The sequence below is a fragment of the Carica papaya genome, chromosome 4 (assembly GCF_054855325.1).
Source record: "Carica papaya isolate Zhongbai chromosome 4, ASM5485532v1, whole genome shotgun sequence".
Lineage (NCBI taxonomy): Eukaryota > Viridiplantae > Streptophyta > Magnoliopsida > Brassicales > Caricaceae > Carica > Carica papaya.
Window position 1 is genome coordinate 27,280,409 of NC_142312.1, and position 70,241 is coordinate 27,350,649.

General features: G+C 34.8%; 8 protein-coding genes and 1 long non-coding RNA gene across 10 annotated transcripts; 5 read left to right on the forward strand and 4 right to left on the reverse strand.

Annotated features, from left to right (window-relative positions):
- Window positions 1-3,262: 3,262 nt before the first annotated feature.
- LOC110820609 (heterodimeric geranylgeranyl pyrophosphate synthase small subunit 2, chloroplastic-like) lies at window positions 3,263-4,395 on the reverse strand. Its single transcript, XM_022050128.2, has one exon. It carries the CDS (start codon window positions 4,193-4,195, stop codon window positions 3,314-3,316), a length of 882 nt encoding a protein of 293 aa, XP_021905820.2. The 5' UTR covers window positions 4,196-4,395; the 3' UTR covers window positions 3,263-3,313.
- Window positions 4,396-23,848: 19,453 nt separating this feature from the next.
- LOC110820868 (Galactosyltransferase family protein) lies at window positions 23,849-27,948 on the forward strand. The gene is made up of 11 exons (XM_088218601.1): window positions 23,849-24,326; window positions 25,074-25,164; window positions 25,414-25,475; window positions 25,561-25,772; window positions 25,925-25,988; window positions 26,176-26,248; window positions 26,380-26,500; window positions 26,654-26,741; window positions 26,838-26,963; window positions 27,060-27,166; window positions 27,419-27,948. The coding sequence occupies exons 1-11, from the start codon at window positions 24,214-24,216 to the stop codon at window positions 27,565-27,567; spliced, it is 1,206 nt and encodes a 401-aa protein (XP_088074727.1). The 5' UTR covers window positions 23,849-24,213; the 3' UTR covers window positions 27,568-27,948.
- Window positions 27,949-28,833: 885 nt separating this feature from the next.
- On the reverse strand, window positions 28,834-29,540 carry LOC110820761 (uncharacterized). The gene is made up of 2 exons (XR_002540950.2): window positions 29,399-29,540; window positions 28,834-29,129 (listed from the first exon to the last, which is right to left on the reverse strand). It is a non-coding gene; the product is annotated as an uncharacterized LOC110820761 (long non-coding RNA).
- Window positions 29,024-30,188, forward strand: LOC110820760 (CASP-like protein 2D1). Of its 2 annotated transcripts, none has more exons than XM_022050343.2 (3): window positions 29,024-29,214; window positions 29,401-29,512; window positions 29,888-30,188. In XM_022050343.2, exons 1-3 carry the CDS (start codon window positions 29,024-29,026, stop codon window positions 30,149-30,151), a joined length of 567 nt encoding a protein of 188 aa, XP_021906035.1. In that variant the 3' UTR covers window positions 30,152-30,188. The 2 variants fall into 2 exon arrangements, with proteins under 2 accessions (XP_021906035.1, XP_021906036.1); XM_022050344.2 differs by having other exon boundaries at window positions 29,401-29,476.
- An 892-nt stretch (window positions 30,189-31,080) lies between these two features.
- Window positions 31,081-34,419, forward strand: LOC110820781 (autophagy-related protein 8C-like). The gene is made up of 6 exons (XM_022050368.2): window positions 31,081-31,234; window positions 31,357-31,428; window positions 32,542-32,597; window positions 32,713-32,765; window positions 33,719-33,837; window positions 33,915-34,419. The coding sequence occupies exons 2-6, from the start codon at window positions 31,392-31,394 to the stop codon at window positions 34,025-34,027; spliced, it is 378 nt and encodes a 125-aa protein (XP_021906060.1). The 5' UTR covers window positions 31,081-31,234; window positions 31,357-31,391; the 3' UTR covers window positions 34,028-34,419.
- A 1,463-nt stretch (window positions 34,420-35,882) lies between these two features.
- MYB120 (myb domain protein 120) lies at window positions 35,883-38,407 on the reverse strand. Its single transcript, XM_022050346.2, has 3 exons — window positions 38,054-38,407; window positions 36,529-37,636; window positions 35,883-36,442 (listed from the first exon to the last, which is right to left on the reverse strand). Exons 1-3 carry the CDS (start codon window positions 38,405-38,407, stop codon window positions 36,159-36,161), a joined length of 1,746 nt encoding a protein of 581 aa, XP_021906038.1. The 3' UTR covers window positions 35,883-36,158.
- Window positions 38,408-42,148: 3,741 nt separating this feature from the next.
- LOC110820630 (DNA-binding bromodomain-containing protein) lies at window positions 42,149-48,362 on the reverse strand. The gene is made up of 9 exons (XM_022050157.2): window positions 47,700-48,362; window positions 47,011-47,056; window positions 46,814-46,892; window positions 46,688-46,733; window positions 46,495-46,593; window positions 45,326-45,394; window positions 44,901-45,237; window positions 44,281-44,426; window positions 42,149-44,205 (listed from the first exon to the last, which is right to left on the reverse strand). The coding sequence occupies exons 1-9, from the start codon at window positions 48,156-48,158 to the stop codon at window positions 42,796-42,798; spliced, it is 2,691 nt and encodes an 896-aa protein (XP_021905849.1). The 5' UTR covers window positions 48,159-48,362; the 3' UTR covers window positions 42,149-42,795.
- Window positions 48,363-60,491: 12,129 nt separating this feature from the next.
- LPXK (tetraacyldisaccharide 4'-kinase family protein) lies at window positions 60,492-65,140 on the forward strand. The gene is made up of 8 exons (XM_022050106.2): window positions 60,492-60,781; window positions 61,195-61,318; window positions 62,171-62,407; window positions 62,704-62,853; window positions 63,070-63,279; window positions 63,474-63,533; window positions 64,742-64,822; window positions 64,906-65,140. Exons 1-8 carry the CDS (start codon window positions 60,609-60,611, stop codon window positions 65,050-65,052), a joined length of 1,182 nt encoding a protein of 393 aa, XP_021905798.1. The 5' UTR covers window positions 60,492-60,608; the 3' UTR covers window positions 65,053-65,140.
- A 1,101-nt stretch (window positions 65,141-66,241) lies between these two features.
- LOC110820876 (5'-adenylylsulfate reductase 3, chloroplastic-like) lies at window positions 66,242-70,138 on the forward strand. The gene is made up of 5 exons (XM_022050495.2): window positions 66,242-66,419; window positions 67,728-67,883; window positions 68,164-68,287; window positions 68,825-69,644; window positions 69,754-70,138. The coding sequence occupies exons 1-5, from the start codon at window positions 66,356-66,358 to the stop codon at window positions 69,982-69,984; spliced, it is 1,395 nt and encodes a 464-aa protein (XP_021906187.1). The 5' UTR covers window positions 66,242-66,355; the 3' UTR covers window positions 69,985-70,138.
- Window positions 70,139-70,241: the final 103 nt, after the last annotated feature.

The window sequence follows — 70,241 nt, forward strand, 5'->3', positions numbered from 1 at the left end:
AGAAACCCTACCGGGAACGTGGTCTCTCATATCGGACGGGGTATAGAGACTTTATGTATTTTGGCGCCCATACCGGACGGGGTATGGAGATGACCCGTTTCACCCTCATACCGGACGGGGTATTGAGGTTTATGGTTTTAGCGCCCATATCGAACGGAGTATGGGGACGACCCTGGAATTAAGTTATTAATGTGAATGGTTCACGTGTAGCGGGGAACCCCCTATGGATCCCCATGGATATTAGTAGGCTGATAAAAGAGGAAATTTATTGTCTGATGATTGAAATACAAAAGTATGATATGTGTTATGTTAGAGAGTGTGCATGATCTTATGATGTTTATGATGTTATTATTTCTCATAAGCTCTTTTCATGAATCTCACTGAGATAAGTGGACAGTAAAGATTATTATTGATAAATGAGTTTGTTATAAATTATGCTCTATTTGTCATTTTTGTTTTCTACCAACCTTTACTTCTGTGACAGTGATATAGTGTAATGTCTTTACTGGGTTAGTGTAGCTCATTTTTTACTTAACCATTTTAGATCAGGAAGACTTGGTTCTCGAGCCCGTCCCGCAAGAAAATAGCGAGTAGATGTCTAAAGATTTCAAAGTTTTATTTATAACATTCATCTCTAGTGTTTACTTTATTTAGTTTATTCTTTCATACGTTTAGTACGTTTGGATTATTGTGTAAGAGATATTAATCAAAATTTTTATTCCGCTTCCGCACTTAGAATTTTTATTATATATACATTTTCTTTTAAAATTCCAGGGCTGTTACACTTTGCCCACGATTTTTAGCTCACCCACCATCCTTTTTGTTTAGATATGGCCATAGAAAGACTCGAAATTAAATTTCGAGCAGGTATGAGAGAATTTTACTTTTTTTGGCGATCGGCAGTGGCTCCGATGCGGCGGCAGCCGGGGGTTGGTCTTCTTCTCCGGCGAGGACAGGTGCAACTAGAGTTAGGATTTCCCTATGATGAGATATTTAAATACTTATCTCGCATCGATCTGGGACGTCCGTTCGCATCGACATATAGTGAGGAGAGTCGTCCGATCGTTGCCTGTTTAGGCTGATTGCGTGGGTGAATCTGGACCGTTCATTGCGATAAATCTCGTTTGTCCGATCGCGCCTAAAGGAGTGATGCATCTAAGTTATTCACATGCGTGGGCCGTCGGATCACTGGGCACACAGATCACCCGTGTGGCACTAATATCAGCGTGTTTTGCGACGGAGCGTACTCTGGTTCGTTGTTGCCGCTGACTGGGTCATCCCATGTGGTCGAATTTCTCTTTTTTGCATTTTAACCTTCTATTTCTAATTTTTCTTTTAAAAACGTTATCAAAACTCAAAATTTCACCCATTTTCTCCAAAATTACTTTCAATTTTTTTCCTAACTTATTTTTTTCAAAAAAATTTATAAAATTAAATTAAAATAATATTTTTAGTTATTTATATATATTTTATAAATGAGAAAATTTATCCGAGATCGAATTCTGAGGTCGGATATTACATACATTGAGTTGATTTAGTTCGAATTTAAGTTACTTTAATTTATTTTTATTTTAATCAATTTAATGTCTGATACATGATGTATTTGTTCACTTGATATTGAATTAATTTTTTGAGGATGATCTACTATACTTGCTTGTTACTAGGATTCTTGCATGTTACCCAAATGTTATACAACAATTGTTATATTTACGTGTGGTTTAATGGCTAATATTCTTATAAGAAAAAAAAACTAATACTAAAATAGTTTAATAATTAATATTCTTATATTTTATTTAAAAGTAATTAGTATGAATCTCAATGAATACGTTAAATCTGCTACTTTGCGTGTGTTTTGTGTTAGCAATGATTAATTTATAATATTTAATTTAATAAAATTAAAAATATAATTTACTAATATGTAAATGATGCTGTAATAATAAAGTTTGGCTAAATATCAGCAAATCTATTACATTTTTAGATGCGAAAAATATTATCATGATATTAAATTTTTTTTTTAATTGAGATAACCGTACTTAGTTAAAAAATAACTTAGACATATCAATTAATATATATTTACGGAGGAAATAACAATTTTTCATGAAAATTAAATATTAAAAATTCATAAAACATATTTATAAATAAATTCACACATAATATTCCAATTAAAAGATTATACAAATTGACTTTTATAAAAAATTTATATAGAATTTGAAATATATTATTCTAAATCAACTTAAAAAATTAATTGTGGAGTAATAAATTTTCTTCTTAAAAATTCTAAATTTATTCTCTACATATCCTTAATTGAGTTATTAATTAGTCAAATTGTTTCTTCAATAACCAAGAGTTGCAATTTGGCAGCAGTCCCAAAAACCCAGTTAAGAATTAACTGGCATCAATTATTTGCTATTGAAAAATAGCTAGAAAAAAAAAAAAACAGAGCAGCTCCAAATTTATGGGTCTGCTGTCCCACTTAATTCAAAAAAAAAATAATTGAATAAATCTGGTTAGATTATAGAGTACATTATGATCTTTTGTCATTTACACCAAGTTGAATCTTCCCAAATCAAAGAATTAATTAATTTTTTGTTTTAAAAAAAAAAAGATTGTCTCATATTTTTTTAAAAATATATATATTAAAATTTTAATTAATTATGACTACGTTAATTAATAAATTTAATTATTTTTTTATTTAAAAATATAATAAATTTACTGAAAGATAGTGCAATTTACTTATAATAATTTTATTAATATATCAATAAGTTAAATTTTTATTTATATTGAATTATGCTACCTACCACTATTAATCTATGATAAATTTTAAATATTTAATAAAATTTAAATTTATAATTTTAGAATAAAATAAAAGGGTCTTAATAGTCTCATCAATATTAAATTAAGTGTGTGTACATACGTAGTTGGTGAGTATCGTAACAGCTGGCTATGAAGTAAAAAAATCAATTACATTTATGTGAGAAACAACATGATATGTACTATTCAAAACTAAAGAATTCATGCTTGTACGATGAAATTTTGTATTACATACAAATTAATAATTAATTTTTTAAAAAAAATAAATTAGAATATGTCATTAGTTAGTATTAGTTTACTTAAATTTTATTCGCATAATTTTTAATAAATATTTAAAATTAACCCATCGTAATTATTAAAAATTTCAATTGTATCTATAAATTAGAATATTAATTTAAAAAATATAAGATTCATCAAATATAATAATTAATTTATCAAAAAAAAAAAACAGTGTCTTAATAATAATATACTATTTAGTTAGAACCCACATTGTACGTGATATTTAAGGATTAACGAAACTACGAATTGCTTCAATTTTTTCTTCTTCAAAACCTTTCAATTCCTCAAGACCTAAATTTCTCATCTCCTCCACAATTTTCACAAACCTCTCGTCTTTCTCACCTTCATATTCACTCAATATTTTTATTATTTTCCCAACATTAAAACCGTACCTCCGAAGTTTCTCTACCTCCAACTCGCTTCCACCTGCCATTATTGCCCCACACGCAGCTCCACACGCGTGCAACCTACCTTCCTTTTTCTCCACCGCTCGTTCATTCCGCTCCCTTTGACTCGATCCGCCGTCGTTTAATGCACTCTGTTGTAACTCATAGTACTGTCCCTCCACCACTCCTTGCGACCCAAACGCACGTGTGATCTCAACAATCACACGTAAGATCCGCTCCGAGTTGTTTCGGATCGGGTCGCCGGATTGGGCCAGCAACTCCATTGCAAACGGTACAATTCCATCTGAAATTAGAAGCTCTATATTCGGGCCGTATTTGTGATGGATCATTGCGGGCTTCCGGTCGGGTCTGTCCGTCAAATGCATGTGCTCGTGAGTGTAGGAAGCAGCGTGCATGAGGTGTATGGCGGAGGCTGCGGCGATGGCTTGGTCCCGGTGGCCGCCGACGAGCTCGCACGCAGCGATGCAGAGGACGGGCGCTGCGGTTCGAGGGGCGGCGAAGATTAGGTGGTGCATGGGCTCGTAGACGGGGAGCGGGTGTCGGATAAGAATGGCTTGCTTGAGATGGATTTCAATGGCGGCGTCGGCGGTGGTCCGGTAAGACTGGCTGGAAGAGGTGTTGACCATCATCGGCGCCGAGGAAGATGGCCGGCGGCTTGGAGAAACGGTGGTAGTGAAGCGGAACAGAGCTCCTGCCATGGAGGATAAAGGAAAGACAAACAGAGGGAAAAGGAGGAAGACGAAAGGACAGAAAGCAACACCAATGGAAGAGGTTAATTTGCCTGGAGCTCTTTTGTATATATATATATATGTATTTATATTTGTGGGAAGAGCATGTAATGTATATATATATATATTTTTTGAGGATAGTATATGCTTGTATGTATGTGTATATAGAGGGGAGAGAGCGAGAGAGAGAGAGAGAGAGAGAGAGAGAGAGAGAGAAGTCTTCATAATCATAATATATATAATAATTATAATTAATATACTGTTATTACAAATTATTAATAATTATAATTAACATGAATGAATGATAAATAATCATTTATATCCCGTACGCATCATTTTAAAACAAATTAAGGAATATTTTATATCGTCATTAGATTACAAATTTAGGCACGTGGTATGGTAATTTGATTTTCAAAATGTTAAATAAAGAGTAATAAATTAATTAAAAACATGAATTCAATCTAAAAATTTAATAGTTGAAAAAATAAAACACTACAGAATAATTTTGAATCTGAAAATAACACGTGATAACTTCAATTTCAACATGAAATTGTTCAAAAAATAATATTTTTATTGGCCACATAATGGCGGGGTGGGTACGGCAAAAAGATATTTTCTAGTCACAGTCGGCAAAAACAGTTTTTTTATAAAAATAAAAAATAATAATAAATACATTCATTAATTATGTACTACATGTACAATAATTCTGAAGCAATACATCCACTCTCATACCTACTGTAATGTCCTTACTTCTTTTTCTTCAGCAGCGTTACTTATTACCCTACTAGCATTCGTGACATAACATGTATCATTCAAATTATTAAAGTTACTCCAATGTATATCTATCAATAGGGTATCTTATAATTTCACAAATTCTCATTTTAAAATGAGTTACTTGCTATTAACTATATAAGTATTCTGTTTCACTATTCAAATTCTCTATTTTGTCCCCTTTACGCGCTAGGTTCAGAAGCATGCAGCTCTGGTCTAGCTTCCAGTACTCCATCATCTGTAAGTGATATGTAATGAGTATACACAAACTCACTAAAGTAAATTCAAATAATAAACATAGCATGTAAATCCAGTTAAATGCCTACTCTCCTAGGTCCCCACTTTCATTTTGTCACGTCATTTTTTCTCCCCCCACTCTTTTCCTCTTATTCACCTACCCCTATTGTAATTACAACATCTCCTCAAAGAAAATCGTCAGCTCTCCCATTTCCTATCATGTGAAGTCACCACGTTAGGCCACCCCAACATTACCCAACGTACCAGCCCACTCGACCCTGACCCGACCACTCACCCACACTATTACTCCCAGATAAAAACCTCCCAGCCGTCACCAATATCGGTGACCCCTTTTTGTCACCAATCTTCACAATTTATATTCGTCCCTTTTTAATCTAGACCGTCAATCGCGTTTGATTTGGACCATCCGATCGCGATTACATAGGGAGTGAATCTGGACCATTCATCGCGATCTGATCTGTGTCGTCCGATCACGTTTAAATAGGAAGTGGATCTAGACTATTGATCGTGTTTAAATCTGACCGTCCGATCGCGTCTGGGAAAGGAACGCATCCAAGTCATCCATGCACGCAGGAATGAATCTGGATCGTCCGATCACGAGTACGCGGATCGCCAGCGTGGCCTCCCGCATGACACCGCGTCAGTGTCCCTTGCCATGTGGCGCGCTTCGGTCCTACGTGACATAACTTTTCTAAATTACATTTTGACCACTCAATTTTTGATTTTTCTTTCAAAAATACTCCCAGAACCTAAATTTTCACCCATTTTTTCCAAAATTATTTTCAATTTCATCCTCCACCTATTTTCCTTCATTTTTACATTAAATTAAAATTTATAAATTAATTTTAAATACATTAAAATTAATTGGGCATTACAGATGAGCTCATTCCTGTTTCCTGTTTTGTGCGATTTTTTCACTATTATGTTTATCATTCTATTTTCTACAGGTTGACCAAAGAAAAAGTCCAGCCACGAAGGTGAGCCGGTGGAGCCACTGCACCAAAAAATTTTGCTGCCGATAGGTTTTTATTTTTTGACTTTTTTGGACCAACCGAGACCTCTTAACGTATTTTTCCGCAGAGATGGATATAAAACCGATCAAAACCAGCCAAAATTACTCGAAAATGGTCAGGTCGAGGTAAACCGCCGTCGCAAGTGGTAGTGCCATTGCCAAAGCATGGCCGTGTTGCCATGCCAGAATTCCAAAATTGGTCGGAAAAGGTTGTTAACACCGATTTTAGATTTTTTGAGGTATTTTTAGGTACGTAAAATGTGTTTTAATCTCCACAGAAAAATTCAAGAAATTTGGGACCGCCAATAGGTGTAGTAGAAAGTTTAGTATTTCGGATATCGATTCGGGTAAGAATCCTTCATCTTATTATCTGTTATTGAATTGAAGCTTAATAATCGGTAATATGATATTTTATATGATTTAGAAAACTTTGAGAATAATTACAGGTTACCAATGGAGCCAGAAATCGGTTAGTCATTTATTTGTTATCCTATTTAACTAATTATTGAATTTATAACTTTAAACATGTGATGATATACTGGAATGGTTAAATGATTCAATTGTGCTTCCTTGATATATATATTGCTTGTCTTACATGATTTATAGTTAATTTGTGAAATTGGTAATCAATATACAAATAAAAAATTATTTGGTCATGTGAATTAATGAATGGTAGCCTTACTGGATATCTTGAGAGATAGTGGACGGACCGGGTACATAGGGAGCCTTACCGTGAACGTTGCCTCATATTGGACTGGATACCGAGGATTGGTATTTTTGGCACTCATACCGGACGGAGTATGGGGACGATTCATTTTACCTTCATACTGAACGGGGTATTGAGGGATGGTATTCTTGGTGCTCATATCAGACGGGGTATAGGGACAGCTGGTTAGTTGATAATGTTGAATAATGGTTCACGCATAGTGAGACATCCCTATAGGCCCATAGGGATATCAGTAGCCAGATAAAGATGGAAAATTACTGTTTTTGCTCACTTGAATATAAGATTAGAATGTTATTTAGGTTATTATCTCTATAGGTCAATTTTGAAAATCTTACAAACGGTAAATATATACAATAAATAGGTTTTTATGATAAATAAATTTACTTAAATCAAAAGTTCTATTTGTTGTTTTTATGATTTTTTACTAATATTCAGTTTCTATATCGGTGAATAGTGTGATATTCTTATTGAGCTAATATAACTCACCATTTCATTAGTTATTTCATATCAAAAGAAAGAATACCTAAATCCCAATTAATAAGAGGGTTGTGAATAGTTCACCACCCGAACTCCATTCAAAAGCTAGTGAATGTCGTCCTAAGATGCTCAGTTATTTACTTTTTGTTTATTTCTTTGATTTTTGTTTGTTTTTTTAGAAGGGACATTCCTGTATTTTTTAGAAGGGACATCCATGTATCCCTATTAGGTATTTTAAATTATTGTGTCAGGAATATAAACTCTAACTCTATTATTTCTCTTCGTATTCAATTCATATTATTATTCCCTTTTAAGTTTCGTGCCTCTACATTTATTTCGTCAAAATGTAATATAATCTAAATCGATAATTAAAAAAGTTGTTAAATTATAAATATACACATATTTTTTTAAAAAGAAAATAAAGGCATCTATATTTACATTATATAGATATATATATATTTACTACTTATGATTAAATTAAAAAATCCCAAATCAGAAGAGATCAACAATCTTGGGGGAGGGAGTACTTGTTCTTAATTATGACTTTGTTCAAGCCCCTGTAGTCAATATACAACCTCAAGGACCCATCATCTTTCATTGCGAACATGACTCTAGTACCCTAAAGAGATATACTGTGTCAGATGAACCTATTATCCTGTAATTATTTGATATATTTTCTCAATTTTTTCATCTCAACATGACTCATTCGGTAAGAAACAACTGAAATAGGTTGGGTGTTAGATAAAAGATCTATGGTGGATTTAACTTCTCTATCCATCAGCAGTCCTGGTAGTTCATTAGGGAATACGTCTGGAAAATCTCGAATCACAAGAATCTCTTGAATGCAAATTTCTTTCTTAACCTTGCCTAACGTAGAAAAGAATAAATGGATTAAAGCATCAGATAAACAATGCAGTTACCGTGAGGAAATAATATCTAAAAATTTTATTAATTTGTGAAGAACTTTTCGTTAGGAAGGTTGAATATAAGTTTTTTATGAAAATAATTCACGATAGCGTGATATGCCACTAATCAATTTATTCTAAAATTACATCAAAATCTCTTGTATCTAGTGCTGTCATGTCTACATTTAATTTTCTATCTGCTATTTCTACGATACAAACTTTTTATATGACATTCTCTAATAGTGTCTCATTCTCAAGTGTAGACACAAACAACACAGAATTAAGGCTTTTAGGTAACACATTTAATTTTTTTTAAAAGCATGTAAAACAAAAGAATGTGAAGCACCAATATCAATTAAAATATATACAAGGTGGTTACAAATAGTGTACGTATTCTGTATCACATCTAGGTTAGCTTCAACATCCTACTGGGTGAGGGTATAGGCTCTGCCCTAGATTGAAGGTCTGGCTTGATTCTGATTTCGCGGACACTCTCTCACGTAGTGCTGGACAATTCCACATATGTGGTAGGTATTATTAAGGCAATAGTAAAGTCAGTTCTGATGATCATTGCCACAGTGTTGGTAAGTCTTGTTGCATCCTGTTGTCGGGGCCTGAAGGAAAGTTTGAATCACGGACCTAGGTCTCTTGTTCTCCTAAATTGGCGCAGTAAGTGCTGGCTTGTAATGTGGAACCGGGGGGCTTGGAATTGCCCACGGCTGGAGGAAAGATGTAGAGATTCCTTTCTATCAACTGTGCCTTGGCCAAAACTGCTGAGTAGGTGCTGAGTTCGAATATATACAGTTGCTACCTGATCTCATACTAGAGGCTCCACTCAAACTTCATTGTCATTCTGCCTTCATCCATCATACTCCGGAGAGTATTGGCCCAACCCAGGAATTTGCAGGCATACTCAAACATTGTCATATCATCCTGGACCAGGTGTGCAAACTCCATCTCCTTCAAATACTGAAGATATTCTAGAAATTACTCTACATTAAAAGCTATTAGGATATGTTCTCAGGTGATCGAAATGGGTAGGGCAGCCTGCTTTAGTTGCCATCAATGACCTGCCTCACCTACGAGTATGTAAGTAGTAACTATGACCTTCTATTCGGGAACCCCCTAAGAGTTGTGAATGTTTTTTCTTTCTCTACCAACCAGTATTCATATTCTTTGAGAGTGGATGTCCCTGCAAAAGTAGATATGTTAAGTCTCTTATACCTTTCAATGTAGCTTGGGTCCATCACGAGTGGAACTGGGTCTTGTTAAAGATGAGCTAGATTATGTTGGGGAGGGATCGAGTGACCCTGTGGCAGCACCTAGTTGTATAGTGAGGACATCAGGTTGTGCTGTGGCGGTGTCAGATGATATGATGGAGAAGCAGAGTTGTACTGAGGTGGCACTAGATCTTCTCGTTGCAGGAATGACTTATATTGTGGCAGGGGTGGAGGGTCAGGCAGTTCCCTCATCTCTTCCCTGGCCTGCTCCCTTCCCTTCAATTTTTTTATCTTTGTGCTTCTAATCCTTTTATGGTGCAAGTCGATTGAAGAAAATCCCCGACCGCCCATCTTCTTCTTCTTCAACGAAGGTAAGTGTGGCTAGGGTTCCCTGGGATGCGACATTTAAATACCCCCCCTGTATCGATCTGGACCATCCTTGCAGGGACAGGTAGCCCTCTCTCATCCGTCAGATCGCTTTTATTTAGGGAATAAATCTGGACCATTGGACTTGCTGGCACGCAGATTGTCCACGTGGCTTCCCAAGTGAATGCGTGTCTATGTGTCTGCCATGCGGAACACGACGACCAGCCGCGCTGCTAACGTGGCAGTCCATGTGGCCAAATTTTTATTATTTTTACTTTTACCCTAATTTTTCAAATTTCTTTTCGAATGATCTATTTTTTCTTTAGCCATGATTTTTGAAAATATTTTTAAATACATCAAAAATACATTTTTCTTTAAAAAATTCAACAAAAAATTAAAATTAAAATTTTTTAATTTATTTTATTATTATGATTTTATTTTTTCGGGCCTAGATTCCGGGCCCAAGTGTTAAATATCATGATACCGCTGATTGTTACTACAAAAGACTTGTATTCAAGATCCCTAATAAAAAAACCTTTTACCAATTAATAAAATCTCAAATATTGTTGGTGTATGGAGATAGTTTATTGAATTTAATTGTATACCATTGATTTAATTATTCCTTTTACGCGCTAAGCAAACCTAAGAAAAAGATTTGCATTTAAAATATTCCTGTCATTCGAAACTTTCCTAATGCATTCCCTGATGAACTACTGGGCTACTAGTAGATCAAAAGGTAAAATTTTCTATTGATCTATAACTTGGCACCCAACCCATCTCAGTTGCCCCATACCAGATGAGCTATGTTGAAATGGAGGAACTAAGAAAATAAATCAAAGAGCTGCAAGAGAATGGTTTCATCTTATACAATATATCTCATTGGGGTACTGGAGTCACTTTTGCAAGGAATAACGATGGGACATTGAGGTTGTGTATAGACTACATAGACCTAGACAAGGTCACAATTAAGAACAAATACCCCTTCCCCAGGATTAACGATTTTTTTAATCAGTTACAGAGTACCGAGATTTTTTCATAAGATCGACTTACGTTCAGGATACCATCAAGTAAAGATAAAACTAGAAGATATCACTGAGACAGCCTTCAAAATCCAGTATGGACATTATGAGTTTCTTGTCATGCCGTTTGAATTGACTAACGCACCCGTAATCTTCATAGATTTAATGAATAGAATTTTTAGACCATTTTTGAATCAATTTGTCATTGTTTTTATTGATGACATCTTGGTTTACTCTAAAAACAGGGAATAATACATTCAATATCTGACCCAAGTCTTATAGATTCTCAAAGAAAATAAATTATAAATAAAACTGAGTAAATGTGGGTTTCGGCTTAAACAAACTTCTTTCATGGGGCACATAATATCGAAAGAATGAGTGTCAGTAAATCCCAATAAGATTAAGGCCGTGACAAGTTGGAAGCTAACTACAATAAAAGAAGTTAGGACTTTCTTAAGTATGGCAGGTTATTACCGCAGGTTTATGGAAGAATTCTTGAGCATAGTAGCTCCCCTGACATGACTCATGAAGAAAGATGTTAAGTTTGAGTGAAATGAGAAATGTAAAAGAAGCTTTACAAAACTCAAAAAGAGACTGATTACTGCACATGTGTTGGCATAATGAAAATCATAGCTTATGGGTCCAAACAACTGAAAACTCATGAAAGGAATTACCTCACTCATGATTTAGAGCTTACCATAATTATTCATGTTTTAAAGACCTGATATCATTACTTATATGGAGAGATGTTTGAAATCTATTCAAACCATAAAAGTCTGAAACACATATTCACCCAAAATGACTTCAATAAGTGTTAGAGGCGTTGGATAGAACTTATTATAGATTATATTTTTTTTTTATACTTTTTTCATTCTCGACCATTTTTAACCATTTTTGTTGTAAATTAACCCAAGAAAATCGTAAGCCAAGAAAGAGGAGACGCACATCTACTATTGAAAGCCAAATCCGATTTCAGTAAGCCCGTTCGCCTCCTTTTATTCCCTTTCCCTTCCCTTATGCACTGACAATTCGATTTTTCATTCACATCAAACAAAAAAAAAGAAAGAAAGAAAAAAGGAAAACAATGAAAACCGAGGGTGAAGAGAATCATTGCGACCGGTGGCTGCAAGGAATAACATCATCATCATTCAATCTATGTAAGAATACCTCAATTCCTCCCTTCATAACGGTTTAATCGAAGCTCGGACTAAATAATAATAAATATATATTTAATTATTCAAATCTAATCGGCGTTCTGTGTTGTTTAATTCGATCTTGCAGGTTGTCGATGGAGCTAATAAACTCATATTTATCGTTTTAGTTTATTCTGCCCATTCTTAATTTATTATACATTTATTCTTTATTTTTATATTTATTTTACTTTTTTTTTCATTCTCTATGCATATCATTTAATTTTTTATCCCTATTTAGTTTATCAATCATGTATTTATATTTATTTTATATGTTTATTAAGAATCGATGTGTTGATCAATCCCTATAGGCCCCCAGCGATACCAGTAGTGGGAATAAAAATAATATGACGGAAATAGAGATAGTAAGTGACCCTAGTTTGGGTAAGACGGTAAAAAATTAATCGTATTTTTATTATGTCCCTGAATATATCTTAATGTTGTGTATGAATGTTGTTTGATAAAAAAACAAGTAATAAAATGGTTTCCGTAAAAAAAAGAAAGGGTGCGACCACATCAAGATTATTTTTAATTAAAAATATATTTTATTGGTTGTTTTATAATTTTTCTACAACTCTTTAGTTATTGTGTTGTTGTTAAGGTTTTTGATATTTTTATTGAGGTAGTGTAGTTCACCATCTTTTTATTAACTATTTCATATCGAGACGATCAAGATCCAGACCCCGAACAATGAGAGAATAACTATGACATTATTCTTTTTCGCTTTGCCATATTTAAATTGAGATTAATTATTATTTTCTATTAGTTTTCTTATTTTAAGTTCTAAACATTCTAATAGCACTTATTTAGGTATTTTAAGTTCATTTGAAAAAAAAAATGTAACATTTAAATCTTTTTTTTCCTACGCAATGATAATTTCAGTATTACTATATTTTATAATTAGGCTAAATACTCGAAATCTTTAATAGAGGTTTCAGACTTTTACACAATTATACTCGCAAGATGATAAAGAATTGAAATATGAAAAATGAATTATTATTAATTTATAGAACTTAATTAATTGTTATTACAATTATAGTTATAGTAGTTGGCAATTACAATACGTATATAAATCTTTTGAGTTGGATTTTGGTTTCATAATTACATATTCACATGTTATGTCACATGCGTGCATTACCTTCCAAAACGCTTGTCTTCATCATTAATTGCTTTTTCAATCTTATAATTATCCCACAAATATTTCATTGTTGACTATTCAAATTAAATTCTTAAATATTCAAATCCTATACGTAGTAATTCAAAATTGAAGCACACCACATCTTAAGTACTTATTCTAAAGTGTCTTTTTTAATTTGCAACTAAGATTCCACACCATACACATACATATTTCAAATGTCAATAAGCATTTTGCGTGCATATATACATGTGGGTTACTATGTAGTAGTTTAGATCAGTTAAAAATTTATTTTATTTTATTTATTTATAACGTTCATATATTTTTTTAAGTAAAATATTTTTTAAAAAAAATAAAATATCTTATGTAGAATTAGCGAAATTCGAAGGAGAACGATAAAAAATTTATTTTGTACTATATAAAATAAAAATTTATTATTTAAATGTGCATAATTTAGTAGGTAATAGTTTTTTTAAAAAATATATATATATTTATTTTAAAAAGAAAAAAACCAAAATTCAACCATCTGGGTCATGTTCTGTTCACGTGCATCATGTGTAGAAAGCTTCCGATATGAGTTGGGAATTTGGTGCAATTATTTATAATAATAATAATAATAACAACAGTAAGTTTGAATTGGGACAAAATTTGAAAATCCTAACAGGAAGGCAACGTGTAATTGATTTAACTAACACCAGTGTACGTACTACTCCTCGTAGACAAGATTCTCTGCAGTTCAAAAATGTCAGCACCAAGGAAACTTTATGCTTTTACCTATCTACCTACCTTACCTTCTTTTTAGGCCATGTGATTATATACACACATTTTTTCTACTATTAGTCAAATTCAATTTTGTGGTAACAAATATAGGTATTAAAATTTTTATTTTTTATTTAATTATTATGAATTTAAATTTTATTAAAAATATAAAATTTATTATTATTTTTAAATATATTATAAATCATTTATTATTAATTTATAATATTTAATTTAATAAATTTATTAATATATTATTGAGTATGTAATAATTAAGTTGTGTAAGTATCAATCAAATTTATTATGTACCAAATATTATGTGATAATTAAATTATTTTAATTATAAAAATTATGATGGATTAAAAATTTATTTTTTTAATTTTTTAAAAATTGAAAATTTTCTATAAAAGCTAATAAAATTAGTATTTCATAATATATTTACATGTATGTTTATAGGACTACTTTAAACACTGCATAATTAATTAATTAGGAAAAGTCGCATTAATTCAAAAATGATTGTTTGTTTGTTTGTCTGTTTCTATATGGGAGTTTTAGCCGTATATTCAAGAGCTACAATGCATACGTAAGTTTCTTATTTTAATAAATTAAAATATTTTTTATTTTTTATTTTCTCTTCGTAGTTAAGTTATATTTTTTAATATTATGTGTGGTCAAAATTTTAAATTCAAATTCAAAAATTATTTAGCTCGTATAACATGAGATTTCTCTATTATTTTTTTCTAATTTTATAAAAAATATGTAAAGATTCAAAATGTAGGTAATAACTTTTACCATTTTTACTTACTTATTGATGCCGCTGGGGGTCATAGGAGTTCTCACTACACGTGAACTAAATATTTATTCAATAAGTCAACTGGTCGTCCTCATATCCCGTCCGATAATAGGTGTCAAATACACTACCACCTCAATACCTGATCCGGTAATGAGCATAATTAAAACAATTCTCAACCCTTTTCAGTTTGAGATTTCTCAACCCCATTTGGTTGAGGGTAACGTTCATGACAGAGTTTACTCTATGTATCAGGTCTGTACACCCCTTTTCATGACACCAGGTAAGTCCCTTTAATTTTAACAACGTTGCTTACACATACAAGCTCCCATTATTATCTAGCCACCGAATACATGCAAAACTCACATTTCACAATTACAGAAAAATAGAACGATAATTTAATAAATGATATAAATTAAGACTCAATTATTCAAGAAAACGTAATTAAAACATCCATTGCAAACTGAATAAACGGAATAAAGGTGAAAACGGTTTGAGTAAACTAAATATACAAGAAGAACAATTAAAATCAATAAATTAAAGTACATAAAGTAATTGTAGGCAATTAAGGTAATATAATAATAAATAGGCAACATAGAAAAACTAGGTCCAATTATACACTGATTGGTTATTGGCTCCATCAATGACATGTATTTAATTAATCAACAGGTCGGCCAAACATTTATAATCTTTTGTTTATTCTTAATTTAATTTTAATTTAACTGTAACGGGAGAAAGGATGAGGGATTATTACCCTGAGTCGGTGTTCGAAATACCACCTTTTCCATTACGCTTCCTGGCGGTTCCTAGTTCTTGAATTTCTTAGATTTTTTAGCTAACACCAAAATGTACATCAAATAACGTGGAGATATGCAAAAAAAGGGCAAAAAAGGGCCAAAAGTCTCACCAAGGGTCGATTTAGGATTCCTGCGCGACGAAGCTGCCATGCTCTGCCATTGGTTTTGCCTTCTACGATGGCTCCTCCTCTCCATCAGGCCAGTTTCGGCCAGTTTTGAGTGAAAACCTGTTCACTTTGGGGTTAGACGGTGTCTGTTGGTGGAAAAATAAAGAAAATCAAAACTTACTAGCGGTTCTGGCTTTTTGGTGTGGTGTCTCCGCCGCTTCTCCCTTGCGGTCACAACTTTCCTTCGGTTACCCTACACCGAAAACATGTTAGATGGCCTAGGGTCGAGAAACTGAAGAAAATGAAAAAAGGATTGGGGCTCATTGAAGTGGTTATCCAGTTTTAGGTACGGCAGGTCAGCCGAGCTTTGCCCTCTGTTTATGGCTTTTCCTAAGGTTTTTCGGTGTTGATAAGGGTTTTAGGTAGTTTATAATCGAAAAACATAACGAATAGAAGAAAAATTCACTTACCGACATCGATTTAGGTCTCCGGTACGGTGGCGACGATGGTCGGCTTCTTCTCTAGCAACTGGTTCGCTTTTTAGCCACCCTTCTTCTTCTTCTCTGGTGGTCTCGATGGCTAGGTTTTGGGGAGCCCAAGTAGCGAGGTTTAAATACATCCTCGACTTTGATCTGGGCCATTCGTGCAAGGACACATAGAGCAGCAAAAGCCGTCCGATTGCACCTAACGGGGGAATTGATCTGGATTGTTCAATTGGAGGCACTCAGACCGTTTGATCAAGCCTATTTAGGGAATTGATCTCGACCGTTTATGTGCGTGGGAGAGGTCTTGACCTGTTCAATTGGTCTGGCATGCAGATCGCCCGCGTGGCTTCCCGTATGGAACCGTGCTGGCGTATCCGTCACGTGGCACACAATGATTCCTCATGCTGCTAATGTGGCCGTCCCACGTGGCTACTTTTTTTTTATGATTTGGCCCCTATTTTTCAATTTTTCTTTCAAATATTCTCTCCCCTTATTTAAAGTTTGGCCCTAACTTTTGAAAATTATTTCAAACGCGTCCAAAATGCATATAACTCGAAAATTCTATAAAAAATTAAAATTAAAAATTTTTAAAATCATTATTAAAATAAATTTTGTCATCCCGAGCCTAAATTCCAAGCTCGGGGTGATACAACTCTCTCTCCTTTAAGAAAATTTAGTCTCTTAAATTATTATTCTCCTGCTAATAGAATAATTGAGGATATCGGGTTCTGAAGTCTGATTTCAACTCCCAAGTGGCCTCATCTTGCGAGTTATTTTGCCATAGAACCTTGATAAAGAGAATTTTTTTGTTGCGAAATACTCTGCTCTTCTGGTCCAAAATACTAATCGGTACCTCCTTGTAAGATAAATCACCCTAAAGTGGAAGTGGCTTGTAAGACAAGACATGTTAGAGGTCAGGGTTAAACTTACGTAGCATTGACATATGAAAGACATTATGGATTATGGACAGTTCTGGAGATAATACTAGTCTATATGCAGATACCTCAATCCTGTCCAAAATCTCAAATGGTCTGATGAACCGGGGAGTTCAACTTTCCCCTCTTCTCAAACCTAGTGATACCCTTAAAGGAGTAACCTTAAGGAACACTCGATCGCCTTTCTCAGATTCTAAATCTCTCTTTTCGGTGTCCGCATAACTTTTCTGTCTACTCTGAGCTGTCTGAATATTTTTTCTGATTTAACAATTTTCACTGTGGTCTCATTTATAAGATCTGGGCCAATCAATTTTCTGTCGTCCGCCTCTTCCCAACATATCGGTGACCAACAAGGTCGGTTATATAATACCTCAGACAAAGTCATACCAATACTTGTCTGATAACTGTTATTATAGATGAACTTTATCAGGGGTAGATTGTCATCCTAGTGCCTTCCAAAATCTAGAACATAAACCCTGAGCATATCATCTAGTGTGCGAATGATTTGCTCTAATTGTTCATCTGTTTGTGGGTGGAATATTGTGATAAGAGACAATTTTGTCCCTATTGCTTGTTGAAGACTTGTCTAAAATCGGGAGATGAACCTGAAGTCCCTGTTCGATATGACTATCATCGAAAGTCCATATAATCTAACTATCTCCTGAATATAAATTCTAATTAGCTTATCCAAAGAATCAGTTATTCTGATGACTAGAAAATGAGATAACTTAGTGAGTCAATCGACAATCATCTAGATCGCATCGTGTCCCAAACGTGTTTTAGACAATCCTGTTATAAAGTTCATGGTGATATATTTTCATATTCACTCCGAGATTAATAACAGCTGAAGTAGCCCGCCTGGATATTGATATCCTGCTTTGACCTGTTGGCATACAAGGCACCTAGAGACAAAATCGATAATTATGTTTTTTACTTCGCTCCACCAGAATTGGGGCAACATGCTTTGGTATATCTTAGTACTTCCCGGATATATGGTGAATTTCGAATTGTGAGTCTCTGTCATGATATCCTTTTTCAACTCGCTATCACTGGAAATATATAACCTACCCTAGAACCTGAGCAACTCATCGACAGAGACTCAGAATTCTGAGTTCAAACCCTGTTTTGTGTCCTTTATGAGAGCTATTAAAGTGAGATCGGTCAGTTGAGCCTCTCTTATTCTTTGGATTAATTCGGGTTGAACTGCTAAATAAGCTAAACAATGACCCCTTTTTAAGTCTTTGAGATGTTTCTACTGTGTAGCCTTTATCATCTTGCACTCAGAAACCATTATGTGAGCGAGCATACTTGCGTTCTTCCTGCTTAGGGCATCAGCTACCACATTACCCTTTCTACGGTGGTATAAGATCTTTCAATCATAATCCTTGAAGAGTTCTATTCAATGCCTCTAATGCATGTTGAGATCCTTCTGGGTGAATACGTACTTTAAGCTCTTATGATCTGTATAGATTTCAAATATTTTCTCATATAATGGAACCAGATCTTCACGGCGTGGATAATGATAGCAAGTTCCAAGTCGTGGGTGGGGTATTCTTTTCATGAGTTTTCAACTGCCTAGACCCATAAACTGTGACCGTCTCGTGCTGCATCAGAGCAGAACCCAGTCCTTAATATGACACATCATTTTATACTATATATTCACCCTTTCTATTCAGCAGAGCCAAGACTGGTGGGGTAGTCAGTCATTTTTTAAGTTCTGTAAATCTCTTTTCACATTCTTTATTCAACTCAAACTTGATATTTTTCTTCGTAAGTCATGTCAAGGAGGCAGCTATACTTAAAAATCTTCTACAAACTTACGGTAATAACCTGCCATACCCAAGAAGCTTCGAACTTCCTTAACTGAAGTCAACTAATTCCAACCCATCACTGCATCAATCTTATTGGGATTCACTGACACTCCATCTTTTGGTATTATGTGCCTAGGAAGGAACTACTCAATTTTTCATATAGTTTCTTTTCCCTACGAACTTGTAAGACCTGAGTTAGATGTTGAGCGTATTCTTCTCTACTCTTATAATAGACTAGGATATCATCAATGAATACTATGATGAATTGATCCAAGAATGACCTGAAGACCCTGTTCATCAAGTGCATAAAGATCGCAGGTGCATTAGTTAATTTGAATGGCATGATCAGAAACTCATAGTGCCCATACCGGATTTTGAAGTTCGTTTTAGGGATTTTTTCTACCTCGATCTTCACTTGATGAGATCTCGAACGCAGGTCAATCTTAGAAAAAATTTGAGCACCCTGTAATTAGTCAAAAAGATCATCAATCCTAGGGATGAGATACTTGTTCTTCACTGTGACCATGTTCAGTTCTCTGTAGTCAATACACAACCTCAAGGACCTATTATTTTTTCTTCCGAATGTGACTCTAGCACTCCAAGAGGATATGTTATGTCGGATGAACCTATTATTCTACAATTTCTTGATCTGTTTTTCTAGTTCTTCCATCTCGACACAACTCAGATGGGTTGGGTGTCAGGCTGAAGATCTATGGTAAATTTGACTTCTTGATCTACTAGCAGTCTGGATAGTTCATCAGGGAATACATTCGAAAAATCTTGGACAACAAGAATATCTTAAATACAAATCTCTTTTTTAGGTTTACCTAGCGTGGAAAAGAATAGCTGAGTTAAAGGCATTTGATAAACAAGGTAGTTACCACATTTAAATAACATATAAAATTTTTATTAATTTGTGAAAGACTTTTCGTTAGGAATGTTGAATACAAACTTCTTATGGAGACAGTCTACAGTAGCACGGTACGCCGTTAACCAGTTTATTCCAAGAATTACATCAAAATTCCCCGTGTCAAGTACTATCAGATCTACGTTTAATTTTCTACTTATTATTTCTATGATATAAGCTTTGTATATAACATTCTTCAGTAATGTCCCACACCCAAGTGTTGACACAAATAATACAGAATTAAGGCTTTTAGATAACACCTTTAAATTTTGAGTAAAAACATGTGAAACAAAAGAATGTGAAGCATCAATATCAATTAAAACATGTGCAAGGTAGTTACAGATAGTGTACATACCATGTATTACGTCTAGGTTGGCTTCAGCATCCTGCTGAGTGAGTGTATAGACTTTGCCCTAAACTGCAGGTCTGGCATGATTCTGATTTTGCGGATAATCTCACACGTAGTGCTAGACATTGCCACATATGTGGCAGGTGTTGTTGAGGCGATAGCAAGGTCGGTCTCCATGATTTTTGTCACATTGCTGGCAAACCTTGTTACATCCTGTTACCGAGGCCTGAAAAAGGAGCTTGAGTTTGGGGCTTTGGTCTCTTGTTCTACTGGTTCAATACAATAAGTGCTGGCCTGCAATGTGGAACCGGAGGTTTGGGATTATCCACTGCTGGAGAAAAAATAAAGAAGTTCCTTTCTATCAATTGTGCTTTAGCCAAAACTGTTGAGTAAGTACTGAGCTCAAACACATATAACTGTTGTCTGATTTTAAGGCGGAGACCCCACTTAAACCTTTTTGTCTTCCTACCTTCGTCTGTCATGCTCTCAGGAGAGTATCAGCCTAACTCTAGGAATTTCTGAGCATATTCTGATACTGACAAATCTCCCTAGATCAGGTGTGCAAACTCTATCTCATTCAGATGTCGGAGGTGTTCTGAAAGGTACTCAGCATTGAAGACTGTTAAAAACTGTTCCCAAATGACTGGGGTGGGTAGAGTAGCCTGTTTCAGTTGCCACTAATGTCCTGCCTCACCTACGAGCATGTAAGTGGCAAAAACATCCTTCCATTTAGGAACTACTTCAAAAGTCACAAAGGCATTCTCTATCTATGCTGGCCAGTATTCAGTTTCTTCAAAAGTAGATGCCCCTGCAAAAGTAGATGGATTAAGTCTCTTATACCTCTTGATGTAGTATGGGTCCATCACGGGTGGAGTTGGATCTTGCTGAAGAGAAATTGGATTATGCTGGGGAGGGACCTGGTGGCCTTGTGGCAACATCTAGTTATATGGTTGGGGCATCCAGATTGTACTGTAGTTGTGCCGAATGATACAGTAGAGGAGCAGAGTTGTATCGTGGTGGCATTAGATCCTCTCGGTGTGGAGGTGGCTCAAACTGTAGTAGTGGTGGAGGGAGATCATGCAACTCCCTTTTCTCCTCCCTGGCCTGTTGGGGAGAGATGAGTCTTTCAAGCATCTCGAAGAGCCGATCGACATCTTCCCAAAGCGATTCCTCCTGGGCTGCTCTATTTAATGGGGGTCTTCTTCTCCTCATGTTCTTATACCTATATTTCACAACAAAGATTTGAGATTCGGGTTGCATTGAATCACTCTAACCTTATGTGCAAGGAATGATTATGAGGAACGCGGCTCTAATATCAACTAAAAAGGCCCAAAATGCATGCTATTTATGAAGAAAAGAATCAGAATAGTAATTCATATTATGCATCCTAAAAGACCAATAGTAATTAACTTTTACCATTTTTACTTATTTACCGTTGCCGTTGGAGGTCCATAGGAGTTCTCACTACACATAGACCAAATATCTATTCAATGAATCAACCAACTATCCCCATACCCGGTTCGGTAATAGGCGCCAAACACACCACTGCCTCAATACCCCGTCTGATAATTAGCGTAATCAAAATAATTCCCAACCCCTTCTGGTATGAGATTTCTCAGCTCCTTCGGCTAAGGGTAACGTCCACGATAGGGTTTACTCTATGTACCAAGTTTATACACTCTTTTCCATGACACCCAATAAGCCCCTTTAATTTTAATAATGTTGTTTACACATACAAGCTTCCATTACTATCTAGCCACTAAATACATGCAAAACTCACATTTGACAATTATAGGAAAATGGAACGATCATTTAATAAGATATATAAATTAAGACCCGATGATTCAAGAAAATATAATTAAGACATTCGTTGCAAATTGAATAAACGGAATAAAGACGAAAATGGTTGAGTGAACTAAATAGATAAGAAGAGCAATTAAAATCAATAAATTAAAGTACACGAAGTAACGGTAGGCAATTAAGGCAATATAACAATAAATAGGCAACACAAATAAATTAGGAACAATTATACACTGACTGGTTACTTGCTCCATCGGTGACCTGTATTTAATTAATCAAGGGGTCGGCAAACATTTGTAATTTCTCGTTTATTCTTAATTTAACTTTAATTTAACTATAATGGGAGAAAATGTGAGGGATTCTTACTCCAAGTCGATGTCTGAAATACTGTCTTTTTTACTACGCTTCCCAGCAGTTCCTGATTCTTGAATTTCTTGGATTTTTTCTGTTAAAACTAAAATATATGTCAAATAACGTGGAGATATGCGAAAAAAGGGCCAAAAATCTCACTGGGGGCCGGTTTAGAGTTCCTGCACTGTGGCACTGCCGTGCTCCGCCGCCAATTCTGCCTTCTATGACGGCTCCTCCTCTCGGTCAGGCTGATTTCGATCAGTTCTAGGTAAAAACATGTTCACTTTGGGGTTAGGCAGTGTCTGTTGGTAGAAAAATGAAGAAAATCGAAACTTACTGACGATTCTGACTTTCCAGTGCGGTGGCTCTATCGCTTCTCCCTCGCGGTCGCGACTTTCCTTCTATTACCCTGTACTGAAAACATGTTAGATGGCCTAGGATCGAGAAACGGAAGGAAACAAAAAAAGGGTCTGGGCTCACTAGAGTGGTTTTTCAGTTTCGGGTGCGGCGGCTCAACCGAGCTCTGCCCTCCGTTTCTAACTTTCCCTTGGGTTTTTCGGCGTCGATAAGGATTTTAGGTAGTTTAAAATGAAAAAACATAATGAACGGGAGAAAAATTCACTTATCAGCATCGATTTGGGTCTCTAATGTGGTGGCGATGGTGGCCGGCTTCTTTTTCTCTGATAATTGGTTCGCTTTCCGGCTGCCCTTCTTTTTCTTCTCCAGTGGTCTTGACAGCTAGGGTTTTGGGGAGCCCCAGTAGTGAGGTTTAAATACCTCCTCCGCTTTAATCTGGGCCATCCGTGCAAGGAGACATGGAGCATCAAAGGTCATCCGATCGTGCTTAATGGGGGAATTGATCTGAACTATTTGATTGGAGGCACGCAGGTCGTTTGATCAAGCCTATTTTGAGACTCGATATCTATTGTTCACGCGCGGGGAGAGGCCCTGAGCCATTCAATCGGCCTGACACGCGGATCGCCCACGTGGCTTCCCGCGTGGAACTGTGCTAGCATGTCCATCACGTGGCACACGACAAATTGTCGTGTTGCTGACGTGGCTGTCCCACGTGGCTGCATTTTTCTTTTTTATGATTTGTCCTCTGTTTTTCAATTTTCTTTTCAAATATATCATCATTTTATTTACAGTTTGACCTTAACTTTTAAAAATTGTTTTAAACACATTCAAAATGTATGTAACTCAAAAATTTTATTAAAAAAATTAAAATTAATAATTTTTAAAATTATTTTTAAAATAAATTTTGTCACGCCGAACCTAAATTCTGGGTTGGGTGTTACAATATGTTTTAACACAATATAAAGAATCTGATGTAGGCCAATAAAAATTTGAATTAAAATATTTTTTATCAAATTTTTGTTTATTCCAACTACTAAATCTATATTTATATAGATAATCATATGTTTACCTACTATTTTAACAAACAGAATTGGTTTCTGATTGTGGGAAGATCAGAAAGGTGGTTAGTCTGTCGGTGCATGTGGAAATAAAAGGACAAAAACCAAGAAGCAAACAAATTTCACTCTTCCGTAACTTCCTAAAATCCACTCGCCTACATATTTCAACTTCTGGGTTCGTCTTCTGCTTTCATTTCCAATCAATAAACCATGCCAGGATGGAGGAAAGCAGATAACTTCCTGCTTTTTGCTTGAGTTTATGGCTGAATCTTGGGGTTTATTGAAAAAGGCTTGGTTCTTTGGATCTAAGTTTGGGTCTTTTGACTCAGTTGACTCGAGATTTGAGATGGGTATTGATCGAATATAATTGGGTCAATACTGGTTTTGCGAGTTGAATAGAGCAAAATGAGTTGGAAGAGTCGAGGATCGGACTCAGGTTCGAAGACTGCGGTGTCCAAGAAATGGACTTTTCTTCTTTGTATTGGCTGCTTTTGTGCTGGGATCCTTTTCTCCGATAGGTAATTTTTCTCATTCTCTGAGTTTTTCTTTTGTTTGTTTAGCATTGGGTTTAGCTTATCCGTTAAGCTGCAGCTTTTTCAATTTATGGGTTTTGAAAGGCTTATGATTTAGAGAAAAGGTTCTGATTGTTCTGGGTTTCTGGATGTGGGTTCTGATTTTTCTGGGTTTTTGCATGTGGGTTTCTGGTTTTTTTCTTGTATAAAGTAGATTTGTGGTATTAACAACGGAAAATTTTGGTTGAAATTACCCAAGATAGATCTCTAAAGTTCATGCGGCGGATTCAAATCAGTAGAAGTTTAAAGTAATCCCTTTTTACCCCTCTGTTATTTTACCCATTAAAAGGTAAGGTAAAATGTTTTATCCCAGAATCGGCAAATATACCAGAAAGAATCCTTTTTATTTGAAAGGAAAGATAAAATGTTGCTTGTAAAAAAAAAGTCAAAAAAGCCAAAGTTTACGACTTGAAAGCAATGTTTGTAAATGGTCTTAATGAGCACATAATTTTGGCTCTTGATGGTGATGATATAATCATAAAATGCTGCTATGGATGAACACTTTTTAGCTTAGGTTTGCATAGACCTTACCATTTTCGAGAGCTCATTTAGCCGAAGAAATAGCTACTTCTAGTTATTGCAATGATTCAGTACTAAGAAATGTGCATTTTGTTCTGGAATTTTTCATGTAATCTTTTGAAATCTCAGGCTCTGGTTTAAGTGTTCAATACTAATTTGATATGTTGATACTAGAATGTGGCCGGTTCCCGAAGTCAAGAGTATATCCCGGAGAGCAGGGGTTGAAGATGAAAAGCTGATGTTGGTATCGGAAGGATGTGAGCCAGTAAGTGCAAGTATTCTATATGCATTCAAAGTGCTTAGCCTTTGTAGAAAATCAGTTAAAATCTATTGTTTTTTATGGTATTAGAGTTAGAGAAGTGTACTCTCGAATGATTGGATGTATTAATGTATAAATAATATATTGTTTATTTCCTATCAGTCTAAACTTTCAGAAAAAGATGATTCAACTCTATTATTTATCATTTTTTAGGTTGTTAACAATTTGGTCATGCTTTCTCTTTTTGTTAATCAGGATGTCAAGCATGAATCGAAGGACATTCTAGGGGAGGTTTCGAAGACCCATCTTGCTATACAGTAAGTTAATCTCTGTGCTTTCATTATGTGCATTTTGCTGCAAGTAATCGGAGCATTAATATTTTGACTGCATAAAAATATGCAGCACGCTGGATAAAACAATTTCAAATTTGGAAATGGAATTGGCTGCTGCAAGGGCTGCTCAGGAATCGATAATGAACGGTTCTCCTGTGTCCGATGAATTAAAAATCAGCGAATCGGGCACCAAAAGGAAATATTTGATGGTCATAGGCGTCAATACTGCTTTTAGCAGTCGTAAGCGAAGAGATTCAGTTCGTTCTACTTGGATGCCTCAAGGTTTGTGTATTTAGTTACGGGCTTTTCATGTGGTAGTGTTTCATATTTTTGAATTTTACTGGTTGTTTGCATACATATATATATATATATATATATATTTCAGTTTACATATTTTCAGTACTATATCCTAATTTCTTTATGTATAAAAATAGGTGAAAAGAGAAAGAAGCTTGAGGAAGAGAAGGGCATTGTGATTCGCTTTGTAATAGGTCACAGGTTTGAACTTAACTTCGAGTTTGATGCTATTATTTGCTTTGTTGTCTTTCTCGAATTAGTCTTGAACAAAGAGCACGTAGCTCAGATGGCTTCTGTTGCTGAGCTGACGACTTGAGTTTGAGTCTTACCTCTACCATTTCTTTAAAAAAAAGGTACTTTCCTCTAATTGACTTTTTCCATAAACTAGTGCTACGTCAGGGGGTATCCTTGATAGAGCAATTGATGCAGAAGACAAAAGGCATGGTGACTTTTTGAGGCTGGTAATGCTTTTTAATCATTTGTTTTTAGCAAAATGTTCTATTTATCTTTCATTGGAGCCCAAAACAGATATTCTTATATTGTAGAAATAGTAAAATCTGGTTATTTACCATGATAAATTTCATGCGAGCAGGAGCATGTTGAGGGTTACCTTGAATTGTCAGCAAAGACAAAGGTTTACTTTGCCACTGCTGTTGCTCTGTGGGATGCTGATTTTTACGTTAAAGTTGATGATGATGTACACGTAAATATAGGTAAAAAGATGCATAAACAAGCCCTTTCTTTTGTTCTCGCATTACTGAACCTTCAAGTTCGAAGAATCAGTTCAAAATTTTACAAACACAAAAGAAATGACCATCTTTAGAAACTGTCCCCAAGTTGTTGACTTCATCCATCTGTTTCTGCAGGAACACTTGGTGCAACTTTGGTTAGGCATCGCTCAAAGCCTAGGGTTTATATTGGTTGCATGAAATCTGGTCCGGTCCTAGCTCAGAAGTAAGTTCATTTGTCTAAACATATACGAAAAATAACACATATAGTCTTGTATCTCACGGAGTCTTCTTTTTGTTTTTCTTCCAAATTCATGGACAGAGGAGTGAGATACCATGAACCCGAGTATTGGAAATTCGGTGAGGAAGGAAACAAATACTTCCGACATGCTACAGGGCAGCTATATGCTATTTCTAAGGACCTAGCTTCGTATATATCATTTAACCAGTAAGTCTTCATGCCCTGCTGAAGGACAATTTATTGAGTTTCCCAGTCTATTTCATTTGCCTGATTTGTTTTGTCATGAAATAAAAATTTGTCCAGGCATGTGCTACACAAGTATGCGAACGAGGATGTTTCATTAGGATCGTGGTTTATTGGATTGGATGTAGAGCATATAGATGATCGGAGACTGTGTTGTGGTACAACAGGTAATTTTTTCCCGTTTCTGATCTTCGCGATTTGTGGAAAATCACATCGATTTTTCATTGACTTTGGTGCAAACAGGCTTTGTTTGTGGAATTTACTTGGAAAGTACCACTTATTTTAGCAATAAAATGATGAAAAATGTTTAGAAAATTATAAAAACTGGTATCTAGACAATTATTAGTGGAGTTGGGATGATAAATTTATGGAGGCAGGGTGTGAAACTTGAAGTTGGTTGATGACATTGTTTATGGCAGATTGTGAATGGAAGGCTCAGGCAGGCAACATCTGTGTTGCCTCATTTGATTGGAGCTGCAGTGGAATCTGCAAATCTTCCGAGAGAATCAACGAAGTTCACCGAAGATGTGGGGAAGGTGAGAATGCTTTGTGGAGTGCAACTTTTTGACTAATTAAATTACCTTTTCTTCCAAACTCTGGAGGAAGCAAGTATGCTGGTGTTGGATACACGAAGGCTCTTGGCGCTCAGTTTCTACTTTGTTTTACGCAAGGCGGGAGAGAGAGAGAGAGAGACGCAAGACGGGCAACAGTAGTTCCGGAGGTCGGAAGATTTTGTAATTAATCATTCATATTCTTTTTCATGGCTCCAAGTGGCTGTTTTGTAGTTGTGCCATGGCTAATAAGTATGAATATAATGGACAGGCACCAGCTGCCTTCTGGTTCATATATATATATATATATATATTAGTGGCTTGTATTGTGAACCTTTTACAGGGTTTGTTCCTTCTCATGATTGTAAGTAATATATAGCTATAGAACTTTTCTTTTCTTTTCCTTCTATATAATGATCCACTTTGAGCCTCTTCACATTCAAGACTGTATTTTTGATCCTCTGGCTCATCTTTGATCAAGGTAGTTACAGTTACTTCACAATTTTCATGGATCTTGAAACAATTAGGTGTCATCTTGCTATTGTTATTATTATTATTATTATTATTTTTCTGGGAAGATCTTGCTGGATTTATTTGTAAGTGAACAATAGTTTGCTTTTGACAAATTGGGTAAAAGATACACTTTTTAACTTTTTTGTAATTTGACTTTGTTGCACTTCAAATAACATAGTTTCTTCCTTAATAAGTTTATACTGTTGGAACTTAAGGAGACAGTAAAAATTAAGAATAAGGATTGGAAAAGAAAAATAGATATGATCTAAATTTTTAATTAAAAGGTCACTATTTAAATAGATAAATTACAACAAAAAATATTCTTAAACTATTATATTTTGATTTTTGAACTTTTTTTAATTTTGATTACGTTAGGTATTATTTGCTTTTTAAAAAAAAGAAAAAAGAAACTATAACTTTTGATTAAAAGAAAAAAGAATAAAATTAAAGGATAGTAAATTATTACACAATGATTTACAGAATTGAACCGCAGTAAAATCAAACTGGAGATAAAGTTCTACCCCTTCACCAACAACTACTCTTGTCATCATGATGTAAGAAGCATATATCATATATATGTGTATATAGATATATACACAGGGATATTGCTTGCTTGACAGTTTTGGTTAGGTTTCACACACTTGAATTTCCAAGAGGAAAAAAAAGAAAAGAAAAGAAGAGAGAAGAAAGAAAAGCTTTTTGAATTGTGTTTGTGGATTCAATCATTTCATCTTTTACCAACAGACAATACCAAACAGACAACACAATGATTCCCTTTCTCCAAAAATGCACAAACCACTAATTCTCCACTAAAAGCCTTTCACACCACAACAAAGATTACACATATACATACATCTCATATATGCTTGTATCTATGTATGTATATATATATATATCTCTAGCAGACCCATTAAGTTTTCTTGCAAGAGTGAAACTGGGTTTTGCTGTTTTTTGGAAAAAATGAGAAGAGACCTTGAGCAAAGTGAAGCAAATTCCACTCACCATAAACCACCATCGTTGAAGCTCCTTGACTCTTCTCTCAGGCTCTGTGTAATTCCTCTCAGTGCTGCAACCATTTGGGTGACTGTCACCAATCAGCAGGATAACAGCAGCTATGGCAGATTGGAGTACACCAATCTAATGGGTCTCAAGTAAATATATACATATATATATATATATATTTGTGAATTATAGTTTTTCCCTTGCATTCTAAACCTTAAACTCTAAAGTCTAAACTATAAATACCCATTTTCGTTATAATGTTATGTGAATTAGATGTTTTCAAGAAATTACAAATTATAAACTAATTGACAAAATGGTTATATATATACTTACAGGTACATGATTTTGATTAGTGCTGTAACTGGTTGTTATGCTCTCCTTGCTGCTATCTCCTCATGGATCAAATGCTTGGTAACTAAAGCCTGGCTTTTCTTTGTCTCCGACCAGGTTCATTTTTCAAATTTCTGCTTCCAATTTTTTTTTTTTTTTTTTTTTTTTTTTAAATTTATCTTTTAATTCTTCTCAGTATCCGTAATTGTTATATTCGGTGCTGTTTTAACGTTATGTTAATTCATTTTTTTCTATGTTATTAACAAGAATATCCATTTTTCTGAATTGTCTTTTAAAATATATAAATGTAATCTAACTATTTTTTTAAAAAAAAAAAGAGAATCAAACTAAATATTTGAAATAAAATATAAAATGCCAAGAACCAAATTGTAATATCAAATTACGACAAATAACAAATTTTGGGGATTAATTTAGTAATTTACTTTTTCTTTTTCAAATTTGCCCTAATTATTTAATATTGTAATTGAGCAGATCATAGCATACTTACTGGTGACATCGGGAAGTGCAGTGTTAGAGATATTAGACTTAACCTACAATGGCGATCGAGAGATTACGTGGAGCGAAGCTTGTTCATCTTTTGGAAACTTCTGCCACAAAATCAAAGTTGCAGTCATTCTTCATGCTTTTCTCCTTTCTTGTTTCGTTATTCTATCTGTAATCTCAGCTTTTAGGGTTTTCAGTTTCTTTGGCCCTCCTTTTCTTTCCTCTCAAAATCAGGAAGAAGAAAAGAACTAATGTAATTTAATGCCAAAAGAATTAATAATTTTAAGCATGATTTGGATTTTTTTTTTTAGGAATTACAATTGCTTCTGGGTTTTTTTTTTTTTTTTTTTTTAAAAAAATTATATTTTCCTGTAAAGTTATGTTGATATTATAATAAAAAAAATTTATGAAATTTATTTATTAATTTATATATAATTTAATTAAATGATGATAAGGTTGGAAATTAATTTCATATATATTTTTTAAATTCTACATTAAATGAATTTTTTAACATCTCGATTATCTTCTAGTTAAATTAAATATAAATATTTATAATACATGAAAATGAGGATATGGTTTTGGCACTTGACAATCTATAGGAAGCTTCAAAGAAAATGCTTGCACCCAACATATATCACATTGGAAGTATCACTTTTGTTTTCTTCTTTTTAATTTTTTTTTTAAAAAATTAATATAACTAAATTAATAAAATATAAAGTGTTTTTTTTATATAATAATTAAAATTAAAATTCATTTTTTATATATTTAAAACTAAAAATTATAATATATAATTTATCAATTATAAAATTTTAATTTTTTAAATCAATAATATTTTCTGTAGATATATTTATTAAATGCTAAATAACTTTTAACAATAAATAATTTTAATTAATAATTATTTTAAATATTTTTTAAACTCACAGTCTGCTGAAACTTTCACTAAAAACAACATTTGTATTTAAAAAAAATATTAAAAAATTATACACTCTAATTCTAATAAAAAATATATATATTTATTTAATAGGCTTAATCAATCAAATTAAGTAAATATTCTGTTTAAAATTTAACTAATCAGATTAGTCAATTTAAATCTGATTTTAATAATTATACATAAAACAGGATTGTGTAAATAATAACATTTTGCAAGGACCTTTAATTTACTGGGGCCAAGAAGTGATAAATCCCTCCGCTGCAGCAAAACGACATCGTTTGGCTCTCACTGTGGCCAATAAAACCGACCAATGCCTTTTGTTCTTCCACTCTCGTTTCTCCTAACACAACGATCACTATAAAATATTTTAGAAGAGCACAGATCTCCCAAATCCGTATCTTTTGGTAAAGTGTCTTCCTTTTTCATCGGCGAATTATTTGTTTTTATCTCCTTCTCAAATAGTTTTAGATGAAAGCAAAATAATCTCGACTTTTTTCTTTTTAATTTCATTGGATGAACTCAACAGTATTTGCATAGTTGAAGAAGACGACCCTGCAAGCCATGGCCAAGAGCTCCTTCAGACTTGAACACCCACTTGGTTCTCTTCCTCTTTCTCTCTCTCTCTCTGATCTGTGTTTAGATTGTTTTAATTTGAAACCTCCTAACTTTATTTGAGGGATATTTATTTTTTGATCTGGGTTGCTAGTGGATTGATGATCTGTTTGAGAATGATCTGTTATTCTCCAAAAAAAAACCTGTGGTATTTGCATAAATTTATGGGTTGAACTGTCAGATTTTTGTGACCCTGTAGAAATTTGTTCTGCAAAAGCATAATCTGTAAGACTGTGAAGAACAAATATTGGCTGGTTAAGTAAAGTTAGCATAGAGTATATATACTTAAACTAAGTGAAGGCATAATGATGGATTTTGATAGAAAGTAAAGTTGTTATTTCACTAGATGGTTGGGATTTTTCTTTCTGATTGTGTTAACAATTTTAGATTCTAACCCAAAATAAAGAACTTACAGAGATAGGCAGATTGACAGATGGAAAAGTCGTTAAAGTACTCGTAATTTGTCGACCTGGAATTAAAATTTTCTAATAGGAGTAATTTTGTTTAGAGAATTTTAATATTACTTAGTTTAGCTTTTTGCAGTGGCTGTCTTTATAGTTTAGTTTATCAAGGTTTTCCTTGTGATGATCTAATCAACTCATTTATCACAATTATCTTAATTTTCAATCACAAGTCGACTGTGGATTAAGTAGGGAAGGTTTGTTTAGGGGTTAAGTTTTTTGTGTTAAATTGCATATGTGGGTTTTTTATCACATTGGTTGATCCTGGGTTCTGTATCATTTGCTTGATGTCATTCTTAGGCTATGATTGGAACAAATATATAGATTATTGTGGAATTATTTGTAAATCCACAGTTAATTCAATTCAAAGAGGTTGTAAATCGTATTGTGATGACAAAAAACATTAAGCTTATATGAAATTTCATCATACAGAACTGAAACAGTACATCTCAAATTCCATTAAGGTTGATGGAACTCCAATTCCATATAAAATTTTATACAAACTCAATTTTTCATAAGTAGTATTATCATTGTTTTATAGTTAAAAGTAAGTGTGAAATTAGAAATGAATTTCACATTTTGGACCAAGTGTTTTGTTTTTTTACTTTCTGTTAAGACTAACTGATTTTATATGGCAGAAAGGAGGCAGGCAGAAGCTTCCCGAATTAGGGAGAAGTATCCTGATAGAATACCGGTATGAATAATTAAGTTATATGTGTTATGCACAATGGAAAATCGATTATTCTATTGGATGTATGTCACCAATATTTTCGTCCATTCTATTCATTGGTTTTTCTTGTGCTGTATAGATTATCGTGGAGAAAGCCGAAACAAGTGACATACCTGATATTGACAAAAAGAAGTTAGTGATATCTTAGTTTCTCTTTTATGGTCTTTTCTAGATATTTATTTTAATGTTTCTGGACTTGATTTTTGCACGTGTGGTCCTTATTGAACAAGGTTCGTTTTCATCCTTGCGTGTAGCAGTTTTCCATTTTCAAGTGGAAATATTGATAGTGACTGCTGGCTTATGGAAAATCTTTGTTTTATAATTTTATTGATATTAAGTAGTTTGGGTTAGATTATGTAATTATGCACCTCCTGTCATTAGAAAAATAAGTAACAATGCTGGTCCATATGCCAAACAACATGTTTGGCTCCACCCGAAAATAAAAGAGCTTATAAGCTTTATAAGTGCTTTATCTATCTATAACCTAACATACTTTATTTGTGTTTAAGAGTTTGGAAAACACGACCTTGTAAGTAATATTAGTTTATTTATGTGTTCGGTAAAGATATAGCTTATAAGTTATCGGTATTGCTAAAGTAACAAAAGGCACACCATAAAAGATGCATGGTGTTACTTGGGTATATGGAGATAGACTTTTAAAATTGTTAAAGATTACTTTACTCAATTTCTTGTTAATCCAAGAAATTTTTAGAGAGTTTATAAGCTCTCTAAAATAAAAGCTACATCCTAATAGCTTTTGAAGAGTAAACACTTTTAGAAAAAGTGCTAAGTTGTTCAACTTATTAGCTATTTGTTATTTACTCCCTGAAAAGAATTCTTTATTATTGATCAAACGAGTAACAAAAATTAAAACACTTTTAGATAAGCTTATGCTTATTGGAAAATAAGTCCGTTGCAGTGTGTAGATATTGTGGAAATGGGTATATTGATGAATCTGGTGGCAGTCTGATGTACTAATTGGTTTGAATTGAGTACCATCTGTTCTTAAACAAAGTTCTTATGATAAGTTTTAAACTGATTCCATAGAATATATTCTCGTGAGTCTGAGACCATGATGTTTGCAGATATCTGGTCCCTGCTGATCTTACTGTCGGGCAGTTTGTTTACGTGGTGAGGAAGAGGATAAAGATTAGCGCCGAGAAGGCTATATTTGTCTTTGTCAAAAACATTTTACCACCCACTGGTGAGAACTCTTTGTGAGTTCAATTGATACAATTTTACAACTGTAGTTCACTTATAATTTCCTTTCTATTATTACAGCTGCCATGATGTCTGCAATTTATGAAGAGCACAAGGATGAAGATGGTTTCCTGTACATGACTTACAGTGGGGAGAATACATTTGGAGCATCATTTGAAGGACTATCTTGCTGAACTCTGTCAATACAACTTTGAGAAGACAAATTAGGTGGTGTAAAGGATGTAAATATTTGGTGTCTGTTTGAACCCAAAGCAGCCAATCAGGAGGTTAGATCTTCTTGGATGCTGCCCTCTGCTTAATGTTTGGTATTATGGATATACCTGGTCATTTGATGAAAGTAGATTTCTATGGTTATTTACTCATAGGGCTTGGATTATCTCTTACTCAACTTGTTCTCGAGATGTTAATAGTAGATTTTGGTGCCTCCAGGCTTAGTTAGCTTAGTGGTAATTACATATTTCAAGTTTGGAAAAAATTCCGTGAAATCTAAAGTCCCATGTCAGAAAATATGTGATTGTGAGCTCTTATAAGTCATATTAATGCTATTAGTTTGAACATTTGAGCATCTATACCAGTTGATAGAAGAATAAACTACTTCAAGCTTTATAAAATTGACTATGAACTCTCCAAAATTTTATCCTTGGCTATGGACAATGTATTCTTTATTGTCTATCTTTCTCTTAAATGTAACGAAGAGAATATAGGAGATCTTATAAATATTTTAACTGAATTGTAAATTCTCTTCTTTGATGATAATCTTTTATTTCACATTTTCAACCGTTATATTACAGTAAAAAGAATTCTAACCATTCAAGAAGAAAACAAAAAAACTAATTGGTGAACTATATCTCCTTGTAAAATGAGAAGGGTAGAATTTCCCAATACTTGGTTTCTATATATATACACATATAAGATAGTGATCAGCTTGGACCTTGTTCTCAGTAAAAACAGGGAAGAAGCTTTAAAGCTTGCTCGTTTGGAACACCAAAAACTTGATTTGACAGCAATTAATTACTGCCTCTTGCCGTGTGAAATGATAAGACTATATGTTTTCAAATTTAGGCAGGGTTAAAATAGTTCATCATCGTTGGACATGGTTAAATTTAGAGAATGTTCAGTTGTCTTTTATCTACTTCATATTGAAGTTTATATATGGCTTCTGGGTTGAAAATAAAGATGCTTAATAAACCCTCAAATATTTTTAAAACTTAGAGCTTGAAATTTAAAAGGAAAACAAAAAAATCAAATTGGGAATTAATTGCCCACTATATAAAAATATGTTTTAATAATTATAGCTCCTTTAGTTAGAGATGTTATAGTGAAAATCAATTAAAAAAAAAATTAAAATGGGAATTAACCGCTAACTGTTTAAAAATATATTTTAATATAATAATTTTTTTTTTTTTTTACAAAAAAAATTAAGAGATCGTCATACACATTTGAAATCAGGAGACATCCATAATATCGTCGTAAGTGAAAAACTGTTGGAAATCATTCTACATCTACACCTGAAGATGAGAATGGAATAGTTTTAAAAGGTATTTTGGTAAAAAGTAATTTTACTTTTAATTATGTAAGTTGAATTTTTTTTTTTTTTGTGGACACTAGAAAAAATTTATCTCAAATTTCTTAATTTATTGTGACTATTTCAATAAAAAAAATTTAATTATTTTAAAATATTTTTTTATTTACAAATATCATAAATTTGTTAAAGTATAATTCGAGTTAATTATTATAATTTTATCAGAATTAAGTTATTAATTTTATTAAATTAAATATTATAATTTGATTTAACAACAACTCGTATAAATTAAAGCTCGAAAAATACAGAAAGTGGGTGGCAATATCTTTTATTTTTTTATTAAAAGATTCAATCAAATGTCTTAGAGAACTTTCTTATACTAAATCAAACTTTAAGCACTTCCTTTTCGTTTTTTTTTTTTACCATCTGATAAACAAAATAAAACATTATGGTAACTCGATTGACTGCAAACAAAAAAATTGGTTTTACTCGGAAAGATGAAGATAGAGAGAGGCAATCAAAATTAGCTCAGTAATTGTGGTGCAGAATCACAGAACCACTAATCTCCAATACGATTCTGGGATCTTACTGCATATGGGAACAACAGATATATATACAGAGAGTTCAAATGACAAAAAGATTAAAAATAATGATTATAATCAAACCCCATTGAGGAAACAATCAGTCTTGAGAAACCCTAATAATATTTCATACAAACTTTTTTTTTTGGGAGGGTAATTTCAGTCCCTTCTTCTTCCTCCCGTAAAGGGTAAAAACCCTTCTTAGCAAATCCCAGGTAAGTTATCCCAAGAGCAAGAACCAGTGTTTCTTCCTGGTTCTGTTGCAGGGTCAACAGGGAACAGTGAAGCTATCTGTTGCAGATCAATTCCCAGATTATCATCTGTAACGACTGAAGATTGTTGGCCATTGGAGATTTGATCTCCTGTATCGTTGTACCATTGATCAGGAACACGCATGGAAGGTACACCGTTGATTAATTTGGTCAAGTCTTCGTGTAAAGTGTTTATCTGGGTAGGTACTTCTTCCTTCTGTTTAAATCCTATGTCTGTCAAAAAAAGATTACTTTCATGGTTATTGCAGAATATCATAAATATTATATATATATATATATAGTAAATTAGATTTTCTGACCTGAAGATAAGCTGATACTAGTTGTATCAGACCAGGAACCAAACCCACCCAATCCAGGCTTATCTTCTTCCAACTCCAAAATATGTCTCCTTTTCATATTCTCATGGCTGCTTTCCCCTCCAAAATTCTGGGACTCAGACAGCAAATCCTCCAGCAACCCAGTACTGCATGGACGTATCCCCAACATCATCTTCTTCTTTCTGCTGTTCTTTTTCAACTTAGCATCCAATGCCCACTCACTGAATGAATTTTGGGACAATAGTTGGCTTGAAGGGAGCTCTGTTTTCATTGGAAAGATCGAATCTGTTGTTGGAACCATATGTTGTTGGCCACCTCGAAGCATTTGAGGCGAACCAGGGCCAAAAGTCAAGGGGCTATTACTCAATGAGTAGGAAGGAACAGTGGGAGAACCCAGAAGGGGTAATTGTGGGGAAATTGCATCAGTAGGAGTAGTAGGACATGAACTGTGGCGGGTTACGAGTGAGGTAAACGAAGACTCGTTAATCAAAGACGAAAAGGGTAACATGAATCCATTACAGCCAGTGTTTGTAGTGTTGTTATTAGGAGTGAGAGGAGGAGTAGTAGTAGTGTTAGTAGCAGTTTCATGTTGCAGACGCCTCAAGCGTAGTGGGGTTTGGAGTAGAGGAGGTGCTCGTGGGAAGAAGAAGGGGCTGATGATCGCGTTGCTGGTAGGGGTGGTAGCGGTAGATAATGGAGAATTGGTGCCATTTCCAAAAAGAGAGAGTGTGGGGAAATTGTGGGGCGAAGAAAGAGCTGGAGACACAGGAGGAGGAGTTAGAGGAGAAGGAGGATTTGGAGTTGTGGGAGTTGGGGAATGAGGAAGGAGATGGGTTTGGAAGGTGAAAGAAGACGAAGATGGAGTCGTGGGTGCGGAGGAGGAGAGCGGAGAGATCGGTGTCATGGGCTGTGAGTGTGGCTGCTGCTGAGGCTGTTGTTGCTGATGACAATGGTAGAATGGTTGCTGTTGTCCTTCTTGTTGGTAGGTTGGTTCGATATCGGGAGGATAAAGAGGAAGACGTTGTCGTTGTCTACGCTTAACTCTTGTGTTCCAGTAATTCTTGATTTCGTTATCTGTTCTTCCCGGTAACTAAGAAAAACAGACATGAATTTGATTGATTTGCCTCTAGATTCTCTAGAAATTGAAACAAAACCAGAGAAAAACAGAGGTTTTTTTTTTATTTTTTCTGGGATACCAGTTTGATAAAGCACAGAAAATTTGCCTTTAGATCATTCAAAACTTACAGAGGATTAGTGCTTTTTCTCTATTTAGATATATAAAGATGAAGGATCAATTCATTGAAAAAAAAAAGAGAGAAAGAAACTAGAATGAAAAACCCAATACCCGCCCATTTATTGTCATATACGTACATATGTATATATTGGTTTTGTTTTAAAAAATTGAACCCTCAAAACCAGACAAAAGAACCCTGAAACCCACCATACAAGAGACACACACACATACATATATAATATTATTTATATATAGATATAACAAAGTTGTTACCTGAGCTGCCATTCGCGCCCATTTATTACCGAGCTTGGCATGAAGCTCGGCGATAAGCCTTTCCTCCTCAGGTGTAAAGGCGCCCTTCTTGAGATTCGGCCTGAGATGATTAGCCCACCGGAGCCTGCAGCTCTTGCCGCACCGAGCCAGCCCGGTGATCTTTTGCACGGAGTTCCAGTTTCCTTCACCGTGCGTTCTAACGTGCTCCGCCAGGATTGCGTCCTCAGCCGCCGTCCATGGCCCCTTCTTCAATATCACTTTTCCGACCCCACCTTCAGCTCCTCCTCCCCCAATCTCACCGCTCGATCTTGACGACCCACTTGCATTTGTTTCTCCTATGCCGTAGGGGATCATTTTCACCACCCCCCACGGCACCAAAACACCAATACTATATCAAGAACAAATCGACAATTCTATGTCCTACAAAGCACAACGTATTGCAGTTCTTCACAGAATTTTTTGAAACGCAGACAAGATTTCTAGCAGAAGTACATGAAGGGTATTCGTGGTTTTGGGTTAAAAATGGTGGGTTTCCTTATTTGTTTTTTTTTTATACTCCAGAATGAGAAATTTTAAGTTAGAGATTTCTATGGTGGTCTCCTTATTTTCATAAAAAGAAAGAGAGAAACAGAGAGGGAGAGAGAAAGAGAGATGGTCCTCAAACGTCATAGAAGATCCTGGTTATGGTGATAATAATTGGTTCCAGTTTCCAGTTTCCAGTTTCCAGTTCATCTTCTTCATTGCTCCTCGTCATGGTAAAACCTGCCATTGTTGGAGAAATGACTTTCTGGTATTTGTAGGAAGGGAAGGAGGAGGGGGAGGAGGAGGCGGAGGAGGAGGGGGATGGAAAGTGGGGCCCTCTGAAGGGATGTTCGGTGGGGTCTCGTAGAGTGGGACCCACAAAGGGTAAAAAAAAAAAATTTAGTGGAGGAGGGTAAAAATATTTGGGAGAAGGGGATAAATTTTTTCTTGTTTTGAATGGTGGAGCCTTTTAGGCGGCTCCATTTTTTACTCACTTTTTTAGTTTTTAACCCCCTAAACCCAACAGCCTGCTCTGGCTTTTCTATTACAGCTCTGAATTGATGAAGTTGGTTGGGGTTTAACACTTTTCACTGCGGTGAAACAAAATGGAGTGACAGAAGAGTAGGGAATGGGATTGGTTCCTTTTTTTTTTTTTTTTTTTTTTTTTCTCCCTTGGAAATTACAAAAATAAAAATTTACTTTTTAGGTTCATCATAATTATTAAAATATAAAATAATAATTATATCTCAACATATTTTGCCATCATAAGCTCCCTAAAATACTTGAGTAGACGCAATTTTTCAAATTGAATCTCAATTAGACAAATTGTATAATTATATATATAAATCTTTTTTTAAAAAAAAAATACTAACCAAAGTGTAATAATATTCTAATAAAATTGTAATTTTCTTGCAATGTTTAACTCAATTAGTATTAATTCATTACAATCTGATTACAATATTTAGTTGAATAATATAAAATTTCAATGAAATTAATAAGATAGTTGATAATAAAAAAAACAAGTTTCTCAATAAGTCACTCATTTCATGTATTGTTTGTCCCATGAATTAAATCAACTACCATGAAAAGTTAAAAGCTAACTTTGGCCCGGTACATAGACTCCCTTACCGTGATTATTTTGAATCTATTTTTCTATTTTATATGTAAGTTCTCCGTAACTAATTCTCTAACATACGTCTCATTGAAGTAATTTATTTTCATCTATAATATTTTTTCACATATAATTAGATTTACGTGCTATAATTTGTCTTTTAAATCCGATAAATAAGTAAAATTTGAATTTTGAAGTAGTCTTCGAACTTGCTTAGTTAAAAGAGTTTGATTAAAATAACTCAAATCTCTAAAATTAAGTCCCCTTATATAAGTTTTCTCGCACGCGTCTTATTTTACACTATTTAACGAATTCTATGCTCCTTTATATTATTTTTTGTCAAAATTGTGAACTAATTTTTTCTATTTGATTGTGAATATTATATGAGAAAATGAAATATTCGTAATGTATATGGGGATGGCTAAAGTCACACCCTCCATCAAGGTGATATGGTGTAATGCTCTAAGAACTTCTGCTTTCAATGGAAGCATCCAATAAGTAATTATTTGTTCATGCAACTCACAACCACCCTAAATATGACACAATCAGTTGCCCATCCATGTCTTCTTCTCTTTTTCTAGTGTAAAAATCTTCTTAAAAGTATGAAGAAAACATTCTCGATCTGTCTATTATTCGTCATCCATGCTCATTATTTTGTCTGTCGTTCAAACACAAAAATACAGAGATACTTTAATTTTCAAACTATACCAATCAATTCTTGAATGTTGTACCCAAAATACCTCTTCCTTTTTTGTTAGATCTTCCCATTCCTTTTCCGACACATGAGATTGGTCCACCGCCATAAGACTACACCGAATTTGTAACTATATCAACCTATTTCGTGTTAATACGATTTCTAATGTTAATTGTCACTTTTCTGTTAATTTAAATTGAAAATTTTTATTATTTATTTTTAAATAATTGAGAAAATAAAACTTATGATATAAATGAAGTTTATTAGTTATATATTAAACATGTAAAATTATAACTAAATTTATTCTATGTAAAAATATCTTATAATTATCTTAGGTTGACTATATTTATTTGTGAAATATTTATTTAGAAATCTCCATTTACTTTTAAAAATAAAAGGAATATACAATTTTTTTAGATAATCCCAAATGAAATTGAGACAAAATATATCTTAATCTCCCCGAACCTGTCTATAAAATTAGTTTTAATTTCATAATTAAAATAATTATAAATTTCCTAATAAATTCCAAAAATAAAAATTTAGTTTGGCTTGTATGATAAGTCATGACATTCATATACTCTCTCCCTATATATATATATATATATATACACATTTTTTTAAGAAAAAAAAAATTTATCTATTACGAAATTAGGATCAGTATGAAATTAAAATAAGAAAATCTACCTGCTTTAAATATGGTTGCCTCATTCCAATTTCAGCGTCGTTTAAAAATAGAAGACCAAGCTTCGGGTCCCACGATCAGCTTCTTCTTCTACCTTCCAAGATTTTAATGGTGTAAACGTTCGTAGCGTGTGCAGCTTACCAACATATATAAAACCTTAAATTGACTCTTCGCCCACGCAAAGGCGACGGAAAACGGTCAAGCTTTTGATCCTTCCTTTCTTGCATATATATAACATACATGTTATATATAGATAGATACGCGGAGGAGAAGCAGCCAGCTTACGATCATGGCTTTGTTATCGAATATAATCAGCTGTTTCTACGAATCTCCCAAATCCAGACGCTACGAATGCAAAGGTGATATTTGTGTTCTAAGAACCACCCCTAAGAATTCCAGCCGGAAAATGCCGAACATCAAGCGAACGAAGAGCGCTGATCAGATAAACGGAAGTAGCCTAGCAGGGAATTTCGTGGAGAAGACCTGACGAGATAGATCTGATGGAGGGGACCGGACGAGGATGGAAATCGTCAATGGTATTAATAGTGTATATACTTTTATACGTTAATAGGCGAGATGGAGATGATGGAGTTTTCGGTCATTCTGTGGCAGAAGGCGAAATTATCCCTGAAGAATTAGGGTTACATCCACCATTAACGTTTCTCTGATTGAACTCGATCGCTTTTCAAACGCTCGTCAATATTTCAGGTCCCGAGATTCTGCAGGGACTGAAAATTTGCTCTCTTTATTTATTTATTTTTATTGTTTCTGATTAGCGGAGTTTATGAAATAAATAATATTAATGTGTTCTTATGGCTCCTCTCAATTGGAGAGAGAAAACAAGAAATTAATTGGAATTAATTTTTATTTTATTACTTAATTATTTTACGTACTAATTTATACTGATCTTGTATTAAATGAAAAAAGAAAAATAAGATAAAAATAAAATTAAATCCGACCAATTCTTATCATTCTTTAGAATTGGACTCTTTCTTTTCAACATGACTTCTGAGAATCTAACCAACAATACAAGCAAAGTATGAACTGGTTCAATCGTCCAGAGTTTTAACAAAATTAGATCAAAAATAGGAGTGAAATTGAAATTTTCCATTTGTGAGAAATTTGATTCACATGTACAGAACAATCATACTAGCAAGTATGAACTGAAGAAGTTGGTATTGTCAATGGAATGACATAAAAGGGAATCAGCCAGCCATGACTGAAATCTAACCAACTACTTTCTCTCATCCACCTGTGATCAATGTACAACCCACCCATCGACTAGGTTTTATATATACCTTATCTGATCAACAACTTCTAATCAACAGAAATATTTTACCTCCTGGATAAAAAGTATATCATTCGTGCCGTGCCAAGTCAGCAGTTTTTTCGTTAGACCATGTAGATATATATCAAAATTAATCTGCTCCACGTCCTTCGGATTCCACTTGCAACTCGACTCTGATCTTACAGCACAATATCCATTTTATACGAGTTCAAACCGGTCAGAGAACTGAAACCTGACATTTGCAAGTTGTTAACCCCAGGTAGAGGGTTTTTAATATCAAGTCAGGCATCAAAATCCAAGACCTGCCACTAAAACAAGGCATTCTCAAATTTTTGTCAACTATGGCTTAGGAAATGAATTTTCACATCCCTAAGACTGGGAGCCGAATGTAGCATTTGAATTTCCTTCGTTTGCCAGTTCCTCAGCAATGTTCATCCTTCCAGAATTAGAGTTGCAGAGCTAGGTCCGGCTGCTGTGAGTCCACCATTACACCTGAAGATTGTTTAACTGGAGAACCTGGAGACTGGCAACCGATATTCAAATCAGGAGGAAGTGTCTCCTGTTTTGGCCTTGGTTGGACAACATGTGGACTAAGGCCTCGCCAAGGTGATGGCACCTGAAACCGAGCCAAATCAGCCGCAACAAACTGAGGGAAGACTATTGGCCTGTTTTGGAACTGCGCTTCGTTTGCGCCACGTAGTGGTTGTGGCGCAAAAGCCTGAAGTGGGAACTTGTCAGGTGAGAATTGCATCCCAGCCGAAAAAGGAAATTCCCCTCTAATTCGCGAAATCTGTGGATGGAATTCCCGAGCTGGATTGTATAATGACTCTGCAGAAATCTGATTCTTTGGACTGCTGGCTTCATTTGCTTGTTTAAACCCTCCAGCACCTATGGACATCCATGCACGAGCAGCAGCTGCTGCAGCGTTACTTGAATCATCTCTTCTTTCAGATGGGACCGATGATGCAGCTGATGGGGGATCAACTGCTGGTTGACTTGAAGGATTCTGTTGCTTCTGAGCCTTTTCAGCAAACATTCTCATCAGCTGAACCGGATCATTAAGACCCTGCTCCTGTGCATGTGGGAAATAGGTTGCTGCCCGGGCCATCTGGTTGGCAATGATATCAGATGTAGGACTAACCATCCGGTTATTCAAACCATTACTTGTGACTTTTCCATCAGGCAATGCTCCACTGGCAACTGCATTATTATCCAGCTGCTTCTGAGAAGCAGACTGTAAAAGAGTTGCATTTCTTGTTAACATTTCTCTTGACCTCAAGGCTACTGTTTCTGACCAATTTGAATTTGCCTTCTCCGGAACAAACTCTGCATTGTTTTGATTGGCTGTAGGTGGCAAATTTAACTCAACTTGCTTTGACACCTTATGATTTTGAGGGTTAACAGAGGTCCGAGATAGTGGATTTTGTAGCTGCTGGTTAGTAGCATGAAAAGGGGAATTTGGTTGTGCTCCTGGAGAAGTTATAAAAGAAGGTTTTCCGTCTGAGACCTTTCCAGAAGCAGGATGAAACAAAGATGATTTCCCTTCTAAGGCAGCTCCACTAGCAGCTTGCTCCTTAGCGAGTACAGTGGTCTTAACATGCATGTCATCCCTCCGCAAATCAACACTAGACTTCGGCTTTGTAAACAGTGAAAACTCTTTTTCTTTACAACTTTCGAGCATTAAGACTGAAGTTGGAAGTGGCTCATATTCTCCAACCCATCCACGACCAAACTTGCTACCTGCAGGCAGTGCTTGCTCAATCCTCTTCGATGCAACTTTCCATGCAATAGGTCCAAGAGTAGCAGCGAAGCGAGCCAGACTCCGGGTGTAAGAATTTTCTGCATGTAGTCCTACCTGATTCAGAAAAAATATCAGTAAGGTGAGCAGAGAATATTAGAATCAAGTGGAGAGAAGTTCTCAGTGTCATACTGCAACAAGCTGCTTGATTTCACTCTCGAAAGTCATAAAAATTGAATCTGGTCTAACAACTGGTTGATTAGATATATTATAGGTTGCGCGGCGGTTCTCGTCGACTGCAGACGACTTCCTCGCAAATTTAGTTAAGAGACCTTTTCCTGAAACAGAAGGAACAATTAGGACAAAAAAATGCAACAAAATGACAACAGAGCAGCAGGCAACACTTCTGGATAAAATTTCAGCCACTAGGAAGTTATCACACAGTATCTGCCACATCCAAATCAAGATTATTATTGAATGGCTTCCAATCTATTTAAAAGAGACTCAGAGAATCTAATGCTACATACTGTAAAATCCCTTCCATAGGGTAAAATAATGATAAAAATTCTGAGAAACCAACATTTGCACCCTGCATATCATCTTATTGTATTGTCTTTGGATGTGTTTGAAAGAGGCAAGGAGAATCTAATGCTAAATGCTGTAAAATCCCTTCCATAGGCTAAAAATACCAACATAAGATAAAAATTTCTGAAAAACATATATTCATCCTTTGAATATCTGCTTCTGAAATTACACAGCAAAGATTTAAGGAATAATATGAAAAACATCAGAAAAAAAAAGAAGCATCCAACCTGATGATGGTTCTTCTGCCTTCTCTACATTATTATCAACTAGGAATGAGTTAGCATCTACAATCCCATCAGTATTGTTTGGCCTCTCATAACCACCAGGTTGGGTTGCAATCAAACCATTCTGGATATCTCCTGCAGTGGCAAGAGTAGCACCTGAAGAGAAATCGGAACCAACAGGTTCCTGAAGGGCACGGTTCAAAGGTTTCTTCATGGGCTTCTTCACCGAGAAAGTAGATTTCATTTTCTGCTCTGACTTTAACTCTTTCTCTGTGCGTTCAATAACATCCATCCTTACCTTATCAAACTTTTTCTTTGCCAACTCTTGAATGGATCGTGCCTCCACAAAATAAATGGATGGCTTAATTAACCACAAAACAAAATAAGAACAATACAGCTGAGGGAAAAAAATCCCAAAGACCTAATACCTGTTTATGGTATATTGTATCTGGTGCATTATATTGCATGGCATTTGAGCAAATTAAAAATACATCTCTCTGCATTAAGAAAACCAGCTCCATGAGCCACTGTAAAATGTATGCATTTCTTTGAACAAAATTTCTAGGCAAGGTATTTGAATTCAGTAACTTCAAGCATAAGGAACTTCAGTTCAAAGGTTTCTGAAGTATTAAATGTAAGCAGTCTATCAACCACAGTGCCATGGGCAACAAATTTTGGGTTCTCTAATCAGTATCTATAGGAGTCTTATTTTTAAAGTTGAATTCTTTCCCCCTTAAGATGGGAAAAGGTCATCTAAATTTAAAAACAAAAGCAAGTAAGAGATCATCACATTAATAGATGCTAAAAGATGCCATTAATTACCGACTCAATTTGGAATACCTAGTAAAATGAGCAATTAAATTCTAACTGAAACTTAGGTGACAATTCTCAACCATCCAGATGAAGCTCTGTAGCATTCAAATTAAGTACTGACAACACTGAGGATTTCCAAAACAGCGCTGAAGTTCCCATATCCTCCATTCTTAGTGTAAGTAGGCCAGTCATTTTCCTCAACCACAAGCCCTAAAGCATGACTAAATTTTACTTTATGTAGGAGTCCATGAATATAGTGAAATCTATATTTGCATGGGATAAATATATCTAGAATTGGAAAGAAATAATGATTATAAACACTAGATTCTTCAAAGAAATAAGTTTGGATATTGATTTGGCAAGCACTAGTTTCCTCACGGAAATAAATGCAGATTCAGGAAACTAATGAAGGTCCACCAATGGAATCTAAAAGTAAATCAAAAGCATAACGGAAGACTTCTACATGCCCTTCTTAATTTGGACACTATGACAGTCATCAATCATGGGTTCTCCACATGATCTTTTTGTCAGTGAAAAGACTAAAATTGAAGAGCGAAAAACAGCAGAGGGTCGAGGGAAAGTCTCTAACAAGATAAAACATAGTTAAAAGGAAGAGCAAAGTAAAATTCTTCACCAGGGACAATCTCATGCATTTACAAGTAACAGAACAGGAATTCTTAGAAAACAAGGCGAGCTGACACAATCCAGAACCATCAAAGGGAGCAGCCCGTATTGCAGGGCAATAAATAGCAGGATGACAAAGCCAAACGAAACTATTACCCACCTCAAATTGTTCCAATATCGAATATGATCCACCTGCCAACTTCTTCCTCACCGTGGCAAAGTCCATTGGATGCTCAATTACATCGTGGTAATCAGGAAGCTGAAAAAACGAAAAAAACATAGAAAAAGTTAAATCCCCCATGCTATTATTTACTTCATAACATTCATATAACCTGAAAGTATATTCCACAAACCTCTTCACGATCAACTGGTTCTGCATATACACCGTATGTGTCTTTCCTGTTAAAATTCAATACCAGAACATCAATAAGCAACATAATGCGACCACATACAGATAACAGAAAAGATGCGTCACCAACTTCTGAAGCTTGTCAAGAATCAACTCCAGTGACTTCCTATCCGGCAAGGGAATCCCAGAGGAAGGATCACATGGCACCCCTAATTAAAAACACCACAAATTCAACAAACCCGTGTCAGATTTACTCTCTGAAACACCAAATTTAGATTTTTACAGAAAACAAAAAAAAGAAAGAAGCACATCCACCCAAAAATAAACCTGAGCCAGAGTCTCGACCTTTGGCTCCTGCTTTTCTCCCCTTTTCCTGTCAAAATCCACGAAACTCACAAGCCTTAGCCCACAAATAAATACATACCCTCCAATCAAGGCAACATTTCTCGTACTAGAGAAAGATAAAGACAGTGCGACATAGACTGGGACAGTTAAAGCAGACAATATGTAGGTACAGATAGACATGCAGATAAATATAGAGAATAAAAGATACACAGAAATAGAGAGATAAAGAGGTGGATAGAGAGAGAAAGGTGGGAGCGTGATCAGATTCTGTTTGGGAAAGACAGAGAAAGAGAGAGAAAGACAGAGAGTGAGAGCGTGCGTTAGTTTTTGACAGTTGACCCCGACCGTTAATATCCATCAATCCCCCCGACACACAATAACAGAGAATGTGAGGAGCTAGAGAGAGAGAGAGAGAGAGAGACAGATAGATATAGAAAGAGAGTAGAGAGTAGAGAGAGAGAGAGAGTCATATAGAAGTCTGGACCAATTAGAAAAATCTCCGCAGTAGTGTGGATGATTTCAGCTGAGGTGTACACTCTCTTCCTCTCTTCCCTCTTTCTCTGGTAAACCCCAATATTAGCCACTGTCCACTTTCACTACTCAGTTCAATATACCCTGGATACATTACTAATTACTTCCCATCGGATCCGTACAAATGATTCAGTACATACCTCCTCATCATCATCACCACGATCAATATCTTCATCGTCATCCTCATCATTGTCACCGCCGTTAATCCTCTTCTTCTTAACTGGCTTCTTCCCACACTCCTCTTCCTCATCCACCTCTTCTTCCTCTTCTTCTTCTCTCTCTTCCTCGTCCTCATCAACCGCGTGTCTCCCACGCGCTGACGGACGACCTCGACTCGGCGCGGTTGGCTCGCCGTCGCCTTCGTTCTGGTTCAGCTTAAGCACGAGCTTGAGCTTCTTCTCTCTTCTCCTCTCTTCCTCTGCTTCGTCCTCCTCGTCCTCGTCTAGATAATCGTCGTAGTCGATGTTATACCTCACATTTTTTCGTCGGAGGCTCCGGCGCACTTCAGATTCCGTTGCCCTCGCCGGCGAACCCGACCTACGCGCCAGATCCGCCTTAGATGGCCGGCCTTTCTTCTTCCTCTTCACGATCTGACCCATCTCGCTCTCTCTAACTCAGTACCTTCACTTTCTCTCCCTACAACTCAGTATCTCTTACTCTTTTTACTCTCTCTCTCCCCCTCTCTCCTCTCTCTCTCTCTCTCTCCTAGTTTGGTTCCATTATTTTCGATGGTGGCTTGGCTTTTTTCGAAAGAGGAGAGATGGAATTTTGGGTGCCGAGCCTGAGGTTCGGGTTGCCCCGCGGGTGATAGAAATTTTGCTGATATTTGTTGCGTGTATGTCTATAAAACGGCGTCGGAATGACGGCCGTTAAGTGCTGCCCGTTGCCCAAATAGGGTTTGCGTGTCCCCTCGCTTGCTGCCCACTTGGTCCTATTTTTCTACTTGCAAAACTTTTCTAAAGCTGCAGTTTGGCGCGTGTTTTCACGCTCTTGGCCTGATTCAGGAATTTTTGCTGTCATTTTTTTATGCTTCCGGCTTTTTTTTCCGACTGACCTACACACTGAAATTTCAGGAAATTAATTCCATCTGGAGTCCTGGCACTGACAAGTGAAATTTTCGTTTATCATATATAATAAAAATAAAAATATTACAGTTAATTAAATTGAAAAATATTAATTCAGAGTATTATTTTTAAGAAGTATATAATTTAATAAAATAAAATATAAATACTTATAATTAATAATAAATTTAAATTTATAATAACACTTAATTGTTCTTTTATGAACTCACTAATAATATTAAGTATTTACGGGGAAAAAAAACAGTTTCTTTTTCCGTGAAACAGGCGCAGAGGAGTGGTTGGAAAGATACCACGCGCCTCGATGCGAGTGGAGTGCTTGTTCAAATATTTTAGCGAGTTTGAAAGAGGCCGCGGTGATCTCATTGCCAAAGTCCAGACCAAGGTTTTGACGATTTAGCCACTGAAATATTCTCTGGCGGGCCCCAATATTTAGGGGTATTTTCGTCATTGCATAGAACCCCCTTGTCGTTTTTGCCCAGTTTCCAGAGTGTAAATAATTTTACCCCTCCATACCCCTTTTCGGTGGTGGAATCACATCGTTGACGGTTCACGGGTACTCATCGGACGGCCAGCAGTGAATCAGTGGGTCCCACGAGCTGATCGGGCGATGAATATTTGTTGCCAGAACATCCTTACATGTCCAATGTCAACACTATATTTGGATTCTTAACAAACCGGCAGGCTTTTCGATTTGAATTGAAAATGGCAAGTGCGAGTGACGGAGTGAGTCAAGAACGAGTATTTGGGTCCCACATAACGTGGGTCTGAGCTAAAGAGTGTGGTCCAGTGGGTCCCGCAAGTTGATAATGAAAATTATGGTTTTCCAACAAGTGTCTTCATATCTAACGGGAAAAGAATGGATGCTGTCCGTTGATTTGATTGACCAGATTAGTGCGAGGAAGATGACCAATCAGATTGAGCTCTCGCTTGAAAAGGTGGGGCCAGTTAAAAGTTTTTGAAATTGTGGCAGATCCATTGCACTGGCTCTTCTGGGTTTCGCCTTTTGGGGGTTAATTTTGTAAATTTTGTAAAAAATTGTGAAAAATAGAAAATAAAAATCAATTATCAATTTCGCTTTTATAATCATTGGCAATTTTACAATTCAATTTCTTTCATAATTATTGTTAATTTTTACATGTTAACTAATAAAAATTTATGAATAATTTATTAAATAGAATATAGCTTGAATCAAAGCTAGTGTTATACTAATGAGAGTAAATATATATATATATGCACCTATTTTTTAAATATATTTGTGTAATGAGAACCATGATTAACACATGGTTTTTTTTTTAAAAAAACATAATTTGAAAAAATTAGTGTGATTTCGGCACATTTAGTTGTTGGGACTTCTAAAGACTACAACAAATTCTACTTTAAAAATTAGTTATTGTTAGGTGTTTTAATATACAAAATTTAATACCATGAATATTTATTTTATTAAATATAAAATTAGATTTTAAACGTAATATTTATTTACAAATAATAATATAAAAATATTATGGCAATACATACAATAAATAGTAGTATTTAGTTCTTCAAATTATGCATAGATATTGATTATATATGAAATAAATCGAAAATATATATAGTTAGATGAATTATTCAATACATTCTAAAAATATGCGGTCTATTTTTTAAAAAAATGTGTAATAATATGATATGTGTAAAGGTATAAGACTTAATTGAATGAAAATATTGCATTGATAAAATAATAGCGAAAGTAATTGAGATTTTAGAGTTTATATTTATTGCATAGTAAATTAAAATGTCCAATAGGATTACGAAAATATCATTTTAAGAAAATTAAAATAACAGAAATAAAAATATAACTAAAATTCTATAAAGTCAACATTCGCTTAACAACTCTGATGGGATGTGGGAGACAACCTTTAGTCGCTAACTTTCTTATTGTTCAAGATTCGGATCTTAATCTTCATTATCTGAAATGGTTAAATAAGGAAGATGAACTATCATAATCCATTAAGAATGTAAATACTTAACATTGATACATAAAATTAAAGGTTAGTAAAAATTATAAAACAACCAATAGAGTCATTTTTTTTTTAGGTAAATTCATTTGATTAAAAAAAAAAAAGTAAGTTTCGTATTCACCTTTTAAATTCTCAAATTCGACTTGTGAAAACAATAATCAATATAACAATTTATGATAAATTACAAGGAACAATAATAGCCAACCTTGCATTTTTACCTACCTACCGATATCTCTGGGGGTCCATAGAAGTTTCTCCTATACGTGAGCCTAACATCCAATTTATTAATTAATCGGTCATTCTCATACTCCGTCCGATAATAGACGTCAAATATACTACCGCCCCAATACCCCGTTTGGTATAAGATTGAACAAATACTTTCCAACCCCTTTCGGTATGGAACTTTTCAGTCCCGTTCAACTGAAGTAATATTCACGGTAGGGTTCACCATATGTATCGAATTTGTACACTATTTTTCATGATACTCAGTAAGCCTTTTATACACAGGTCCACATCATCAATTAGCCATCAATTATACACAATCATCTCATCCATGTTTACAGAACAATAGCGCGGTAATTACACATGCAATATAAATAAATAGATTAATAATTAAGGGGGATATAATCAAGGCATCTATTGCAAACCAATCAACAGATAGAGATAAAAACAGTTGAGTAAACTGATGAACAAAAAAGTAATTAAAACCAATAAATTAAAGTACACAAAGTAACAGTAAGCAAGTAAAACAGTATAACAATAAATATGTCACACAGATAAGTTAGGGTAATTATACATTGCCAGTTGTCGACTCCACTAGTGACATGTGTTTAATTAATCAGAGATTTCTAATATTTACAAATTACACTGTTATTATTTATTAAATTTTAATTAACTGTAATGTGAGAAAAATGTGAGGGATTCTTATCTCGAGTCAATGTTCGAAACACCGCCTTTTCCATTACACTTTCTAACAGTTCTCGAATTTCTTAAATTTTTTGTGAAAATAAAAAATACACGTCACGTATTTTGAAATACTCCAAAAAGGCCAAACTAAAGGTTTTAAAAATTTTCCAATTGGTTTAGGGTTTTGGCACGGCGCCACCGTGCTCCGGCACTGGCTCCGTTGCCCACGACAAAGTCTCCTCTCATTCTAGCCAGTTTCAGCCGATTTTGTATGAAAACTTACAAAATTCAAGGTTAGGTAGCATTTGTTGGCCAAAAAAAAGGGAAAAACTGAAACTCACCAGCGAAAGGGTTTTTCGGTGCGGCAACTCTGTCATTCCTCTATCGCGACCGAGGATTTCCTTTGGTCGACCTACACCAGAAACGTGTTAAGAATTCAATGGTCAAAAGATTGAAGGGAACGGAAAGCAGAATCGGGCTCATCGAAGTGATTTTTGGGTCGCGGCCTCGTGGCTCAGCCAAGCTCTGCTCTCGATTTTCAGCTTTTCTTTTGACTTTTGGGCTCCAATATGGGTGTGGGGAGGCTTAAAATCAAATTCTTAAGCGAAAAGAGAAAAAAACTCACCTCCCCAGTATCGGCGGCTGCTCTAGTGTGGCGACAACGACAGTTAGTTTTTCTTCCAGTCACCCTTCTTCTTCTTCTCCAGCGGGGTCAAGTGTGGCTAGGGTTAGAATTTATGGGATGTGATACTTATATACCCTCTCTGTGTCGATCTGGGGCATTCGTGAAAGGACACGTGGCCCACCCTTAGTCATCAGATCACTCTTATATAGAAAATTAATTTAGACCGCACGATCAGATTAAATCTAGTCTTTCGATCGCACTTGAAGAGTAAATAGATCCAAACAGTCCGTGCGCGTAAGAGGAGATCTGGGCCGTTGGATCCACTGGCATGCAAATCACCTGTGTGGCTTCCTGCATGGACGCGTGTATGCCACGCGGTGCACAGCGACCGGCCGCACTGCTGACATGGCAGTCCACCTTACCAAATTTTTGTTGTAATATCCAGGCTCAAAAATTTGGGCCGGATAATTTAATATTAATAAAATAATAAATTAAACTATTTTAATTTTTAAATTTTTTGTTAATTTTTTAAGAAATATGATTTAGATGAAATTGAAATTAATTTTGGAAAACATGGTGAAACTATGAATAAAATGGGTATATTTGAAAGAAAAATAAAAAATAGGGGGTTAAATCATAAAAAATAGAATGTGGACCACGGGGGACAGCACGTTAGCAGCAACGGCGAGTCAAAACGCACCGTGTAGCGGACACGCTGGCATGGGTTCCACGTGGGAGCCACACGTACGATTTGTGCACCTGGGCAATCCAATAGCCCACATCCATTTCTGCCCGCACGAGCGGTGTGATCCCAATCCCGCCCAAATTCAAACGGATAACTTTGATCAGCTATGTGAAGATCCAAAAATGGGGCAATGAACAAGTGAGATTCACTCCGGAGGATCGCGATGGACGACCCAAATTTGCACCTGGATCTACATAAACAAGTCTCGAATCGGACAACTCTCCTTGTTCCACGTTGACACAAAGGGACGATCAGGATCAGAGGAAGAGAAGTATTTAAACCTTTCTTTGGTCGACTCCTAAACCTTAACCGATACCTCATATTAGAGAAGAAGAAGAGGGGTAGCCAGAAAGCGAACCAATTGCTGGAGAAGGAGACTGGCCATTGTCACTACTGCACTGAAGCCACTGTTGAGGCCAAAAAGGTAAAATTTCTTTTTCTTTCTCTCAAAATTGAATTTCGAACCTCCCCACACCCATATCGGGGCCAAAAGGCCAACGGGTGAGCTAAAAAATACGAGCAAAATTCGACCGAGCCTTGTTAGTCGTAACTTGAAAACCCCTCCGATGAGCCCCTTCCCATTTTCTGTTTCCTTCAATTTTTTAGCCATCGTATTCCTTGTTTCTTTATGGTGCAGGTTAGTCGAAGAGAAACCCTGATCGTAAGAGAGGAACAACGGAGCTGCCGCACCAGAAAATTCCTTCACCGGTAGGGCTTTAATTCTCTTCCTTTTCCAGCTGACAGAGGTCCCCTAACCCTATTTTTACAGATTTCCATGTAAAATCGGCCAAAACTGGCTAAAAACGGCTAGACCGAGAGGAAAAACTATCGTGGGCGATAGAGCCGGCACTAAAGCACGGTGCTGCCGCCATGAGGGAACCCTAAACAGCTGAAAAAATTTAAAAATGCTTATTTTAGCCTTTTTTGGGATATTTTGGAATACGTAATGCATGTTTTTGATTTCTGCATAAAAATTCTAGAAAACTCGATAACCACCAGGAAGCGCAGTAAAAAATACGGTATTTCGAACACCGATTTGATGTAAGAATCTCTCACCCTTTTTCCCTATTATAGTAAATTAAAGTCTAATAACTGATAATTGTATATTTTATAAAAATTAAAAAATTTTAAAATTAATTATAGGTCACCAATAGACCTGAAACCGATTAATGTATAATTGCCCTAGCCTTTTTATTTATTTTCTCCCATACTGCCTAAAATATTTATTGTTGCATCATGTGCTGTAATTTATTGGTTTTAATTATTTTCTCGTTACTGGTTTATCTATTCGTTTTGTTCCTATTTGTTGATTGATTTGCGTATTGTCCATTGCATGACTTACTATTAATCTTTAAATATGAAATGTTGGTATGGAATTATGATTGGATGATAATGTGGATATATGTATGAAAAGCTCATCGGGTACCCTGGTAAAGGGTGTACAGACCTGGTACATAGGAAAATTCTACCATGGACATTACCTCATGGGGCTGAGAAGTCTCATATCGAAAAAGGTTGGAAGGTATAGATCACCCTCATACCAGACGGAATATTAAGGCGGTGGTATGTTTGGCGCCCATTATCGGACGGGGTATGGGGACAGTTGGTTAATTGATAAATTGGGTATTGGGTCCATGCGTAGGGATATCTCTATAGACCCCCATAGGTACTAATAAGTGGATAAGAAAGTATGTTTACTGTTATTGTTCACTTAAATGTATAATAAAATGTTATTCTGGTTATTATTTTCATAGGTCGGTTTTCGAAACTCATAAGGGTAAATATGAAATAATGGTTTTTATGTTAAACGAAATTATTTTAAAAAAGATAATGATTCCATTGGTTGTTTTACGATTTTTATCAATCCTAGTTTTCCGTATCGGTGTTAAGCGTGATATTATTGATAGAGTAGTGTATCTCATCCCCCTTATTTAACCATTTCAAATCAGGAAGCCCAATACTCAAATCCTAAGCAGCAAGAAGGGTATGAATAAAAATTGGCTCTTGCACCCATCAGAGTTACCCATCGGATGTTAACTCTTGAAGACCTGGTGCCACAACTTATATAGGAAGACCTTTGAGATTTATACAGACCATAAGAGTTTGAAGTATATATTCACTCAGAAGGATCTTAACATACATCAGAGGCATTGGATAAAACTCCTCAAAGATTACGATTGTAAGATCTTATATCACCTAGGCAAGAGCAATGTGGTAATCGATGCGCTCAGTAGGAAAAATGCACGTATGTTGGCTCAAATAATAATTTATGAATGCAGGGTAATAAAGGCTGTGCAATAAATACAACTTCAGGATTTGAAAAGGGTCACATGTTTGGTCCAACTAACTATTCAACCCGAACTAATTCAGAGAATAAATGAAGCCCAACTGACTGATTTCACTCTAATAGCTCTTATAAAGGATATAAAACAAGATGTAAATACATAATTTTGAGTCTCTACCGATACGTTGCTCAGGTTTTAAAACAATGTGTGTGCTCCAAACGACAGTAAACTAAAAAGGGATATAATGACAGAGGCTCACAGTTCAAAGTTCATCATGCATCCCAAAAGTACTAAGATGTATCAAAGCATGCGATCTTGATTTTGATGGAGTGGGATGCAAAGGAAAATTATAGATTTTATCTCCAAGTGTCTTGTATGTTAGTAGGTTAAGACAAAACATCAACGCCCAAACGAGCTACTTTAGCCATTACCAATACCATAGTAGAAATGGAAACATATTACTATAAATTTTGTAATATGATTGCCTAAGGCATGTTCGGGGCATGATACAATATGGGTAATCACTGACCGACTCATCAAGTTCTCTCACTTCTTGGTCATTAGAATGACTGACCCCTTAGACAAGTTAGCAAATATCTATATTCAGGAAATAGTCAGGCTACATGGAGTTCTGGTGACAGTACTATCAGACAGGGACCCTAGGTTTACCTCTCGGTTTTGGTTAAGTTTTTAGCAAACATTGTGAATGAAACTATCTCTTAGCACAACATTTCACCCTCAAACAGATGGACATTCAGAACGAATCATTCGCACATTAGAGGATATGTTCATGATCTGTGTTCTAAACTTCTGAGGGCATTTGGACGATCACTTACCCTTGATAGAATTCGCCTACAATAACAGATATCAAGGAAGTATCAGCATGACTCCATATGAGGCATTGTACAACCGACCCTGTAGATCGTCGATCTATTAGAAAGAGGTGAGTGATGGAAAATCGATTTGCCCAAACTTGGTAGATGAGACCACAACGAAGATAACTAAAATCAGGAAGAATATTCAAACAACCCATAGTAAACATAAAAGTTATGCGGACACCCGAATGAGAGATTTAGAATTTAAGAAAGGCAATCGAGTGTTTCTTAAGGTCACATCTCTTTAAGGGTATCAACAGGTTTGGAAAGAGGAAAAATTAAACTCCTAGTTCATCGGACCATTTGAGATATTAGACAAAGTTAGTACATCCACCTACATACTAGCACTACCTCCAGAGTTATCCAGAGTACATAATATATTTTATGTGTCTATGATACACAAGTACAATCTAGATTTCTTGCATATCTTGTCTCATGAACCACTTTCACTCCAGGAGGATCTATCCTATGAGTAGGTGCCGGTAGGTATTTTGGACCAGAAGAGTAGAGTGTTTTGCAACAGAAAAATTCTTTTTGTCAAGGTCTTACGGCAAAATCACTTGAAGGATGAGGGCACTTGGAAGCTAGAATCAGACTTTAGGGCCCAGTACCTCCAACTGTTTGACTAGTGAGAGAGCAGCAATGATGGGTCAAAACACGCCGCGTGACGGACACACTGGCACGAGTTGCACGTGGGAGCTATGTGGGGGATCCATGTGCTTAGACGATCCAATAGCCCACATCCATTCCCGCCCGCACAAACAGTGAAATCCCAATCTCGCTCAAATTCAAATGGATGGCTTTGATCAGCTGTGTGAAGATCCAACAGTGGGGCGATGAATGAGCGAGATTCACTCTGGATGATCGTGATGGACGACCTGAATTTGTACCCAAATCTGCCTAAATGGGTCTCGAATCGGACGGTTTTCCTTGCTCCACATCGACACAAATGGATGATCAAGATTAGGGGAAGAGAGGTATTTAAACCTCTCTTTGGTCGGCTTCCAAACCTTAACCAACACCTCAGATTAGAGAATAAGAAGAAAGGCAGCCAGAAAGTGAACCAGTCGCCAGAGAAAAGACTGGCCACCGTCGCCACTGCACCAGAGCCACCATCGCAGCTGAAAAGGTAAATTTTTTTATCATTCTACTCGGAATTGAATTTTGAACCTCTTTACACTCATATTGGAGCCAAAAGGTCAATGGATGAGCCCAAAAATACGAGGAGAGCTCGACCAAGCCACCGTGGCTATAACCTAAAAACTCCTTTGATGAGCCCCTTCTGTTTCCCGTTTCTCTCAATTTTTTGACTGTAATATTCCTCATTTTTTTCTAGTGCAAGTTATCCGAAGAGAAACCCCGACCATAAGAGAGGAACGACAGAGCTGCTGCATTAAAAAATCTCTTCGCCAATAAGGTCTCAATTTTCTTCATTTTTTAACCGACATAGGCCTCCTAACCCTTTTTTTGCAAGTTTTCATGCAAAATCGGCCAAAAACGGCCAGGCCAAGAGGAAACACCGCCATTGGCAATGAAGCCAGCACCAAAGCATGGCAGTGGCGCCATGTTGGAACCCTAAACCGACTAAAAATTTTAAAAATACTTATTTTGGCTTTTTTAAGTATTCTGAAATACGTAATGCGTGTTTTTTATTTTCGCATAAAAAACTCAAGACACTCGATAATCACCAAGAGGCACAATGAAAAAGACAGTGTTTTGAATACCGATCCGGAGTAAGAATTTTTCACCATTTTCCTCCGTTATGGTAAATTAAAGTTTAATAATTGATAATTGTGTGTTTTATAAAAATTAGAAATCCCTAAAATTAATTATAGGTCACCAGTGGAGCTAAAATCGATCAGTGTATAATTGCCCTAGCCTTATTGTTTATTTTCTCCTATACTGCCTAAAATGCTTACTGTTGCATCATGTGCTATAATTTATTAGTTTTAATTGTTTTCTCACTATAAGTTTATCTACCCGTTTTGTCCCTATCTGTTGATTGATTTGCATATTGTCCATTGCATGACTTACTGTTGATATGTAAATATGAAATATCAGTATGAAATTATGATTAGTTGATGTGGATATATGTATGAAAGGCTCATCGGGTACCCTAAGAAATGGTGTACGAACCCGGTGCATAAGAAAAATCCTACCGTGAACATTATCTCATTCGAACAAGACTGAAAAATCTTACATTATAAGGGGTTGGGAGGTGTAGATCACTTTAATACCAGACGGGATATGGGGACGACCGGTTAATTGATGAATTGAGTATTGGGTCCACGCGTAGGGAGTATCCCTATCAACCCCTAGAAGTACTGGTAAACAGATAATAAGGTAAGTTTACTGTTATTGTTCACTCAAATGTGTAATAAAATATTATTATGGTTATTATCTTTATAGGTCAGTTTTGAAAACTCATAAGGGTAAGTATAAAATAACGATTTTTATGTTAAATGAATTTATTTAAAAAGAGATAACGATTCCATTGGTTGTTTTACGATTTTTACCAGCGTTGGTTTTCTGTATCGGTGTTAAGTGTGATATTCTTACTAAATTAGTGTAGTTCATCCCCCTTATTTAACAATTTCAGATAAGGAAGACAAAGTCTCAAATCCTGAGCAGTAAGAATTGTACGAATAAAAGCAACCTCCCGCATCCCATCAGAGTTGCCTAGCAGAGATTAACTCTATAAGAATTTTACATGTGTTTTCTTTTATTTATTTATTCCATTATTGATAACTTTCTTAAGAAGATATTCTCATAATTTTATTAGATATCTCGAATCATTGTGTAAGATATGTAAATCTTAAACCCCTTAATTGTTTTCGCATATATTTACTTAATTCAATATTTCAATTTCCTTAAGTTTTGAGCTTTTACATTTGTTATTTCCACTTTTACCCCAGTTTTTTAGATTTTTTTTCAAATAGGTCATCATTTATTTCTACTTTGATAATGATTTTTAAAAATATTTTTAAATACATCCAAAACACAATTTTCTTCAAAAATTCAATTACAAATTAAAATTAAAATTAAAATTAAAAATTTTCTAATTTATCTTATTATTATAATTTAATTATCTCATGTCTAAATTTCGAGTCCAGGTGTTACAACATGCATAACCTAATCATTAAAAAAATATAAATTAAAAAAACATGACAAAATATATTTTCCCAATTCTTCATACATAATCCTTAAAAAAAGTGATTGTATTTAAGTTAGATAAAAAATTTAATTACTTAATTTACAAAATTAATATACAACATTAGAGTGTGTTGATTTTTAATATCTAAAATGATATTTATATTAAACAGAGCTATTATATGTTGTCATATTCTTTAATTGACTTATATTTCTTATCTCATTGAGATTTTTATAAAAGTTCAGTTGCCAAGTTGTTTTTTAATTCAAATATATATATATATTATTTTTTATAATTTTTTAATGATAAATTTCTTATAAAATGAACATCAAATATAAATTATTATGAATTTTTAAATTTCATAAATATCTCTTCATCTTCGATAATCTCGTGATTTATAATTTAATTTTTAATTTAATTTGTGATTCACATGTCTCTATGCACAAAAATTGTATGAACTTTTTAGATCTTAGTGAATTTAATGAGAATTTTTTTTTATTAATCTCTTATTAATTATTATTGTATTTTTTCAAACTTTATAATAAAATTATATTTTTTATTTTTGTTAAAATACCCTATCAATTACTTTTTTTTTTCATCAAAGCGTTTATGTCGTTTTAGTTATATATTTTTAAATTTTTATTGATTTTATTTTTATATTAATTTTTATTTATAACAAATTAAATTCATAACATATAGTCAATAATATGTAAAATAATAATATATAAATGATAATATAATTTATAACGTGATAGCCACTTTAAAGTACAAAATTCAAAATTTCATATGGCTAATCGAATTCTCCTTTGAGCCATAATTAAAAAAACAAAAATTTAAATTATTAAAAATTTATTTAAAATTATTTAGAATTCAAAAAACAAAAAGAATGAGATGATAAAGATAATAATTGCAAATAAGAGATTTGAGGTTTTTTAAATTTTGACTCTAAAGAAGAAAAAGTGCATGAATGAAGAAGAAATAAATGTAAAGAAATTTTTTTAAAAAACATCAATAAAATTTTAAATTTTTAATTTCACGTGACTGTCATGTTATATATTACGATATTAATTATATATATAATTATTATTAGGTACATATTCAGAATTTAATAACTTTTAATTAATAATTAGTGACGAAGGGGAATTGTAAAAATTTAAAAATAAAAAATTAAAATAGGTAAAAAGATAGGATAAAAAATAACTAATTAGGAAATTTGATGAGGTTTCTGCTTCTTTTATTATTATTTATTTCAAAAATTTGGGTTAGCTTCTCGCTTTCCCCTCCACTCCCGCTGTTTAATTTTCCTAAATTTCCTTTTTCATTTTTTCTGTTACACTTCTCTTTGGTCCGTACCCTCACCTCCAGTTTCTTTTCTTTTGCTCTTCGATGGAGAAACTGAGGAGAGTGGCGAATGAGATCGCATACGCGCAAAGCTACGCTAAGCTCTCTGCAGTCCACCGCTCTCTCATTCCATTGTTATCTTTCGCCTCCTCTATCTACAGTGTCGTTCTCTCGTTCCGCTACTATCTCTACCACCTTGGTCTCTTCTCCAAACAAAGGCAAGCTTCATAGCATTAATTAAGCCATGTTCTTATTCGGTTTGAGGAGTTTTTTTTTTCTCTTATAATTTTCGTCTCGAACGAAATTAAAAGGATAGTTTCGAGTTAAATTAAGCCAATTAGTTATGTATTATCATTATTTTTTAAATTTAATTTTAAACGAAGGGAGAGTTGTTGATACGACATGTTATCGACTTCAAATCCTTTCTTTTTGCTAGTCTGAGTTTGTTACTAAGCAGTTTTCTGCTCTTTCTCGCCATCTGTGCATGTTTATTTTGTATGTCTCTCTCTCTCTCTCTCTCTCTCTCTATATATATATATATATATATATAACAGCATCCACAAACCTGAAATGGACTGGCGTTGAATTATTTTCAATAAGATTTAGTTATATCTGCTATTTGATATGGAAGGTTGCCGGTACCTGTGATTAGCATTGGGAATTTGACGTGGGGAGGTAATGGGAAGACGCCTATGGTTGAGTACATGGCTCGTTGCTTAGCTGATTCAGGAGTACGGCCTCTCATTTTAACTAGGGTATTTCTCTTTGTCTATGATTTTCTTAATTTTATGGAAATTGGTACAATCTACAAAGCCATTTCAGTTTTGTGTTAAAAATTACCAAGGGATAATGGTCATGGCCAAAAATTTTCAGGGTTGATACCTAAGGAACTATATAGTGAGTTCAGTTGATTGAGAGGTAATTCAAAGTGTGCTATGGTTCTATGTTTATTATGTAACTTATGTCTGTTCTACACTTATAATCAAGGTGTTGGTAGCATATGGACTAATGCGGCAGAGTAGTATAGTCAACAAGAAGTAGAAATGAGGTTGTGTAGGATTTCTTCATTGTGTAATAACTGTTGGAAAAGAAAGAAATTGAACCAGAATTATAAATTAAGCATAAGTCGATACGGTGGCATGTATGGGTTAAAGGTTCATTACATTGTTTTTAACTAACTGATGTAAGACAAAATGAACTTGAAGATAAAACTTAAGGAAATTTTATTAAGAACAAAACTTGGATCTCAATAATCAAAATAATATCTCAAATTTAAATGATAATCATAAGTAGTCGACCTAATAACTAAGTTAAGTTATCTAATTTATAGGCACCAAAGTACATCAATGGAAAATCTATAAAACCTAGTAAATAGGAAAATAAGAACTCTAGGACTTGAAAATAAATCTTACTATTTTCCTTTATTGTAAAATTTTCCGAAAATTAGGAAAAGAAATTAAATATTCTTACTCTTTTTAGTTAATTTCCCAAGACATTTATCTCCTTTACTGGTTCTGTCTTATATATATCCTATTATTGAAATATATCTATTTTAGGAGCTTCCTATTCTGCATCACTAACTTAAGTGATAATTGTTTTTCTGGCAGGGTTATGCTGGTGGAGATGAAGCCAAAATGCTTGAGAGGCATCTTCTAGGACAAGGGGGACCTACGAAGCTTGGTGTGGGTGCAAATCGGGCAGCTACTGCTTATTCATTCTTTAAAAAGCATGGGTATACAGATCCTCGTGGTAAGACATGCTCTGGTATAACCTGCCTTTCGCAGGATGCAGTGACCTCTCTTGGCGAGGAAATCAGTGCTGTAATTTTGGATGATGGAATGCAGGTATAATAGTTTCCTTAATTTTCTTCCGTTAGTGTGGTGCCATCTACACTGTATGTATCTGTCCTGTTATACAACTTATCTATCCTTCATACGACTAACTTTCCATACTTTTTCTTTCTGGGGTGAAATGAGCCGCGGTTGAAGCATAATAGTGGGTTCCAATACCATTTTGTGGAATAAATGATAGTTTCCTCTGTTAGCTGGTGTTTAACAGTAAACTCTTGAAGGACAAATACTTTTACTCGTGAAGTTGTTGTGCTGATTCTTTTGTTTATATTTTGTTATATGAAAGACAGCATTGGAGCTTGTATCGTGACTTGGAGATTGTGATGGTTAATGGTTTAAGGCCATGGGGAAACCTTAAGCTGCTCCCACTTGGTCCTTTAAGGGAGCCTTTGGTGGCACTTAGAAGAGTTGATGTTGCAGTAGTTCACCATGCTGACTTGGTATAGAAAAGTAACTTTTACCACTCCTTTTATTAATCTCTAATTCTTCAGGAATTATTCAATCTGGTGCATGCATATAGCTTTTGATTTTCTTTAGACTCAATGTACCTTTCCTTTAACTTGTTTTGAGTGCCTAAATCTGCTTTTTTGTGTAGATATGTTAGCATATGATTATATAAGTACTTTGACTGAAAGTTCATTCTTAAACTCTCACAGGTATTAGAACGAAATCTGAAAGATATTGAGTTAATGATACGAGAATTTAAAGAATCTGTGCCTATTTTCTACACTAGAATGGCTCCTACACATTTCTTTGACGTGAGAAATATCAAGTTGAAAGTACCTTTAAAAGATGTCTATAATGCCATCATATTATGTGTTTCAGCAATTGGTTCATCTGATGCTTTTGTCCTTGGAATGCAGAAGGTGCTCTCTTCTTTTACCTCATGCCCTTTCATATGATGCTTCTTGCATCTAATTTCCACCTAAGTTGACCTGTATTGAGATAATTTTATTATTTTCTCTTCCTTTTCTCATTTCCTTAAATATTTTTCTTTCAAATAAATTATTTTTAAATTATATTTTAAGGTGATCTCTTAGTGAAAAATAGTTTGTTGCAGACAGGAGCATGTTATATTGATCAACTTGACTTCAGTGACCATCATATATTTCAAGTGAAGGTATTATTTCACTGTCTATGGTATTAAGTTGCATTGACTTCTTTAAGATACAAGATGCTCTAGTTTGTCATTTCAAGTGAAGGTATTATTTCACTGTCTATGGTATTAAGTTGCATTGACTTCTTTAAGATACAAGATGCTCTAGTTTGTCACTTTTGATTTGTCTAGCAAGAAATAAGTAATTTAATCTTTTCTTTCCCATTACCATTGTCCAAGATTTTCTGTACTATCCTTTCTAGGCTGCTATTTGATCATGAATCACAATCTAATTGAACTATACGGTATCCTAAGCATAGTTGTTAAGATACATTATAAATAATAAATGGGTTATTTCCTACTAGCTTTGAGTTTTTTTGAAAACCAGTTATAATTTATTCAGGATGTTTGGATTCTTATATATATATTTCTGTGGTTCAAGGTGTTTGAAGTACATTTTGGCTGAAAACTATGGTGAGATTAAAGATTAAAAGTGTTAAAAACTGCTGAGCTTTGAGCGAGGAGAAAGAACACTTCTGTGACTAGTCTTTTTAAAAAAACTTTAAACATAGAGCCTTCGGCTCTTATTTTCTATTGCTATATCCCGCATCAAAATCAAATTTACAACTATATTAGATTTAGGAGTTTCCGGTAATTCTTATGTTGATAAAGTTTAATTGAAATTATTTGTACGTGTTCTATTGAAATGGAAAAATATTTAGGAATTTTTTATTAGAAGGGTGAGTAAAATTATTATTTTTTATTATTTTATTAAAGTCTCAGCTTAAAACTCTTAATTTTGTAAATTATTATACTTAGACAGGTATTTAGAGTTTAAAAATGGAAAAAGAACTGAGGTTTGTAGATACTTTTTAAGTTTAGAGCATTATGAACTATGAATTAAATTGGGACTAAAGGCCATATAGATGTAAATACTAGAAAATGCCAATCCAAATAACTTCGTTATCATAAAATGTTATCAAAGCTCTCTGTTTTCTCTCATACCTTGGCCCTAACTACGCATGCCCATTTATGGACATGATTGGCATGAAATGGTATCAGGGGATGTTAATTCCTCAAGTATGGAGATATGTAATAACTTGTAAACATGTTGGGTTACTCTATATATCGCCTCTTTTATTTTTTAATTTTAACATAATAATCATGATCTATCTTTTGGTTGCACTATTTCCTTACATCTGAACTGGACTTCAAATTATCGATGACTTCAGGACATCGAGATGATCATGAATCGACTTAGGGAACTCGAGTACAAGTTTGGTGTTAAACCAATTGTTGTTTTAACAGAAAAGGTGTGTAGATATATGCATGTTTTTATCATTAGATGGTGAAGGATATGTTCTCTAGAATAAATAGACTGTATTTATGTTATCAGGATTATGATCGAGATCCAGAGATTCTCAAGCATTTGCATCCTTTCAGAGTCTTGATACTCTGTTCTCAGTTGCAAATTGTATCTCATCAAGGATTCAATGAAGAGAGCTTCAAGTTGCTACTGAAAAAGTTGTTTGGAGTTCAATAGTTTGGCTCAAATAACATGTAAGATTTTAGGAATCATTTTCTTTTTCTTGATAGTAATTAATACATAATAGAAAAATTATTTTGTATAATACGAGGTGTTTATTATTTATTTTTATTAAGATTTAAAAAAAAATTAAGAGTTAAAATTTAAAAAATTATTTATAAAATTATTCGCAATAATAATAAAAGAGTTAAAAAACATCAGCATGTATGTATTTTTTAAAAATAATTTCAGTAGGATAAAACTGTATTATTATTTATTATAAGTGGCATGGTGACAAATAGTCAAAATTTTATTCCTAATTCTGTATAAGCTATATAACCAAATAATAATTTTACCATTTATAGTTTCAAATGCTGATATAACTTTTTTTTTTTTTGGTTTAAATACACATTTTATTCACTAGGAAACATATTTACACCCATCGCAATATAATTTGTTAATAAATACACAAAAGTACACACTTTTGTTTGAATATATAATTTTTTTTAATAGAAGAAAAAAAGTACCAATTATTAAATTAAGAAATAATTTATAATTAATATTGATATAGCGTAACGTTTTGGTGATTTGAACTTTTTATTTCTATCACGGAAAAAAATTAATTAATTTGTAATATTTAATTTGATAAAATTAAAACTTTAATTCATTAGATTGTAGGTGTAGCTGCGATGATTAAGATGAAATAATTTCTTATAAATTTATTATATTTTTAGATAAAATAAATATTTTTTAATAATTAATTTATATTAATTGATGTAATTATAATACATTAAAAATTAAATATAAATTTTTGGTCAAAAGAAAACAATTTTACAATTTATTTGTCTCCAATTATTTATGACAAGTGATATTGTATCAAGAAATCAAAATTTTGGTTAATACACAGTCAACTTTGTACTAATTAATAATAAGTATAAAGATATTGTATTTGTAACAATTAAATCGGATGAAAATGAGGAAATAACTAAAACCTTATCCTATAAATAAATTTTCCTACAAATTAGCGGTTTTTGTCCAAATAATTATTATTTTTTTGTTAAAAAATCAGTTTTGGCTGAAAAAAATAATTTTTAATGCAAAAAACTGACGAGCTGCCACGTGTAAAAAGGAAAAGACAAATGGTCATCAATATGTGGAACCACGTCCAGGTTCAATGAACCAGAAATGCTCTCCTTCTCAGCCGATATTTACTGTCCGTGCCCCTGCTTTCCCTTTCACGCAGTTTCACGCAGCAGACACTAACGATCGCTCTCACCCTAAAACAGAGCCTTTCATTTTCAGGAATTTCTCACTCTTGTAAATGGCTCTTTCTTTTTCTTCATCTTGTCGGGCCGGCGGTTCAATTCCTTCTCCCGAACTCAAAGGTATATATGCTTTTACATCTCACCTTTTCTTCAAGTTCTTTTTCGGCGTGTGTTCAAGCTTGATGGTTGGATATTCATTTAATTTTCTGAATCTGGTAAATAGTTCAGGAAAATAAGTTACGCGGCTCTCATGTTTCCGAGAACGCGCGAAAACGAGATGTTATAATGATGAAATATGAAAGTTGTGAAAATGTGGCGATTGACAAATTCTTTGAGTTGTGGAGCATCTAACCGAAATTAATGGAGATTTATCAGATTTGATCATTCGATGACTATGCTAATTAATGTAATAAATGTGGTGGTAATTTCATTTTCTTGTGGTGAGAAGGGAAACTGTTGCAGTACAATACAAAAAGCTTGCGTTTAGTTTGAAATAACTTGATTTGTGCCACTCAAAAGGTCTCTATTCTATTGGCAGTGTCCATAATTTTCTTAATTTCAGAGAGTAGCGTGGTTTTAAAGGAAACGGTGGCATGCCATTTCTGTCATTTTATAACAATGGAGGGTGTCAGCCATCTGTCTTTTTCGTTTATTTATTTGTTTGTTTGTGTTTCTTGAACTAATCGACCATGTCATTTTGTAAACTACTTCGGTGACAAATGATAGATGAAATGGTCGCTATCCAAGATTTTGTATTTAGATGTGTCAGGATTTAATTTGTTCAATCTCATGTTGCTGCAATAGTTTGACTTAAGCATTATTTGTATTAATGTAGACATTGGGACAGCATGTTGGTTCATTGGACGGGTAGATTTAATGAGCGTCCTGTGAAATTCTTGTCCCCTATGTAGTGCTTTTTCCTGAGATATATGGGTGTTAGTCATAGGACCAAAATGACATTCCACTCTCCCCGTTTATGCAAGGTTTGAGCTTTTACTGTGTCTTAGGATCCAGGGATAAGGCTATCTCCGGTCATTTCTCAGTCTAACAAGTGATATTAAAGCTTTCATAGTCAGGAATCAGTTTATCACGAAAGAAAGACATTATTATTTCAGAAGACAAACAAATACTTTATTTAAAATCTTAGTCCTTTTGGCTACCCTGCAATTTTGTCCATGTGATATCAGAAGTTTAAATTCACCATTAAAACAATTAGGTATGGTTTAACAGTGTGGAATATTCAATACATGTTGCTTAACTGATTAAGAATAAAAACATGGTCAGTGATTGTGTATAGGAAAAAATATTGTAGATGAATGAATATGTGGTTTTATATTTCTTCCTCTATCTGTCCCTTTTCCATATCTACTGATTTATGTCCAATCTTTCCAATTCCCCCTTCAGCTTTTCCAATGTTGTTTTGTGCAGCTTCATTATTTGGTTCAGTTTGCCAATCACTTGGATGGATCTGTCCAAAAGGAGTAGGCAATTCATACCAAAGACAATGCATAATGAAACCAGTTTGTATGAAACCAAAAAAGAATTACTCAAGTGTTACTTTTGCTGCTATTGCCGTTGGTCCAGGTAAATTTCTTTGCTAGTTGCTACAGTTGAGACCACTTCTTTCTCGTATGCATTAAGGACTCTTTAAAAATTTATGATACTTGTCATTTTGTTATGAGTGAGAAGAGTAATCACCGAGTCTATGTAGACATTGAAGAAATTTATTTCTTAAGCGTGACTGTCCATCTTGTTTAATTGTTTATTCAGTTAACCAGCTGTGTGATTTTTTCCTTGCATATGTTTTTTCCCTTTTTCCCTATTACTAAAGGACTTATATGTGCTTTCTTATTGGAATTGGCAGAAGTTGATGCGACAGAGAATGAGGATTTTGAGAAATTGATAAAGGAGATGGAAAATTCTTCTCCACTTGAAATAGTGGATGAGGCTCTTGAGAAATTTGGCCATGATATTGCCATTGCCTTTAGGTACCTTTATTCACACTTCTCAAATCTTCTTTCCATTGAGGTATTAATAATACAGCAAGTCTCTTTAATTAATAACAGGAAGTTGCCATGATAATGGTAGACATTTTTTTAGTTAAATGGAGAATAAAAGTCGTTCTCTGATCATTGATTTTCTATCAAACCTTCCAGCATTGCTGGGAAATAAATTTATTTATAAACTTTAATGATTATATATTTTGTGGGTGTTTTGCCGGGCAGAAGACCCAGGAAGTAGAATCTGAGTCAGAGGTTGACATATGGGGAGGCAAACGGTTAGGTAGTGGTAAAAACATTTAGGATCTAACTGAATTCGAAATTAGTTAGCGTAGTGTAAAATAATTCATTGTTCTCTTGATGTGTTGGAAATCTAGTAAGAAACACCTTAACATGAGTACCTACAACTTGCACTTATACAGGTGATGCCTCATTAATTAGGAAATTTCACATTCTTCTTCCAGTGGTTGTGGTTATATATCTTTACATGGGAACTCATATTTTAGTTAATTCATGTTTGTTCAGTGGCGCTGAGGATGTCGCTTTGATTGAGTATGCCAAATTAACTGGGAGGCCTTTCCGGGTGTTCAGTCTTGATACTGGGAGGCTAAATCCAGAAACATACGAGTTCTTTAGCGCCGTTGAGAAGCATTATGGCATTCACATTGAGTACACGTTCCCAGATGCTGTTGAAGTTCAGGGACTGGTAAGGAATAAGGGTCTCTTCTCTTTTTATGAAGATGGACACCAGGAGTGTTGCAGAGTCAGGAAAGTTAGGCCCCTTAGAAAGGCCCTTAAAGGTCTCCGAGCTTGGATCACTGGACAAAGGAAAGATCAGTCTCCCGGCACAAGGGCAGATATTCCAATTGTTCAAGTAGACCCCTCCTTTGAAGGAATGGGTGGGGGGATTGGTAGCTTGGTGAAGTGGAATCCCATGGCCAACTTGGAAGGCCATGAAGTATGGAGCTTCCTTCAGGCCATGAATGTTCCCGTCAACTCTTTGCACGCACAAGGTTATGTTTCAATTGGATGTGAGCCATGCACAAGGCCAGTTCTGCCAGGACAACATGAAAGGGAAGGTAGGTGGTGGTGGGAGGATGCCAAAGCTAAAGAGTGCGGCCTTCACAAGGGGAATATCAAGCAGATAGAGGTGCCTGAACTTAGTGACATTGGAAATGAATCGAAAGTTGTCCAGAGAAATGGAAATTCCGCACAAACTGACCTTTTCAATAGCCAGAACTTGGTGGCATTGAGTAGAACTGGAATAGAGAACTTGGCTAGACTGGATAATCGAAGAGAATCCTGGCTTGTTGTTCTCTATGCGCCCTGGTGCCGCTTCTGCCAGGTAAACAGCCTTTGCGAACACTGAGCATCTGGATGAGAAATTGAATTTTTGCCTGTAGTTTTATTGTTGATTTTAGTATCTAAAGTAATTGGTTTGCACTTCTGTCCAGGCAATGGAAGAATCCTACATAGAACTGGCTGAGAAGTTGGCTGGGACTGGAGTGAAGGTGGGGAAATTCAGGGCTGATGGTGATCAGAAGGCATTTGCCCAACAAGAACTGCAACTCGGCAGCTTTCCTACAATTTTGTTTTTCCCAAAACACTCATCGAAGCCCATCAAGTATCCTTCGGAGAAGAGGGACGTTGGCTCATTGATGACTTTTCTGCAAGCCCTTAGGTGATTGATGTACAGTTTCTTCTAATTGATACGGTGTCTCTCTTCTTATTATAGTTAAATATGGCTCCTTAACTTGTGGACACTTCAATTTCCGTGGGTTTTAGGTGTTTGTAAATGTATTAGATTGATATTTCGTAAATCCTTTTCCTTGGCTCAAAGTTGAACTAATAACTAACATTAGACCAACTACTAACTGAAAATTCTCTGTTCTTCTCCGCCATCATAAGCATTTAATTTGTGAGCTCAAAAAATTCAAAGTCA

Bases quoted from the DNA above. Each gene is read 5' to 3' on its own strand.
- LOC110820781 (XM_022050368.2), top strand. From the start codon at position 31,392: ATGGCCAAGAGCTCCTTCAGACTTGAACACCCACTTG. The intron at 32,598-32,712 runs GTATGAATAATT...TGTGCTGTATAG, and splicing joins AGTATCCTGATAGAATACCG to ATTATCGTGGAGAAAGCCGA. The intron at 32,766-33,718 runs GTTAGTGATATC...TGATGTTTGCAG, and splicing joins CCTGATATTGACAAAAAGAA to ATATCTGGTCCCTGCTGATC.
- LOC110820630 (XM_022050157.2), bottom strand. From the start codon at position 48,158: ATGGGTCAGATCGTGAAGAGGAAGAAGAAAGGCCGGCCATCTAAGGCG. The intron at 46,734-46,813 runs GTTGGTGACGCA...GAATTTTAACAG, and splicing joins ATTCTTGACAAGCTTCAGAA to GAAAGACACATACGGTGTAT. The intron at 44,427-44,900 runs GTTGGATGCTTC...CTTCTGTTTCAG, and splicing joins GGCAGAAGAACCATCATCAG to GAAAAGGTCTCTTAACTAAA.
- MYB120 (XM_022050346.2), bottom strand. From the start codon at position 38,407: ATGATCCCCTACGGCATAGGAGAAACAAATGCAAGTGGGTCGTCAAGA. The intron at 37,637-38,053 runs GTAACAACTTTG...TGTTTTTCTTAG, and splicing joins GGGCGCGAATGGCAGCTCAG to TTACCGGGAAGAACAGATAA. The intron at 36,443-36,528 runs GTCAGAAAATCT...TTTTTTTGACAG, and splicing joins TAGTATCAGCTTATCTTCAG to ACATAGGATTTAAACAGAAG.
- LPXK (XM_022050106.2), top strand. From the start codon at position 60,609: ATGGAGAAACTGAGGAGAGTGGCGAATGAGATCGCATACGCGCAAAGC. The intron at 60,782-61,194 runs GCAAGCTTCATA...TTGATATGGAAG, and splicing joins GGTCTCTTCTCCAAACAAAG to GTTGCCGGTACCTGTGATTA. The intron at 64,823-64,905 runs GTGTGTAGATAT...TTATGTTATCAG, and splicing joins TTGTTGTTTTAACAGAAAAG to GATTATGATCGAGATCCAGA.
- LOC110820609 (XM_022050128.2), bottom strand. From the start codon at position 4,195: ATGGCAGGAGCTCTGTTCCGCTTCACTACCACCGTTTCTCCAAGCCGC.
- LOC110820868 (XM_088218601.1), top strand. From the start codon at position 24,214: ATGAGTTGGAAGAGTCGAGGATCGGACTCAGGTTCGAAGACTGCGGTG. The intron at 25,773-25,924 runs GTTTGTGTATTT...GTATAAAAATAG, and splicing joins TTCTACTTGGATGCCTCAAG to GTGAAAAGAGAAAGAAGCTT. The intron at 25,989-26,175 runs GTTTGAACTTAA...TCCATAAACTAG, and splicing joins CGCTTTGTAATAGGTCACAG to TGCTACGTCAGGGGGTATCC.
- LOC110820760 (XM_022050343.2), top strand. From the start codon at position 29,024: ATGAGAAGAGACCTTGAGCAAAGTGAAGCAAATTCCACTCACCATAAA. The intron at 29,215-29,400 runs GTAAATATATAC...ATATACTTACAG, and splicing joins ACCAATCTAATGGGTCTCAA to GTACATGATTTTGATTAGTG. The intron at 29,513-29,887 runs GTTCATTTTTCA...GTAATTGAGCAG, and splicing joins TTTTCTTTGTCTCCGACCAG to ATCATAGCATACTTACTGGT.
- LOC110820876 (XM_022050495.2), top strand. From the start codon at position 66,356: ATGGCTCTTTCTTTTTCTTCATCTTGTCGGGCCGGCGGTTCAATTCCT. The intron at 66,420-67,727 runs GTATATATGCTT...TGTTTTGTGCAG, and splicing joins TCCTTCTCCCGAACTCAAAG to CTTCATTATTTGGTTCAGTT. The intron at 67,884-68,163 runs GTAAATTTCTTT...TGGAATTGGCAG, and splicing joins TGCTATTGCCGTTGGTCCAG to AAGTTGATGCGACAGAGAAT.